Raw genomic sequence first — 72,089 nt, forward strand, 5'->3', positions numbered from 1 at the left:
CACACAGAGGCTTCTTGAAGGTCATGGTGCCTATTGTACAAGGTATTGAGAACTTTCCAGGGTCCTGTCTCTTTTGAGGTAATCTCTGCCTAGTCAAGTCATCCAGTTCTTTGGTGAGCAAAGGGGGTTCATCCTCCCAAGTCTCATTACCAAATAACTTGTCATTTAGCTTCATGATTGCTCCAAGGTACTTAGCAACTTGCTCTTCAGTGACATCTTTGTCCTCTTCAGAGGAAGAATACTCATCAGAGCTCATGAATGGCAGAAGTAAATCCAATGGAATATCTATGGTCTCAGTGTGAGCCTCAGATTCCCATGGTTCCTTATTAGGGAATTCATTGGAGGCTAGTGGACGTCCATTGAGGTCTTCTTCAGTGGCAATCACTGTCTCTTCCTCCTTTCCAAATTCGGCCATGTTGATGGCCTTACACTCTCCTTTTGGATTTTCTTCTGTATTGCTTGGAAGAGTGCTAGTAGGGAGTTCAGTAATTTTCTTGCTCAGCTGACCCACTTGTGCCTCCAAGTTTCTAATAGAGGACCTTGTTTCAGTCATGAAACTTTGAGTGGTTTTGATTAGATCAGAGACCATGGTTGCTAAGTCAGAGTGGCTCTGCTTAGAATTCTCTGTCTGTTGCTGAGAAGATGATGGAAAAGGCTTGCCATTGCTAAACCTGTTTCTTCCACCATTATTGTTGTTGAAACCTTGTTGAGGTCTCTGTTGATCCTTCCATGAGAGATTTGGATGATTTCTCCATGAAGGATTATAGGTGTTTCCATAGGGTTCTCCCATGTAATTCACCTCTTCCATTGATGGGTTCTCAGGATCATAAGCTTCTTCTTCAGATGAAGCGTCCTTAGTACTGCCTGGTGCAGCTTGCATTCTAGACAAACTTTGAGAAATCATATTGACTTGCTGAGTCAATATTTTGTTCTGAGCTAATATGGCATTCAGAGTATCAATCTCAAGAACTCCTTTCTTCTGATTCGTCCCATTGTTCACAGGATTCCTTTCAGAAGTGTACATGAATTGGTTATTTGCAACCATTTCATTGAGTTCTTGAGCTTCTGCAGGTGTCTTCTTCAGATGAAGAGATCCTCCAGCAGAGCTGTCCAATGATATTGGACAGTTCAGACAGACCATCATAGAAGATACCTATGATGCTCCATTCCGAAAGCATGTCAGAAGGACACTTTCTGATCAATTGTTTGTATCTTTTCCAAGCTTCATAGAGGGATTCATGGTGCACGAAATTGTGATCATCAATGGCGCCATCAACATGGTACGCTCAATTGCAATCTCAACTATTTATCACAACTTCGCACAACTAACCAGCAAGTGTACTGGGTCGTCCAAGTAATAAACCTTACGCGAGTAAGGGTCGATCCCACGGAGATTGTTGGTATGAAGCAAGCTATGGTCACCTTGTAAATCTCAGTCAGGCAGATTCAAATGGTTATGGATGATATATGAATAAAGCATAAAGTACAGATAGAGATACTTATGTAATTCATTGGTGAGAACTTCAGATAAGCGAATGGAGATGCTTTGTCCCTTCCGTCTCTCTGCTTTCCTACTGTCTTCATCCAATCCTTCTTACTCCTTTCCATGGCAAGCTGTAGGTTGGGCATCACCGTTGTCAGTGGCTACAATCCCGTCCTCTCAGTGAAAATGTTCAGCGCACCCTGTCACGGCACGGCTAATCATCTGTCGGTTCTCAATCAGGTTGGAATAGAATCCATTGATTCTTTTGCGTCTGTCACTAATGCCCAGCCTTCAGGAGTTTGAAGCTCGTCACAGTCATTCAATCATTGAATCCTACTCAGAATACCACAGACAAGGTTTAGACCTTCCGGATTCTCTTGAATACCGCCATCAATTCTAGCTTATACCACGAAGATTCCGATCAAGGGATCCAAGAGATAAACATTTAAGCCTTGTTTGCTTGTAGAACAGAAGTGGTTGTCAGGCACTCGTTCATAAGTGAGAATGATGATGAGTGTCACATAATCATCACATTCATCATGTTCTTGGGTGCAAATGAATATCTTAGAACAAGAATAAGTTGAATTGAATAGAAGAACAATAGTAATTGCATTAATACTCGAGGTACAGCAGAGCTACACACCTTAATCTATGGTGTGTAGAAATTCCACCGTTGAAAATACATAAGAACAAAGTCTAGGCATGGCCGTGAGGCCAGCCCCCAAAATGTGATCAAAAGATTCAAAGATCTAAAGATGAAAAATACAATAGCAAAAGGTCCTATTTGTTGAGAACTAGTAGCCTAGGGTTTATAGAAATGAGTAAATGACATAAAAATCCACTTCTGGGCCCACTTGGTGTTTGCTTGGGCTGAGAATTGAAGCTTTCATGTGTAGAGACTTTTCTTGGAGTTAAACGCCAGCTTTTGTGCCAGTTTGGGTGTTTAACTCCCCTTCTTGTGCCAGTTCCGGCGTTTAACGCCGGGCAGTTTTGAGCTGATTTGGAACGCCAGTTTGGGCCATCAAATCTTGGGCAAAGTATAGACTATTATACATTGCTGGAAAGCCCAGGATGTCTACTTTCCAACGCCGTTGAGAGAGCGCCAATTGGGCTTCTGTATCTCCAGAAAATCCACTTCGAGTGCAGGGAGGTCAGAATCCAACAGCATCTGCAGTCTTTTTCAGCCTCTGAATCAGATTTTTGCTCAGGTCCCTCAATTTCAGCCAGAAAATACCTGAAATCACAGAAAAACACACAAACTCATAGTAAAGTCCAGAAAAGTGAATCTTAACTAAAAACTAATAAAAATATAATAAAAACTAACTAAAACATACTAAAAACATACTAAAAACAATGCCAAAAAGCGTATAAATTATCCGCTCAACACAACCCTAGCTCGACCCTTGGTTTGAACACCTTGCATGGATAAAAGACAAATTTTGTGAAATAGAGAAAGACTAAAGGTCTATTTCGATAGAAGATAGAATAAGGTTATATGGTGGTGTGTGCTTGTTCTTTAGTTGATTTATGAATAAGGCTAGAGGTTGGCATGACTTTGAGATATGAACTTGAGTTACATTTTATGAGACTTGACAAATGAAAGAGGTCCATAATAAAAGAAAGAAAATGCAAGAGAAAGAAACAAAAAGAAATAAACAAGGCTGGGCACCAATGGTTTAAAACTTTGGATATATGCCTGTGATGCTCTTGTACAAAGATAAGCTTGGATAACTAGGTTCTAAGGGGTGCTTCATCACCTGGCAACTTGGGTTAACTAACCCAGGATTGCCAACTGAAAGTCCACCATCAAGAGCTACTTTGAGATAAAGCTTTTAATGACCCAAAGAGGTGATGGGCACCAATGTCCAAAGAATAAAACAAGCTAAATTCCTGCTATGTGTATGTGCTAAGGAGAGGCTTGAGCAAGTAAGTCCTTAGGAGTGTCTCAATACCTAGCATCTTGACCCAACTGCGGCGGGACTGCTGGCTGAAAGCTTACTTTAAAAAGCTGCCTTAACACATAGCATTTAGCCTCAGCAAGCAATAAGTCTCAATCAAAAGAAAGAGAGCAAGAAAAGCTCAAACTAAGGACCAACAATAACAAGTCTCATAGGGTCCAAACAAAGTAAGGATCCAAAGGAGTGTCACTACCTTAGCCACAAAGAAAAATCACTAAGATATCATGCATGAAAACCCCATTAACCCGCATTGAATGTCTTTAATAAGGGCTTATACCTCTCTTTGTTTTTATGCATTCTCCTTATGTTTTACTGCTTGCTTGGAGACAAGCAATATTTAAGTTTGGTGTCATGATGCCTAGGCATCTTAGGCTAGTTTTATAAGCCTTTTTCATTAGTTCTCATTTGTTTTCATGCATTTCTTAAGCAATAAGTAAGCATTTGGATGAGAATTGTACACATGCCTTGATTCAATCAAACATTGTTAATTATGTGCATCTTTATGAGATTTATGCAAGATTTACTTGATGCTATAAATGATGCAAAATCTTATGATTATGGCAAGGCTTTGATGCATTTGTTTGGTTGATGATAGGTGAGGAGAAGCAGAGGAAGGGCAAGGAAGAAGCAGAGAAGGCAACGTTGATGGCTAAAGTTGGCTCACCAACGTTGCCTCAAACATTGCTAAGAGGAGGAGGAAGTAACATTGGTGGCCAAAGTTGGCTCACCAACGTTGCCTCAAACGTTGATAGAGGAGAACAAAGCAACGTTGGTGGCCAAAGTTTGCTCACCAACGTTGCTGGCAACATTCGAAGGGTTGATGTGCAATGTTGGTTGCCAAAGATGGCTCACCAACGTTGCTGGCTACGTTACAAGAAAGGGTGTCCAACGTTGGTGGGAACGTTAGTGAACAAACGTTACCACCAACGTCTTCGATAAAATCTCAATTTGAAGATGGAAAATTTTGCTGTGACGCATACGGGTTGATAACGCGAACGCGTGAAAGTGGAATTTTAGCCAGTCTCGCGAATGCATGGGCAACGCACACGTGCAAAAGGCAGTTTGACGCGTATGCGTGGGCAACATGCACGCGTAACCAGATGAACGTTGGAGCACCAACGTTGAGTCAAACGTTAGTGGCAACGTCTAGAGGGAATTTTGCATGCAACGTTTGAGCCACCATTTGTACACAAACGTTGGTCAACCAACGCTAGCACCAACTCCAATTCAAATTGGCACCCATGCAAGTATGAACGTTAGTTTGCCAACATCCTTGTCAACGTCACTAAAGGCCACTCCTAACTTACTTTAATTAAGGCCAAGGCCCACATCCAAGTAATTGAAGACCCATTTTGAAGATGAGAAGAAGAGTATAAATATGAAGACTTTTGAAGTTAGAGAGGGGGCTCTGAAGGCTGGAGGATTAGAAACTCTAGAACTCTGTTGGAAGATTAAAGACTCCAGAGAGCTTAGTATAGGATTCTTAGTTTAGATACACTTTTCTTCTATGCAATTTTTACATTTCAGCTTGTATTGAGTTTAATTTCTCTTGTGCAATTTAAGTTTCACACAGTTCTTCTTCTTCACAATTTTTCATTTCCGTTCGTAATGCGTTCAAGTTACTTTCATGCAATTTCGATTTCATACACTTTTACTTCTCTGTACTTTTACGTTTGAGTTTACAATTGAGCTTGATCTACTTTCATGCAATTTAAATTTCCTACAAGTGTTCTTAGAGCGATGATCAACTAAACCCCAATCATTAGGGGGAGGAGCTCTATTGTAATTCACATGATTGAATGAAATTCCTCTTCTTCTCAATACACTTGTTGTGGCTAAGAGATAACTTCTATTTTCATTTCGATCAATTCACTCCGGAAGGAGGTTTTTGGATCCATGAATTTTCATGTGAGCCTTGGAAGGGGAATCATGGAAATTAGAATTGGAGTTCTATTTCTCACAATTTTCTTGACCAACACTATTTGGGAGGAATTGAGGTCTTGAGAATTTGTGTGGCATATGGATAAGAGAATGCACTTAACCTCTTCTCATGACAATTAGATCAAGGAATTGGCAAGATAGATTGTGATTAGAGAAATTGGGTTGCCAAGGAATTGGGATCCAATCGATTACAATCCGCCATAGATCTACTCATATGATTGAGAAGGAAGTTGAGACCCATTTGATTCATGATGAATTATGATATCTTCAATCCCTAATGAATCTTTCTCTCTGTTATTTCTTACTTTGATTGCCTTGAGTTTCATTTAATTGCTTTGAATTCACTGCTTCTTTTAATTTTTCAGCACCCAATCCCATTTACATTTCATGCAATTTACTTTTCATGCAATTTAAGTTTCTTGCTATTTATGTTTCCGCAATTTACATTCTGCCATTTACTTTCAGCACTTTAGAATTCTTGCAATTTACATTTTGTTATTTGCTTGATCCAACAATCCCTGTGAAATCGATCTCACCGGTAGTTTGTGCGGATGCGTTTCCCATCATCAAGTTTTTCATCTTTGCCAAAAGGATTTATAAGTTAAACTGCGTTAGATAATAGATATAAATCTTAAGTTTTTGTTCTCTCCTGAATTTGGAACTCTCGAGATATTAATGAGATAATTTAGAGGCTGTTATTATAAGTATGAAATTCAGTGTGGAACGTGGATCTTTTGATTTGTGAAGTTGGAAGTTTGAAGCATTGAATTTAAGTGTGTTTTTTTTTTCGTTTTTTTTTTTAAGTTAGAACATTGGTTTGTGGAAGAAGTTTTTTTTGGTAACTAGCTAACGGCAGAGACATTAACCTTCTTGGGCATCAGTTTGCCCTGGTCACCTGGGGATGGGTTATCGGGCTGCCCAAATGTGATTTGATTTATATTTTGTTTCTGGATTTTAGATCTCCCTTTTCATTTTTGGTTTACTTGGGATTCAACAACTATATCCTTCAGTAGAGTAGAATTATCATTCTTAAGCCTTATATCTTATTGTTTTACTCGTTTTTGGTTTTATTGTTAACAACAAATAAATTAACAATTTTTAAATTTTATTTACAATTTTATTCAAGGAACAAAAATAACTCCTTTTGTGGGTGTTTTAAGGTTTTAATTATAATTTTGAAAGTAAAATTAAAACTAAAAAAATGCACGTTTTGAAAGCACATTAAAATGCAGAAATTAAAAGAGAAAGAAAGATAAAAAAGAACAAATAAAAATAAACAATTTTGATTAAAAATAAAAAATAGAGTATACATTTGAGTTTAGATTTAAGAAGAATTACTTAAAATTTCCAATTTTACTTTGTGACGCCAGGAAGGCTGAAAGTGTTTCCAAAAAAAAATTGATCTGATTAGAATGTTTATCCAAAATTCTATTTATAAACTAATCTAATGTAAATTGACAGTTACTCCTATAATATTTTCGTGTTGAGCGAAAACTGAAGCTCACGGATACCGACAAGTGCAATGGATCGTTCAAATAATACCACAGTGAATGGATATCGTTTCCATGAGAATTAAAGGGTTGAGCACGCAAATATTGAGTTAAATGACTAATTAGATCAATAAAGATTGAAATTGATGAATATTAAAACTTGCTGAAAACTTAAAAGACTTGAATATTGGATTGCATGAGAGCAGTGAATGTGTAATTGAGTGAATGTTTAATTGATTGAAAAGAATATATGAAGGAGAAGTCAAAAATTTTTGGAGATGTTTAAGTCCTTAGAAAAACCAAATTTTCTTTTCCTATTCTAAGGAAAGCAAATCTTTTCACAACGAATCTTAATTAACCGAATTTCAATGTCTTAACTCCTCAATTTCTCTTCAATTAACCAACCGCCAATGTCTTGGTCTATCGATTAATCAAAGAGGTTAAGTGCTAAATCTGATTTAATTCTTTGTAAGATTTAAAAGTAGTCTTTAAGTCGGATTATATGTCTCATATCCAAGTTAGTCCTGTCCAATTGAATCTTATGAGAAAATATAATTTTTGAAAATTGTCCTAATCCGAATTATATGTCACGTATTCAAAACTAGGGTAATTGACAAATCATTTATTGTGTCACACACGTTAAAAACCACTATGTCTAGTCGATTCAAAAAATCATATGAAAGAGTTTTCAAGCATAGTTTGAATATTAGTTATGTCGAAACAATAAACAAATTCAAAATGGAATTAGTATGCTTGTCAACACTACAAATCCTTTAGGGATGAAGAACGAAACACTCAATCATAAAACAGATTGATCAATGCAATACTTTAAAATAGAAGAAAACTTAGATTAATAATTCATATAAATATAAACTGAGCTCCTAATGCTTTGACAAAGAGATTAGTTACTCATGGAGGAATTGAAAAATAAAGCAAAAGAAAATAAGAAGAAGAAGAGAGCACGTGAGGGATCTGAAGATCCTTTCCTGGGGTGTCCTCCCTTGTGAACAATCACTACAACAAATATGGGATTTAGCAACATCAAAATTTGCAACGCCTTAAAATTGTTCTCTTAGATAGTTTTAGACAATGGTTTTTTGTAGTGTTACGGTTGAATTCAATTTTTTATTATTTTATAGCAAAAAATTAAAACTGTTTTCTTTGACTATTTTAAAGAACGCTTTTATAACCGTTACCATGATTAGTTTTTAAGCAATGATTTTTTATTATTTTCTAAATAATTGTACAAAAAACCGCATAAAAACAGTTGCTAAAATGCTACACTTTAAAACCGTTCTATTAGATAGTCTTAGACAACAGTTTTTACAGTGTTATTACTGAAATTCAATTTTTCATCACGTTATACCAACAAAATAAAACCGTTCTCTTTAACTATTTTAAAGAATGATTTTATAACCATTACAACAATTGTTTATCAAATAATAATTTTTTAATATTATTTAAATAATTATTACAAATTAAAAGATACATATAAAAATAATTATAAATAATTATATAAATTTAAACAATTTTTTTTATAAATACTAAATTTATAAAATAGTAAAAAATTATTGTTATAAATATATAACAAATATTATTTTTCAAAAATATAAAATAAAAATAAATTTATAATAAATATTATATATTTTTTTATAAATATATAATGTAATAATCCGTATTTTTGAAAAAAATAATCTAACTTTTCTTAATGCTAAGTTATTTTCAGTTAAAGAATTGTATTTTTTTTTTCAAAAAAAAAATGTTATAGATTAAAAGCAAAGTTTGCTATATATGGAGAGTGATCAATAGTGTTTGACTGTTTGATATATCATGTATGTATGTAGACGCGAAAAAGAGCGAGTAGCAAAGTGTTGGCTACGTGCGCATCAACGTGTTCATTTGTGAACCAAACTCTTAGGCCCCATCGATTCCTTCATTCGCAATGGTTTTGGTTTTTGGATATATGATGAGATTCCGACATTAGAAAACACGCTTACATACACTTTTCAGTTTTCCCCTTCTTTTTCTTTTCTTCGGTTCATTCGTTGCTAATGCTCTTTCAGAAACACTAATAGACATGTCTCTTCCAAGAGCCACAACAGTAGGCAATAATAGTCCAAATAACAGCACTCTTCAACAGCAACTGATGAACAATGAAGGAGGAATAGCAGCAGCACCAACTTCTTCTTCTTCTTGGAATAGGGTTACCAACAACAATAACATCAGAAACTCTGTTAATCCTATACCTCCACAAAAGAGAAGCAAACTTGGTAAGTTAGGTTATATATCAATCATATTAGGTATATATCAAAATTAAATACTAAAATTAACTACTAGTATAAAATATATATTTAAATATAAAATATACATTAAAAAATAAAATTATACATAAATTTATATATAAATACATGATAGTTAATTTATTAGTGGTTAATTTCTGGTATATATATACTATTTTTTATTATATATAGTTATATTATACATGTATGTGTTTTGTTTATTATTATTATTATTATTATTATTATTATTATTATTATTATTATTAAAATTTGACTAATTTGGGTGAAAACATTGTGAATTTACATGTGTGCTATGTTGTTTTATTTGAAAATTTTCGTTTTGGTCACAGTTTTTCTGTTGAAACATTATGAGAGATTACTCCAATCAAAGATGTGACGAAGTAATCATAATGTAAACGCATCCGCCCTGAACTACCTAACAATGTATTACTTCCTAGCTTAGTTTCAATTATTTTTAAACCAACCTGTACATGAGTAAATATAAATATATATATATATATATATATATATATATATATATATATATATATATATATATATATATATATGTATATATAACAAAGAAAGGGTATTGTACTGCATTCGGTCAGAAACACACATTCATTGGAGTTGAACCCAGCCATAACTACTTATTGATAAACTCTTTTTTACACATCTCTATTAAGTTTAATTAGGATCTTGTATTCGAGTCGAATTAGTCTTCTTATTGGCCTTGGTTAAAAATAAAAGACATGTTAATTGAAATTAAGTATACCTTCTAACAATAATAATATAACACAATAGGGAAAAGAATATAACTTTTTGCTATGGCATGTTGATAAAGTATAATCACATAATTCTCTAGAATTCATATCTGAATACATTAGCTTCTTCATTGCTTATCCGCCAGAAGATAGCGACGAAGATCTGTTCACAGTTCCTGATGTGGAAACCATGCTGAGTGTGCATTCTTCAGCGACAAATACAAATAGTGGTAACGTTGATCAAAGCAACGCAATAGACTCTCAGCTTCAAGCTGCCGTTGCTGGGAAACGCCGCCGTGGAAGAAACCCTGTAGACAAGGAATATAGACGCCTCAAGAGGTACACATCCCAAATCATACAATGTTATTACCTCATTTGAATATTTATTAAAAAGATATAAAATACGGATAATTATTAGTTGCCTTCACGCGTTCGTATGTGGGACACATTTTGGATATAACACTTATAGATATTTGTTTCGGTCTAGTCCAACCAGAGACTCAGGTCCAGCTATGGACCACCGACCCATCAGGTTACTCAACCCGGATCGAGAGGTGACCTGCGCGTCGCCTCACACCTTGCTGAGAAGACTTGGACAGCTAACAGAAGCTTCCAAGCATATGGATCCAAGTGAAAGGACCCACCGGGTTTCAGAGGTATGTCACCATTCTACTTTAATTGGCTGCCTTTTCGTATGAACGCTAACTTTAGCATCGAAGTGTCCTTGTAGGTGGCCTCACCCGCTAACCAACGGAAGATTCAGACGAAAGTTTGTCTTTCTCGAAGTTTGCACCCTAAGCTAGATCCCCCATCACACCCAGTTGCTCCAACCTCAACTCCACCCGAACCGCCATTCACCCGAGTAACTGAACATTGGCGCTGTCTGTGGAGAGCTGGCGTCAACATGGAGCTTTTCCCTCGTAGAGAGGAGATACGTGAAGAAGGGGGAGCCTGCTTGAGAAGCAGGGTAAGCTCCGCAACATCTTCTCAAGTATTTTCGAGACCGCTGTCCCGTCAGGATGACGCCCTCTCGATCTCCCGAGAGATGCCAGTTTGGTGGCATAGGTGATGACAACTCGAAGATTATGCAAGAACTTCGGTATTGAGCGCAAAACTTGGAGAGGGATCTGGCCGCGAGTGACCGTTACTATCCCGAACACAGCAAAGGCTCCCGCCCAAACCTGTCTTGTACCCGGTCACCGACTAAGGGACCAGAGGACCATAGGAGCCCAGGAGGGTCAACGAGCACAGACGAACCGATGGCTGGTCTCACACCTACACCTATGGCAGATCGGAAGGCCATGGGGAGACAAGAAGAGATAAAGAGAAGAAGCAGCGGGATCCCATTATTATAGGCGCAACCTCTTTTCATCCCTTTATTCTCAAGGTCCGGCTACCAAAAAATTTTGACAAGGCTACGGACATGAGATATGATAGAACAAAAGACTCCCAGGAATATTTGACAGCCTTTGAGGCCATAATAAACCTGGAGGGTGGTGATGCTATCAGGTGCCATGCTTTTCCATAAACCTTTCCCACAAGTCTATTACGGCCTTCGCGGATATCTCTCAGAGGTTCTTAGCGCAATTCACCACATGGATATCCAAGGCCATGCACCCAATCAACTAGTTATGTGTGACGCAGTGTGCTGTCGAGCCGACGAGGAAGTTCCTCGATCGTTTCAAGATGAATTCCTAGAGAATTATGGCTCGACGGACTTGGTGGCGAGTCTATGCTTAACAAATGGCCTGTTGAATGAGGACCTCAGGAAACATCTCACTATCAAGCCAGTTTGGACTGCGCAAGAAATCCAAAATGTGAGGGAGTATATCAACGATGAAGAAGTTAGTCAAGTTGTGGCTGCCAATAAGCGGCAGCCACCCAACCTGCCAGCTCGTCAAGCCGGTTACATGAAAAATCCAAAGCAGGTGCCAAAGGAGAGAACGTTCGGGAAGCCACTTAAACTGTTTCCCCGAGTAAGCAAGTTTACTAACTATACTCCTCTCATAGAACCTATTGTGGAAATCTATTAGCAAATTGCGGACAAAGACATACTGTCCAAATCTCGGCAGCTCAAGGATAGAACGGGTGGAAACAAAAGTTTGTATTGTAACTACCACAAGATTTTTGGACACAAGACCTAAGAATATTTCAATTTGAAGGATGCTTTGGAGCAGGCCATTCAAAAAGGTAAATTGACTGAGTTCTCACAATTTATAGAACCAAGAAGAAGAGAACGTGAACAGTCTGAGGAGGACCGCAGCCGAGCTGTGAAGCCAAGGCAGCGGGCTCCCGATAATGCGGAAAATGCTCCAACTGTGGTCATCAATATTGTAGTCGGAAGGGATGCACCACCCAAGTCAAAATCATCATAAAAAAGGGATGGAAAGGTTCTGGCAGTGACATCGGGAAGCCCTAACACTCAATCCGGAGTGCTCCCCAAAATTTCTTTCAGCTTGAAAGATCACTGGTGCAACAACCTCTCCTAGGACCGGCCAATGGTGATTACGACGAGAATCGGGATGGGACTCGTCAAGCAAATTTTGGTGGACACCGGAGCGGACTCGAATATCATTCTTAGGAATGTGTTCGATGCCCTAAGGCTCAAAGAAGGAGATCTCCGATGGACTGGTCACGCTTCCGATCTGTGTTGGATTCGGGGAGAATAAGAAACCAGCGATGGCAGAGTTCGTGGTCCTAAGGGACTCCACAGCATACAATGTGATCTTAGAGAGGAGGACTATCAACGAGCTGTCAGCTGTTATTTGCACGAAACTTCTCACAATGAAGTTCGTAACAAACAGAGGAGTTGTAGCATCTATTAGAAGATACTTAAAAACGGCAGTCACGTGTGACAATGCCAGTCTCTAATTAAGGAAGAAGTTAAAGGAAGCAGTTGGGGTGTTCCTAGAGGAGTTGGATGCAAGGGTTGACGACAAACTGAGGCTAGAGTCTCAGGGCGACCTGGAGAAGTTCTGGGTGGAAGACGCGGTGCATAAGTTTACCTTTGTAAACTGGAACCTCCCCCAAGAGTTAAAAAAACCTCGCATCGAGGCTATCTGAACAAATAGTGATTTATTCACCTGGATCCCGGCTGACATGCCAGGGGTGGACCTCGATTTCATGTCACGTCGTCTGGCTATGAAATTAGACCCCAAACCAGTAACACAACGATGAAGCAAGATGTCACTAGAAAGGGCTAACGAAGTGGTTAGGCAAACGGCCAACTTGTTAGAAGCCTATTTCATAAGAGAGTTAAAGTACTTAACATGGCTCTCGAACGCAGTCCTTGTCAAGAAAGCCAATGGGAAAGGAGAATGTGCGTCGATTATTCGGATCTTAACAAGGCATGCCCAAAAGATTCGTTTCCGCTTACTAACATCGATGCCCTAGTAGATGCGGTTGCAGGGTACCGGTTTCTGAACTTCATTGACGCGTATTCATGGTACAATAAGATCTTGATACACCTCCCTAACGAGGAAAAAATGGCATTCATAACACCAACAGGGACCTACTGCTACAAGGTCATTCAGTTTGGACTAAAGAATGCGGGAGTCACATATTAAAGGTTAATGAGCAAAGTCTCAAGGAGCTCATCGGCAAGTCAGTGGTGGTCTACGTCAATGATATATTGGTAAAGACAGCCGAACCAAGCAACCTGGTTGCTGACTTAGAAGTTGTCTTCGGGTTGCTTCGGAAGCACAATATGAGGCTGAACCCTCTAAAATGCGTGTTTGCAATGGAGGCAGGAAAGTTTTTGGACTTTATGATCACGCAAAGAGAGGTTGAAGCCAACCCAGACAAATGCGAAGCAATCATTCGGATGACAACCCAGGGTGTGTCAAAGACGTACAAAGCCATCATTCAGATGACAACCTAGGGTTTGTCTCGTTTCCTCAGGGTCTCAGCAGCAAAGGCCCTCCCTTTTTTCAATTTAATGAAAAAGGGAATAGCCTTTAAATGGACCCCGGCTTGCGAGGAAGCCTTCAACCACTTCAGAGGATCCTATTGGAACCACCAATACTCGAGAAGCCGAAAGAAGGAGAGACTCTATTCCTTTATTTAACCGTGACGGAGGAGGCCATGGTGGCCATTTTGATTCGGAAAGAAGACGAACTCTAACAACCAGTATACTTCATTAGCAAGGTGCTCCAAGGGGCGGAGCTGATGTACACTAAGTTGGAAAAAATAGCCTATGCTCTATTAATCTCCTCCCGGAGGTTAAGACAATATTTTCAAGGGCACCCGATCACACTGAGGACTGACCAAGCCATTTGACAGATCTTGAAAAAATTTGACCTAGCGGGTCTTGTGATGACTTGGGCGATAGAGTTATCTCAGTATGACATCCAATACAAGCCTTGACATGCAATCAATGTTCAAGTAATGAAAGATTTCTTGGTAGAGGTGATTGGGGATTCCTCTAGAAATCCGGGCATATGGTGGAAGCTCCATATTGATGGAGCCTCCAACCAAGCATTCGGGGGGAGCCGGGATCATTTTGGAAAGCTCGGAAGGTATGACCTATGAGCAGTCAATCAAATTCGAGTTTTCAGTCTCAAACAACCAGCCTAACCAGGGACTCGTCTCTCTCTCTCTCTCTCTCTCTCTCTCTCTCTCTCTCTCTCTCTCTCTCTCTCTCTCTCTCTCTCTCTCTCTCTCTCTCTCTCTCTCTCTCTCTCTCTCTCTCTCTCTCTCTCTCTCTAGTCCAGATTTCCCCTCACACCCCGTTCGTTGCTCCAACCTCGACTCCACCCGAACCGCCATTCACCTGAGCAACTGAACAATATTTATTTGATACACAAGTTTTTTTGTATCTAATTGTGTTTTAATTAAAAATATTTTTTTTCAAACACAGTTAAATACACCTAAATACCGTCACGTATTAGCGTGTCTAGTCTTATTCTTAACATGTATTCTTCAAATAAATTTAGAAATAATATACATTATTTATTAACAAATATTTTTAATAATTTATAAGGTTAAAGAATATTAAAAATAGTTAAAATTAATTTCTATTTTAATATTAGTAAATTATTAAAATAATATTATAATTTATTTAAAAATTATTATATATATATATATATATTTATTGTGCTTTCATATCTTATAAAAATTTAAAATTTGTGTGTTTTTATGTTTCTATGTTCATGTGATCAGTGTCCATGAATATAGTCAGAAGTAAGGGTGTTAGTGGTATGGGTTTTTGAAAGGAAAATCAATTTGATCAATGTGTTTAATTTATTGCAATTTAGATTAGATGGATTTGGTTTATTTTCAAAACCAATCCAATCCTATTCATAGTATTCTGGTTTGGATTGGACTAATTTATTCGATTTTTTTTAATATTAACATTTTAAGGTTTTTATTAAAAAATAAAAATAATTTTAGGTCGGTAAAATAAATAAATAAATAAATTTAATATTATATTTATAAAATACTCAATAAATAATAATAATACATGAATAAAATAAAAATATATAATAAATTAAATCTATTATATATAAAATAAAATAATATTATATCATCTTTTGTTGTTTAGATATGATTAATTTAATTTTGAGAAGTGAATTTAAAATTTGATTTAATCTATGCGGTTTGTTAGTAATGAAATACAATTTGATTCAAATGAGTATAATTTTAATCAAATTTTAGTTTGAATTCGATTAGATGTACGATTTTGTTTGAATTAATTTGAATTTGAACACTCTTTTAAAAAAAAATCCTTTATTATAATGGATTTTTTTAAGGTGAGTTTGCAAAAAAAAATATTATTTTTAGAAACTATTTTATTTAGTTATTTGTAAAAAAAAAAATCGAAAGTTGCTTTTTTTTAATATTTATTAATTTATAACATTTAATGCAAGTCTATGGAATACGATATTTTCATTAAGAAAAAAAAAAAGAAACTGATTTGTTTGTATCTAAAATAATATTTTGGTACATAAATTGACTTGCTCAAGGCCAATCCTTATATTAAAATCATTAATTACTTGATAATTCTTTTGTGCATATTTACATGGACTATGAATAAAAATTTTTGTACCTCTAGCGTAAATTTGCACAAATCATGTGAAATAACTTAGGAATTTTTATTTAATATTACAATAAACTTTCCAAGTTAAGTTACGAGTAAATATTTTAAATTACAAGTACGACCATGTTGTTTGACATGATTTTTAGTATTTTTTAGTTTACAATTATGTTAGATATATACTAAAATTAATTTTTAAAATTATAGAATATATATTAAAATATAAAATATATATTAAAAATAAATTAAAATATATAAATATATTTATATATAAATATATGATAATTGATTTTGATGTACCCTTAATAGTCTCGTCGACCTGAGTTACATGGCCTCAAACGGCCTCCCTGGTGTGAAGGGGCAAACTCACACACACACACCATGGTATAGAAAAGTCATTCGAGCAAATTATTGTAAATTAAAGTTAATCATTTAATTGATAATACTACTTAAAACGGTTCTAAATATCGGGCCAAAGCTTTAATATTCTTGCGCACGACTCCTGTACAAATTTGAACCAAACATTGATCCAAACATTCTATATAAACTTGCATGAGAGATATTATGCTGATAGAATTATCAAATGAGCTGTAGAATTTTCTGTTTTATGTTAGATTTGTTATATTTGGCCGAAGTCCGAAGAGGTAGTTAGAAAAAGTGGGCCCATATAACGCTGTTTTGTGGTGGAATATGAATCTGGAATCGAAATGTAGAGAGCATACATGACAAAATGACAACAACAAAATATGAGGTTCAAATTAAGGGTAAATTTATTTGCACATTTTCATGCAAATATATAAATATATAATTTTCTTATTAGTTAGTTAGATCATTCTTTAGTGTAGCAATGCATATAAACAAATTAATCAACGTAACATTATTTAATGTACCAACTTCAATAATTCTCAGTTAAAATTGTTATTATTAGATGTACGTGAAATATTGTGTCAAATATATGTCCGAATAATGCAACCATCTTCCATCATATATATCCCACTAATCCACTATCATAGTTGAGGACACTATTGAAGGCACTTTGTATAGATTGCATATAAACCCATGTGCAATTATCGAAAATATTTATGGCTCCAATATTTATTTAATGACTTTTTGGCATTATAAACAGATTATTGAGGAACAGGGTTTCTGCCCAACAAGCACGCGAAAGAAAAAAGGTTTATGTGAATGACTTGGAATCAAGAGCTAAAGACTTGGAAGATAAGAATTCCAACTTGGAAGAGCGCATCTCCACCTTAATCAATGAGAACACCATGCTCCGCAAGGTAACTGATTAATACCTATCAGCCTATCACTTTTTCCTTCCGTCAATATCATTCTTTTATGATTAATTAAGGAGTTGGTCTAAAAATCAGTTTTGGTCTTACTTTAATAATTTATTTCCACCTGTAAAAATTAGTTCGCAATTCACTAAACGTACGTAGCTTCTTAAGTCTAAAATAACTGTCGATTTTTATAACAAAATGAGATCAAAAAGAATTTTTGCGAAAAGCCAAAAACTGAAATTTCAAATTTTTATAATGTATTTATTGAAAAAATTAAATATAATTATATTTCTAGTATATAAATGACGTTAATAAAATGTCTTTATTAGCACTTCTTAACGCGATGAATTTAGAAAAGTACTAAAAAATTTATTTGTTTCAAAATGAGACTGGTTGGAGAAATTCAACAATATAAGATGTTTGCATTGTCTCTTGATAGCTGGAACTGTTTATTATTAGTGTAGTATTATACACTTTTTTCTTTTTCAACTCATTTACCTTTCACCGCCAACCAACCACCCCCTTTTGTAATCATACACATCAAACTCACACCCAAACCAAAAAATTTGAAAACTTTTAGTAATCCTTTTAAAAGAGCTATAATTTTTTTTCATAAAAAAAAACATACAAGAGGCTTACAATGAAGTGCCATCTAAATAGGAACCACCATCAAGAAGTGAAAAACAAAGAAGAAATAAAGAAAAATAAAAAAATGAAAAAAAGAGAAATCGTTTGACATTGCAGATGCAACACTGACTTTCTTTTCTTCTTTTCTAATTTTTGTGAATTTTATGTTTCTGTTCCTTAAATACAACAAGAAGGTTTTCTTTCTTTCTATTTTTCTTTGGTTTGTTTGTTTCATCTTCTGAATTCTTTGATTTCCTGAAAAAATAAATTGGCATGGTACATGGGTATCTGAATTATGTGAATTTCGTTTAGATTAATTTCTATTTTTTTAACTCTTCTTTCACTATTTGCAAGTTCTGTTTTTTTTTTTTTTTGTTTAATTTTATTAATCCTTTTGGTATATTGCAAGATGCTAAAACTTGCCTCGTCTCAGAATCTCGTAATGTGCGAGAAGTCTGTGTTAGGTCGTTAAGTGTGAGAAGCTATGTTAACCAAGGTTTTGAAAACCGAATCGGTCATCGAACAACTCTAGTTACTGATTCACTAGTTCATAGATTTAATCGGTTTGATCGTAGTTGAACCGAAAAAACCGTTTTATAATAAAATAATAAATAAAATATAAATAAACACATGAAAATATAAGTATAGTCTAATGTAAGCTTTAAAATATCATTCAAAGAAAATGCTTTTCTAAATCTCTTTCAATAAACCTTTATCTACTCAAAAGAATCTTAAGTTGTTATATGAGTGCTGAGATAGCTGAACCTAGGAAATTGGCTGCACCTTAGATGGCAGTTTTGCAGGTTTTTTCACTTCAGAAATCAGGGACAGCTGCAAATCAGGTTCAAATATTAGCTAAATATATATCAAAGAAAGTATGGATCATATTAACATTGGAGAAATGGAATACAGTTTGTAAGTACCTTGCTAAGTAAATCTGTAGGTGGTTCATAATTAAGTCTCTTGTCATTCGGTTCCTATAAAGACAAAAGAAAGAAAGAGGGGATAGGAATTCAAATAAGAAACATACACAGAATGATTCATTCACATCTCAAATACAAGCATAAGATTAGTACATTACCAGTGGATATACTTTGATATTTCGGAAGACACCTCTTTCACCTTTGTTCGATCGTTGCTAATAAAAGCACCATACCCAGTTATAATCAATCACTTTACTTTACTTTACTAACAAACAAAACATGAAAAATTGAACCTATTCAAAAATCAGTTTTACAAACCGCATCCTCAGGCTCTCCTCAAGGTTTGTTAGTCATTCCATGTTTCTCCTGCCTTGAGCCATTGCTAGAGTTTGTCCTAGAAGAGTAATATAACCAGATAACAGATTATAATTGCTCACTTAAATGCAAAGATAATGAACAAGTCCAGAATATGAAATTGACAAAGAAGAGGAATCAGATTTCAATTTTGAATTTCAACCACAACAACAATAAGAAGAATCAAACAGAAATTTCTGATCAAACACGAATTCAAAATTCAAATCCAGAAATTCAATAAAAAATAACTCTAAATCCAGAAAATCAAGTACGCTTAGAGACAATTACAAAGAAAGTAGAATTATAAATCAAGTACGCATATGAATCAAGTACGCTTAAACAAAGTTCACAGTTCAGTTCACACTTCACAGAGCTTCACAGCCTTCACACTTCACAGTTCAGTATCACTATATCAGATTATCAGTATATCAGACTTCAATGACTTCAGTTCACAGAGCTTCATAGATTCAAACAATTATTAAATCATACTCATTAGGGAGACAGAAACATGCAACAGTTATTCAATCAAACAATCATTGTAACGAGGGACAGAGACAAGGAGCAGAGTGACCAAGACGCCTTCAGTTCACAGTTCAAAAAATTACCTGGAAGCTCGAAGATGCCTTCAACAGAGCATGCAAGAGGGAGACAGACTGACAGAGACTTCAACTATTATTATTACAAAGAACAAAAATTATACCTAGGGTTAGAAGCTGGAAGCCTGAAAAAATATAGAGCTGGCGGTGGTTCTGATTTCCGAGCCCACTGCGCGACGAAAAGTGGTGGCGCGAAGCCGCGAGCAGAGGTGACTGACATTAGCTTCACAGACTGTGCGGCGGCGGCGGTAGCTGACAGAAGTTGTGCCAGAAGCTCCAACTGCTGCACTGCTACACTGCTGCTTCGTGTTCTACACTTCTGCTTCTGCGTGCTGGAGAGGAGAGGTCGAGAGGGGTGCTTGCAAATGTTAGGGATTAGGGTTCATAAGTCACAACCAAGCTTCAACGCACCGTTTTTGAATTTTTATTTTTGTCCCATTTCAAAAACTGGCCGGTTCACGGTTCGGTTCGACCGACCGGTTTTCGACCGGTTCAACGGTCTAATGTCGGTTTTTGAATTTGGCGATTTTTGCTTCTAACCGAATCGCATTTGGCATCGGTTCACAGTTCAACCGGTTCGAATCGGTTTTCAGAACCTTGATGTTAACCCATATCAAGGTTAAACACCTCCAATAACCCCCACGACCATGAATCACACCCCTTTTGAACCTATTTTAAAATTAAATTCCGTGAGGAAAAAAATTTAGAGATAGCATTTGACTACCAAACAATTAGAGATTTTTTCTAATCTAAGTTCATTTTAGTCGCACATTTTTACATCATCACTCTTGTCATCCTTCTACCCACAAACTAACTAATCATGTCTTCTCCCTTACACAAGTCGCCCAGCATCAACCACCGTTCTCCTTGCCCAAACCAGTGGATCTATAGAAGAAGCTAAATAGCTACCAGATTTCTACTCCAAATAAACTGCGATATTGATTTGTAATGTTCGATAGATCTATCAAGGAGCCTTTTCGAACATCATAAACTATACTTTCAGAGATCAGTAGCAAACATCCAATCTTTTTCATTTTCGAGCATCCAAAATCATTCAATCCCATAAGTGCTCTCAGTATCAACAAATGAAAAAAAACTATAAAAACAAAAAAAAGAACTAATAAGAGAGAACATGAAAGAAAAAGGGAAGCAATTGACATAAGACAAAACAAAAATTGGCAAAGAAACTTGTGCTTGTGCTTTAACTCATCCTTAAGTTGGACATTTGGTGAGCTTCCTGTTATGGTGGCTTGTGCTTGAACTCATCCAGGAATCTCCACCAATGTTTGTGATTCCAGTGTCCTCCGGGATCCCAAACTAAGCATGTAAAGCCCTTAAGAAGCTTCAAACAGATTCTTAGGTTTTCGGGGTGACAAATGCCAGAACAGATTCCAGGATCCCAAACTTTACTTTTACACCCGTTTTTGTCTCGATCTGCATTTTTCCAGCCGGGTGAAAGGTGATCTGAATTCTCACTGCAGCGACCAAACAGCTTCCTAGACCCATTCAGTTGAGCTTTATACCAACCTTTGCGTTTAAACTTAAAGCTTCCAACCATGATGAACCTTGCAGGACAATTCTTACCACTGACCATCTTCCTCTTACTCTTGATGCCACAAAGAGCTCTAAGTTGACCATCCGTCTCTAGTAGCCCATATTCAAGTGGGATTAGAAAGCTAAGGGATATGAATTTTACCCACTTGAATGTTGTGAAGGATGATGGCAACTTAAGGGGGGGTATTTTTAATGAAATTGCAAGCTCCACTCCCTTGTGCTCCTCTTTGATAATTACCACCTCTTTGCAAGCTTCTTCAATTTCAACCTCTTCCTCTTGGTAGCTCTCTTTCAATTCAATCTCCTCTTCATTGCTTTCCAAGGGCATGGTAGGTTGTGCTTCTTCTTCTTGAATCTCCATCTCTTGATCAACCTCTTCCAAGTCTTCAACTATGATATGCTTAGGAGGTTGTACACCCTCCTCAGCATCAATTTCAACCGTCTTGGAAGGAGGCTCTATGTCTTGACTTTTCCATGGAGGTTATGCATCTCCTAAGTCTTCAACCACTTCTTCTTCTTCTTGAACAATGACAGCGTCTTCTACTTGTTCTAGTACAAATTCATTCTCTGTCTTGTCCACTGGGGTTTCTGGTATCTCCGTCATGCTACGCTCTTCAGTAAACTGTCCACATGGAGCTGTGGCTGATCCTTGTATATTTGAGCGCCTAGAAATCCATTGAATTACTACTTGCTCCAGTTGTTGAATGGTTGCCTGAAATCGATCCACTGTTTCCTTGAAACGATCCTTTGTCTCTTGATGTACTCGGCTTTCATAAGTAGGATCATAGTGCTCTTGGATTGATGGATATGGAGATGATGAATATTGAAGTGGTGGTTCTTGGGAGTAATTGGGTTGGAATTGGGGTGGTTCTATATATGGTTCATATGACTCATAAGGTGGTTGAGGGTTAGGGTCATATGGAGGTGAATGGTGGAAAGGGGCTTGTGAGTTTGGTAGTCCAAGGATATGTTGAGGAAAGGGTTCATAGGCATATGGTGGTGGTTGTTCATAGTTCATTGGAGGTGGTTGTTGCCATGAGGATTGATCAAGTCTTTATGGCTCCTCCCATCTTTGATTGTTCCAACCTTGATGCCTGTTCTCATTGTAATTTCTTCTTCCTGCAACATTATTGTAACCAGACTCATAGACAAAGGGGTGAGAGTTCATAATAGCAAATAAAAATTAAAAACAAATATAAAAACAAATTGAAATTAAAAGGTTATTTAAATTTTGAAATTTGAAAATTAAATTTTGAATTTTGAATTTTTAATTTTTGAAATTTGAATTTTTTTTTGAAATTTGAAAATTGAAAATTTTTAAATTTGATTTTTGAAATAAGATAAGATAAGATAAAAATTTTAAAATAAAAATCAATAACCTCTTAATTTACGAAAAAGCAAATAAAAATAAAAATAAAAACAAATCAAAAAGCAAATATTTACAATAACCAATAATAAGGCACACGTTTGCAATTCCCCGGCAACGGCGCCATTTTGATGTTAGGATTTTTGCTAGTAAAGAATTATTAAAAATATTCGCGTTGTAGATACAGTTTCTAAACTAACAGAAATCCCTTCGTGCAAACGTTTTGGTTGTCACAAGTAACAAACCCCTTTAAAAATTGTTAACCGAGTATTTAAACCTCGGGTCATCTTCTCAAGGAATTGCAGGGAGGTATATTCTTATTATTGGCTATGAAAAAGGTAAAATTGGGGTTTTGGAAGTAAGGGGGCAGTATGTTGCACAAAAAATAATAAGAAAATTAAATAAATAACTATAAAATAAACTTTTGGCAAGGTATGGGAACTGGAGGTCCTGTCCTGCTTATCTTTATCAATTGTAATGAGAATTGGATTTTTCTCCCACTTTGTTAACCTCTAACTATGAAGGTAAGTTAAGTGGATGAATTCCAATTTTCAATTAACAATGAGTTGATAACTCAAGAGTCGCCAGTTATTTAACCAAAGCCAAAAGGAAAACTATCTACTCGAATGAAAATAATTTGGATAAGTATCGACAACATAAATTAAAGAAAGCAATCATAGATCTGAAATATCTCAAATAGCATTAATTTAAAAGAGTAATCTGTAACATGGAAGAGTTCATAAATTTAATTGGAAAAATAAATAAAAAGGAACATTGAACCCGAATCGAGAGTCACTCTTAAAAACCAAGAGAAGTCCTAAATCCTAGTTTCTAAAAATCCTAATTTCTAATCCTAATCCTGATCCTAAGAGAGAGAGGAGAGAACCTCTCTCACTAAAAACTACATCTAAAATATGAAAAGTGAATTATGAGTGCATCCTCATGAATGAATGGATTTCCCCACTTTATAGCCTCTAATCTGTGTTTTCTGGGCCGCAAACTGGGTTAAAAACAGCCCAGAAATCGCCCCCAGCGTATTCTGGTACGTACAGGTCGCGGAAAAGTGACGCGGCCGCATGGCTCACGCGGCCGCGCGGGTTGTGTTCCTGCCAGGTCACGCGTCCGCGTGACCCACGCGTTCGCGTCGCCTGGCGTCGGGGCAGCTATGGCAAATTATATATCAAATCGAAGCCCCGGACGTTAGCTTTCCAACGCAACTGGAACCGCGTCGTTTAAACCTCTGTAGCTGAAGTTATAGCCATTTGAGTGCAAAGAGGTCAGGCTGGACAACTTAGCAATTTCTCCAACTTCCTGTATTCCTTCCACTTTTGCATGCTTCCTTTCCATCCTCTGAGCCATTCCTGCCCTGTAATCTCTGAGATCACTTAACACACATATCAAGGCATCTAATGGTAATAAGAGAGGATTAATAATAAGCAAATATAAGATCAAAGAAGCACGTTTTCAATCATAGTACAAAATCAGGAAGGAAATATAAAACTATGCAAATATTATGAATAAGTGGGTAAAGAGTTGATAAAATCCACTCAATTGAGCACAAGATAAACCATAAAATAGTGGTTTATCAACCTCCCCACACTTAAACACTAGCATGTCCTCATGCTAAGCTCAAGAGAAACTATAAAAATGAAGAGGAATGGTAGATTAATATGAAATGCAATCCTATCTATATGAATGCAACTACATGCAGAATGTTTCTACCTACTTGGTTAAAAATAAATAAATCTTTCAAGAACATATATGAACTGGATTTCACTGATTCAAATCATAAAAATGAAGTAAAAGTAAACTTGCAGAAGAAAATAGCTCATGAAAGCCGGGAACAAAGAATCGAGCATCGAACCCTCATTGGAAGTGTATACACTCTAATCATTCAAGTGTTTAAGGTTCGACTCTCTCAATTCTCTACTAACCTTGCTTTCTAAGGCTTGCTCTTCATCTAACAATCAACAAAAATTTAATGCATAAATACACATAACAAGAGGTCTTTTAAGGGTTGTAATGGGGTTAGGGTCAAGGTAGGATTGTATTTGGCCAAGTGGACTAAAAATCTTAATCCTTAATTAACTTAAACTTTTCCACCTAACTTAGACAATCCATGTAATCATAATACAACATCTAACCATCCACTAACTATGTTTTCCACATATTCATACATTCTAATTTCAAGTACAACTCATATGCATTGCTTTCACCACTCACTTTGGGGCATTTGGTCCCCTTTTATTTGCTCTTTTTCTTTTCTTTTCTTTTCTTTTTCTTTTATTTTTTTTATATTATTTTTTTTTGTTTTTCTCAATGCATATGATTAAATTATTGAATGCATAAACATGTCCTAAACATTTCTTTCACATTTTCAGAAATTTCTAACATACTCAATTCTCAAACCAAATGTTTCCAAACACAATTTTCCCACACTTAAATCATAAGCACTTTCACTAGTCTAAGTTAACCAAGGATTCAAATTAAGGACATTATTGTTTTTCGCTTAGAGTTGATGATGTGCTAAAATAAAGAACAAATGGGTATAATAGGCTCAAAATTGGTTTGCAAGGGATAATGAAAGGTAAGGCCATATGGGTATGTGAGCTTAGTGAAACAAAAGCCTCAATCATGTAAGTACATGTATACATCAAATAATGGAAATATAGAATTAAGCAAGACAAAGATCACAATTTTAGAGAGAAAAACACACATCAAAAATAAATTATTGGTTGATAAAATGCAACCAATCAATTAGGCTCAAAAATCTTACAGGTTTGTGTGTTCGAGCTCTAAACCATGTTCCAATATAATATTTCTTCAAACAAGTGTAACAAAAAATTTTATTCAAATTAGTGAAATACTTTAAAAGGTTTCTTGGAAAAGAAAATATTACTTCAACCAAGTGGTAAAATATGCAAAAAATCAAACAGATATGCAATCAATTATGCAAATGCAACAATGAACAAACAAATAAAATAAAAAAATTTTGGTGTTGTGTCAAGAAATAACTAACCCATGGAGATTGGTATCGACCTCCCCACACTTAAAGATTGCACCGTCCTCGGTGCATGCTGAGATGTGCAAGTGGATGGGGGTTGTGGTTTCTCAGCTGAGCTCTTTTTGTTCCTTTCCTTGCCGGCGGTTTAGGAGTAGCTTTCTCCTTTCCTTCCTTGGTGGCCATCCTGAAGAAGGGAAGAGAAAGTAAATTAAATTCAAATAGATATATAGCAAGGAAGAGAACGGAAGAGTGGTGATGGATGCACATTAGGATGTAATTGACATTAACACATGCTCGCGAGTACATGTGAAAAGCCATCAATTGAAAATAGCTAGTGCATATAAGGACAAGTGAATGCAAGGTGTTTATTGGCATGCCAGCAAAGGGCATGAGTAGCATAGACCAAGCATCACTTGTAATAAATCACCATGTTTGTATTGACAATTATATTCAATTAATAAAATAGTAAAGGGAGTTTATGAAAAGCATGCATTCAATAGTATAAAGTATAATAGAGAAGTGCATAATGCCATATGGGCTTTTTCACAAACACATAGCATGTATGGTAAATAAGCTATTGAAAGTATTAAATTGAACATGCAAGCAACCCTTCAAAAAGTAATATATAATTGTCAAACAATTTCATAATAATTTACAAGAAAATAATTTCCCAATTAAATTTTTAACACTAAAATAGCAAATTTAGAAAAGAAAAGAAAAATATGCACAAAATAAAAAACGCAATGAATGAAAGTATGCAAATAAATTAAATAAAATAGAATGGAAGTGAGAGAAAATAAGAAAGGAAGAAGAAAGAAATAAGAAAAGATAAGAAGAATAAGGATTCGGAGAAGAAAAGATAAGAAAATTGGCACTAATCTGAAGAGGTTGTGCGACGCTGGCGACGCGGTCGCGTGGGTGACGCGGTTGCGTGGTGCGCAATAAGGTTAGGCGACGCGGACGCGTGGGGCACGCGATCATATGACTTGATTTGTGCTAGTGGTGCGAGTGTAGCCTCGCGGTCGCACAAATCTCTGTTCAAAACTTAGTATTGCCAAAATCTAGGTGACGCGGTCGCGTGGTCGACGCGATCGCGCGGGTGGCCTTTTTCTTAAAATGACGCGGCCGCGTGGGGCACGCGGTCACGTGTTAGGGCTTGGGCTTCCAGCACGAGTCCAGCCCAAATTCCAGCTCAACTTTCGGCCATACACCTTGTTACGTCGAAATCCAGGGCCACGCGGTCGCGTGGGTGACGCGGACGCGTGGGGAAGCCATTTTGGAAATGACGCGGCCGCATCAGCGATGCGGTCGCGTGGGATGATTTGTACCCTTGGCACGCCTCCAGCCCTGCTCCTGCGTAACTCTCTGTTCAATTTCTTTTCCTCCTAACGCACATACGACGCGGACGCGTCAGCGACGTTGCCGCGTCGCGTGCGTAAATCCTTTTTTTTTTGAAAAATGAAGAATGCAGTGTTAATATGAATGTGACGCAAAACTCCAGGTTCAATATAATAAAATAAAATAAAACTAGAAACAAATAAAACTAAATAAAAATGAAAAATGAACGATCGTACCATGGTGGGTTGTCTCCCACCTAGCACTATTAGTTAAAGTCATTAAGTTGGACATTTGGTGAGCTTCCTGTTATGGTGGCTTGTGCTTGAACTCATCCAGGAATCTCCACCAATGTTTGTGATTCCAGTGTCCTCCGGGATCCAAAACTAAGCATGTAAAGCCCTTAAGAAGCTTCAAACAGATTCTTAGGCTTTCGGGGTGACAAATGCCAGAACAGATTACAGGATCCCAAACTTTACTTTTACACCCGTTTTTGTCTCGATCTGCATTTTTCCAGCCGGGTGAAAGGTGATCTGAATTCTCACTGCAGCGACCAAACAGCTTCCTAGACCCATTCAGTTGAGCTTTATACCAACCTTTGCGTTTAAACTTAAAGCTTCCAACCATGATGAACCTTGCAGGACAATTCTTACCACTGACCATCTTCCTCTTACTCTTGATGCCACAAAGAGCTCTAAGTTGACCATCCGTCTCTAGTAGCCCATATTCAAGTGGGATTAGAAAGCTAAGGGATATGAATTTTACCCACTTGAATGTTGTGAAGGATGATGGCAACTTAAGGGGGGGGGGTATTTTTTATAAAATTGCAAGCTCCACTCCCTTGTGCTCCTCTCTGATAATTACCACCTCTTTGCAAGCTTCTTCAATTTCAACCTCTTCCTCTTGGTAGCTCTCTTTCAATTCAATCTCCTCTTCATTGCTTTCCAAGGGCATGGTAGGTTGTGCTTCTTCTTCTTGAATCTCCATCTCTTGATCAACCTCTTCCAAGTCTTCAACTATGATATGCTTTGGAGGTTGTACACCCTCCTCAGCATCAATTTCAACCGTCTTGGAAGGAGGCTCTATGTCTTGACTTTCCCATGGAAGTTCTACATCTTCTAAGTCTTCAAACACTTCTTCTTCTTCTTGAACAATGACAGCGTCTTCTACTTGTTCTAGTACGAATTCATTCTCTGTCTTGTCCACTGGGGTTTCTGGTATCTCCGCCATGCTACGCTCTTCAGTAGACAGTCCACATGGAGCTGTGGCTGATCCTTGTATATTTGAGCGCCTAGAAATCCATTGAATTACTACTTGCTCCAGTTGTTGAATGGTCGCCTGAAATCGATCCACTGTTTCCTTGAAATGATCCTTTGTTTCTTGATGTACTCAGCTTTCATAAGTAGGATCATAGTGCTCTTGGATTGATGGATATGGAGATGATGAATATTGAAGTGGTGGTTCTTGGGAGTAATTGGGTTGGAATTGGGGTGGTTCTATATATGGTTCATATGACTCATAAGGTGGTTGAGGGTTAGGGTCATATGGAGGTGAATGGCGGAAAGGGGCTTGTGAGTTTGGTAGTCCAAGGTCATGTTGAGGAAAGGGTTCATAGGCATATGGTGGTGGTTGTTGATAGTCTATTGGAGGTGGTTGTTGCCATGAGGATTGATCAAGTCCTTGTGGCTCCTCCCATCTTTGATTGTTCCAACCTTGATGCTTGTTCTCATTGTAATTTCTTCTTCCTGTAACATTATTGTAACCAGACTCATAGCCAAAGGGGTGAGAGTTCATGATAGCAAATAAAAATTAAAAACAAAAATAAAACAAATTGAAATTAAAAGGTTATTTAAATTTTGAAATTTGAAAATTAAATTTTGAAATTTGAATTTTTAATTTTTGAAATTTGAAATTTTTTTTGAAAATTGAAAATTGAAAATTTTTAAATTTGATTTTTGAAATAAGATAAGATAAGATAAAAATTTTAAAATAAAAATCAATAACCTCTTAATTTAAGAAAAAGCAAATAAAAATAAAAATAAAAGCAAATCAAAAAGCAAATATTTACAATAACCAATAATAAGGCACACATTTGCAATTCCCCGGCAACAACGCCATTTTGACGTTAGGATTTTTGCTAGTAAAGAATTATTAAAAATATTCGCGTTGTAGATACAACTTCTAAACTAACAGAAATCCCTTCGTGCAAACGTTTTGGTTGTCACAAGTAACAAACTCCTTTAAAAATTGTTAACCGAGTATTTAAACCTCGGGTCATCTTCTCAAAGAATTGCAGGGAGGTATGTTCTTATTATTGGCTATGAAAAAGGTAAAATTGGGGTTTTGGAAGTAAGGGGGCAGTATGTTGCACAAAAAATAATAAGAAAAATAAACAAATAACTATAAAATAAACTCTTGGCAAGGTATGGGAACTGGAGGTCCTATCCTAGTTATCTTTATCAATCGTAATGAGAATTGGATTTTTCTCCCACTTTGTTAACCTCTAACTATGAAGGTAAGTTAAGTGGATGAATTCCAATTTTCAATTAACAATGAGTTGATAACTAAAGAGTCGCCAGTTATTTAACCAAAGCCAAAAGGAAAACTATCTACTCGAATGAAAATAATTTGGATAAGTACTGACAACATAAATTAAAAAAAGCAATCATAGATCTGAAATATCTCAAATAGCATTAATTTAAAAGAGTAATCTGTAACATGGAAGAGTTCATAAATTTAATTGGAAAAATAAATAAAAAGGAACATTAAACCTGAATCGAGAGTCACTCTTAAAAACCAAGAGAAGTCCTAAATCCTAGTTTCTAAAGATCCTAATTTCTAATCCTAATCCTAATCCTAAGAGAGAGAGGAGAGAACCTCTCTCACTAAAAACTACATCTAAAATATGAAAAGTGAATTATGAGTGCATTCTCATGAATGAATGGATTCCCCCACTTTATAGCCTCTAATCTGTGTTTTCTGGGCCGCAAACTGGGTTAAAAACAGCCCAGAAATCGCCCCCAGCGTATTCTGGTACGTACAGGTCGCGGAAAAGTGACGCGGCCGCATGGCTCACGCGGCCGCGCGGGTTGTGTTCCTGCCAAGTCACGCGTCCGCGTGACTCACGCGTTCGCGTCGTCTGGCAGCAGGGCAGCTATGGCAAATTATATATCAAATCGAAGCCCCGGACGTTAGCTTTCCAACGCAACTAGAACCGCGTCGTTTGGACCTCTGTAGCTAAAGTTATAGCCGTTTGAGTGCAAAGAGGTCAGGCTGGACAGCTTAGCAATTTCTCCAACTTCTTGTATTCCTTCCACTTTTGCATGCTTCCTTTCCATCCTCTGAGCCATTCCTACCCTGTAATCTCTGAGATCACTTAACACACATATCAAGACATCTAATGGTAATAAGAGAGGATTAATAATAAGCAAATATAAGATCAAAGAAGCACGTTTTCAATCATAGTACAAAATCAGGAAGGAAATATAAAACTATGCAAATATTATGAATAAGTGGGTAAAGAGTTGATAAAATCCACTCAATTGAGCACAAGATAAACCATAAAATAGTGGTTTATCAACTGGATATCTCCAGTACAGGTTGAGAGATGGATCGGGAACTTGCGGGTCGAGGCGGATTGGAGGATTGTTTGACTGGAGCAACGGGGGGTGGTACCTGCAAAGACACTCCGACGCTCAAGTCAGAATGGATCTAAGAGGTAGAAGGTGTGAGGAAGTGATCAATACCTGGAGGGATCTGGGCCCTCTATTTATAGGTGATGGTAGCTATCTTATCTTATCCTCTTTGGCTAAGATAAGGATGTTTGAATTTGAAAGTTGGTTAGGAGTTCTAGCGGACCGGTTTCGGGCCTTCTAGAAGGGTAAAGCAGGTCAGACCCGGGTAATCGGGTTTGGGGATCACTCCGGGCGTAGGATCTGTGGGTCGAATCCGTAATACAACTCTATAACATTGAAGTAAATAGCAATGGAGATGTAGAAGACGACATAGTTGTGGCAACGTGGCGAATCAAAGGCCGGTGACAAAAACAATGGTGCCTACCCAGCTATGATGGTATCTAGTTCCCTTGCTAAGGTCAAGCAGGGGACAAGATAACTCAATTTCTTGGGAGGGGAGTTTACTTTTCTTACACTATAGAAAAAAAAGTATTATTTACCATAGGATATGTCCGCAGATTACAATAAAAAAAATCCCACAGAAGAAGCCTTGATAGAAAAATGTTATCAGCTGATTTTTATATCCGATGCAAAAGTTTTAAATGTTACAAGTGATTTTTTATCACAAACAAATATTTTTATTTGACAAATTATTTAAATGTTACCTCTAAATCTGACCATAGTATGAGACAAAATCTCCATTTTTAAATAAATAATAATAATTACCATCGGATTATCTCACACACTAAATCTAATGATAAATAATAAATTTTATTTTTTAAACTAATTTCTATTTAGATATATTATATATTTATATTTAAAATTTTTTAATATAATGCACTATTATTAAACACACGACAAATAAATAGTATTTTATATCAAAAACAATAAAATTTTAATAATACAAACCAAGGAGTATGAAATCAATAAAGTTTCGAATGATAAGTGTACTAAGAAAACAAATGAGGCTAAAGTCGACATAGTCATCTGCATCGTCCTTAGGCCCATCCCCTTCCTTTTGCAGGGTTGGATGTATTGGTGCTGATGATGAACCCCCCTCATGCGGAGTTGCTAACTACACAAGCTAGGTGATAGTAGATGGTGACATCTTCTATCATCTTGCGAACTTTCTCTTAGTCCCTCAAGATTTGGCATGGGCTACCACTAAGATCTATCTAACCTCATTGACTATCGACTCACGTTCATCCAGGCAAGCAAGTAAGATGCGACTCCTATCCTTAACTTCATATAAGTAGCAACCTTAATCATCCAATCTCGCGTAGGGTTGTGAATTTGCTTCATATATAACTCTGCGACAATCTCTTGAGAAGGTGGAAGTGCATTTGTGGCTATGGTGGACGCTTCCAAAGGACCCCATGGAAGAGTGCTGACAAAGAAGGAAAACTTTTCGTGAATGCAGTTTTTGTATGACTCTCCAAGAGTATGCAGCCAAACTGCATTCAGATACACTTGCATAGTATAACACTTTACCACTCAAAACTTTATGCTTAAATCATAAATTAGAGGTGATGATGAGGTATTACGATATCTAAAAGAAAAATACATATATAGGTAGATTTAAAAAGAAGTTTAACTAGGAGTCTTGACAAAAATTTGAACAAAACAGAAATAAAAAGTTGCTTCAAACTCGAATGGTTAAGAATAAAACGCGTAGATAATAGTGAAACAGAAGAAACATAATACATATGGTATAAGAGTTTCAAAAGAAATACATATTAACAAGTTCCAGACTCGACTTGCGAAGCAAAGACCAGCCAATAAATATTTACATATATATAACCCAAAAGTTTACCAAAAGACAAGATATAAATCCTATTCTCCTAGTCAACCTTTAGAAGGGATAAAATACAAATTTATACAAAGTGGAGAATATATATATATATATATATATATATATATATATATATATATATATATATATATATATATATATATATATATATAAACTAGCTAGGTACACCATAAAAAGTCCCCAAAACGTAGATCTTCGCTTTCAGTGAGTCTCCAGTATGTTCAGTGAGGCGCCTCATGTCTTGTATCTGAAAAACAAAAGAATACGTATGAAATGAGAATCGAGAGTTTTCAGTATAGTAATAGTACTTAAATAGTTAAGATATAAGGCCCTGGAAAGTCAGAGGCATTCATAAACTCCAACAATCCATATCAAAATCCTAGAGTTCTCACTAAACTCAAATTATAGTAATTACATCAAAGGATTCTCGTTTAACTCTTTGTTTTTTGTTCTCTACAAACCTCCCAATCATCAAGTGGAACAACCCTCAGCATCACCTTTGCCAGCATCAGGGATCCCTCAGAAAGAAATTTACATGACAAACAAAGAAAACACAGATATGGATAGTAAATACAGTAAATATATCAAGTAGCAGCTAATCACAGTTAAACAGGTAAGCAAACTAATACAAATGCACACTCAAACAAAACATACAAGTGCACATGATGCATGTCTGTCATTTGGCTAATAATATCATCTGTCAGTTGACATGTCCGGTAGCAAACCCTGGACAGTCCCTGTGTGTACGCATCTCCAATAGTCTATGCATATATATAATCATTCATTTATCATCTCATTGGAGAAATCCGGGGAGTTAAAGTGCCAAGACACATCTTGCGACAGAGGGTATCGAGTCTCAAACTAGAGTAAGTGGGGGCAAACCAATCCATCTACCTAGGAAAAATCGTGTCTCAGATAATTTAAATGCATATGCCATCTGAATCTTTAAATCATAATTCATCAATATCATCATCACCCTTATTCATATCTCATACGATCACAATTCATCATTATCATCACTATCCTTATTCATATCTCATATAACTTTACCCATGCCTCATTAATTCAATTATTCACTTCACAAATCTTTCTCAATGTCGGCCTAACTCCCTCAATAAGTTTGCTCTCTTTCCCAAGCCTAACACTAGCTATCAGACCTTAAACAGGAGTTACAGAGGTTTGAAAAGTTAGAGGAATGGTTAAAAAATTAAAAAATACAACTTTGGCAAAACAGGGTGGTCATGCGTACGCATGCCACCCACGTACACAAAAATTCAAAAATTTACATTGCCGCGTACGCGAGACATGAGCTCATGAGGCAGGGAGCAATCCCCGCGTCGCATGGCACTACCGCATACGCAAGATTGCGGATTTCACAGTGCCGCATACATGAGACCGTGTCTGCATATGCGAGATTTCTAGGTAGAGGCCAATACCCATGTTGCGTGACACTGTTGCGTATGAAAGCATGTCAAATTTGCCAAAATGCTGTTAAATTCAAAAAATAAGTTTTTCACACTGGTTCAGAATTCAAAGTCCACAAACTTACCGACAAGTGCATCGGATCGTACCAAGTAATACCTCAGGTGAGTAAGGGTTGATCCCGTGAGGATTGATAGACCGAGCAACGATAGTTGACTGATTCACTTAGTCAGGCAGGCAGAAATTGGTGTTTTAAGGTTCAAAAGCATTAAACAGTAATTCATAGAGTAAGAATAATGCAAACAGTGAAATTTGTGTGAAAAGATAGTTAAGATTTAAGAGTTATTTATTCTTCTGAATTAATATTTCTTACCAACTATTTCAATTATGTAAGATTCATTTTATGGTAAACTGTAATTAACTAAACCCTAATTCCTTAGTGATTTAGTCTTTTCTAACCTAATCAGCCACCAATTCCCTAGTCACTTAATATAGATTAGAGGGTTAGGTTCAGTTAGAGTTTATTAGCCACAAAAATCCTAATTACCCAAATATACGGGGATTATATGTCACGTATCCCATTAAATCTAAGCAATTAGTAGTCAAGGAGGAGTTTACTTTTAAACTAGTATTCAAGTGAGATAATGTTTCCAAGAATGAACAAGAATTCATATAGAATAAGAGTGATTTTCCAATACACTCAAATTCATAGGACGAAGAACAAAAGTAATTCTTGAAATTAAATCAATACATTAATTAAAATAGAGTGACAATAGTATCAATCCATAGAATAAACAGAGCTCCTAACCTTAACCAAGGAGGTTTAGTTGCACATGACTTAGAGAGAAAAACTAGGGTTCCAAGGTGTGTAAAAACTAGAATGAGGTTGAAGAGAAAAGAGACAAGAGATGATGAGAGCCAGAAGAGCTAAATCTTTTTTCTTTTATATCTAACCTGATTTGATTTCAAAATAAAATAGAATAATCACTACTAAAGCCCAAAAGATTGTGTTTGGGAATAAAAATAACTAAAACGAAATAAAATAAGATAAATATGACCCAAATCTAACTAATGAAGCCCTTTCCTTAAAGTTGGATCCACACTGCTGGCGCTAAATGCTAGAATCGCCATTTAGTGCTCCTGGAGATAGTAAGTTTCTAGTTGTTGCTATCTTCCTGGTACTAAATGCCAAGTTCGGTGTTTAACGCCCCTCGAGGCAGTGGCTTGGGCGCTGGTTACGAGGTACCTAGCACTAAACACTGAGTTGTGGCATTTAGCGCCATGATGTCAGAAGAGAAGTATAGACTATTATATATATTGGAAAGCTCTGGAAGTTGGCTTTCTAATTCTGCTGTAACTGCGTCAATTGGACCTCTATAGCTCAAGTTATGCTCGATGGAGTGCGAAGAGGTCAGGGTTGACAACATCCAGTTTCTTCCTTTTTCATCTGCATGAACTCTGTCAAACTCACCCGAATCTTTCCTGAAATTAAAAAAACCATGCGCCTGAAAGTAGCATCCAAATAGGCTTCAAACACTAAAATCTAAATAAAACTGAATAAATTCACATCTAAAATAATAAGAAAATATAGAAAAGATGTTCAAGCATCACACACCAAACTTCAAATGCGTATAATTTTTTCATAAAAAATCATTTTTAGTCTATTCTTTAGATGTTATAAACTTCACAGACCCAATTTTTATTCAAGACAATTTTTACAATATTTGGGGGTCCAAAAGCCAAGTTATGGCCCGTCGAAGTTGGTCAAAAATAGGTTTTTACCAAAAGTTATAAATCCTCTAGTTTACCAAACCAGTCACAACCAAAATCAATCCCAATCATTCACGTACATCATCAAATATTTGTCTACTATTTATCAATCACCCAGACACCTAAGTTATTAAACTTCCATTATATCAACTCATCAATATACTCATGATACATCACAAATATACACATTTAATCCACCAAATCCAATAATTCAGAGCATTCAATTTTAACTTATGGCAATTAGCCTAAGTTTTCATGCAACGTTATATATTAACTACAAGAAATAGAAACCATACCTTGACCGATTTCTCTCCAAGCTCAAAACAGCTCAAAACCCTCCTCTTCACAAGCTTTCAAGCTAACACAACAAGCTTTCAGCCACATGAGTTCCAATCCAAGCACAACACTTCACCAATTTGACTTCAATTCACATGGATTCAATCTAATTTCATATAATTTCATACACAACTACCAATTTCAATACCTAAACTTCATAAAATTAAAGAATTCAAAGGGATAAGAGTTCCTCACCTTTACTCATTGAGCACTTCGATGAAATCCATCTATATCTTACACTAGAGTACACCTAAACTATCAAAAGCATAAACTTGCTAAATACCGAAGAACCAAAATCATGAAAACGAAAGAAGTGGAGAATTGGGTGAGAAATTTGAGTTTCTTACCACTTTGTTCAGATAGATTTAAAGAGCCCGGCGAGGTGAATGCGTGGCCGCAAACGGTACAGCGATCAGAGCTCCGAATTGAGAGTTATGACTGATAGAAGACTAGATTAAAAAATGGAAGTTAGGGTTCTTTCTCAAATCTCTCTCTCAGCGTGTTTCATTGTGAATAAAGGGGGAGAGTGGCTGATTTGGTTTAAATGGGTTGGGTCTTGGGTCCAGTACGGGCCTAGTTCAATCAATTTAGCTCGTTGCCCAACTTTGGGCCAAAATATTTAAAATTAATGTTTTAATTTGTATTTTAAATATTTTTACTTTTTCAAATCATAAAATTTATTTCCTAATGTTTTTGGCTCATAATTAATTTATTAGTTTATTATTTATTAATTTATTGGATTTTACACATAAAATTTTTGAATGTTGCCTTCCTCAACACTCTGCTAGGATTGCTAGGTTGTGGTCTCCATGTTTTGTATAAATTTGTCATAGGTAATAAAAATATATTTTTTTTATCAGATTGAAATAAATAATATTTGAAATATTTTTTTAAAAAATTGAGTCTTATATACAAACGACCAGACTTTTCATTCACTCATAGAGCCTTGTTCTCCTTTCTGATCTGGAGATGTCTGAAGACTTCAAAGTTAGTTGACTTATGTTTTAATTCCTTTGTTTGCACATATTCCAAAAAACTTAGAAAAATAAAAATTGGTTTAATTAAATAATACAACACTAACTTTCTTTTGGTTGATGCAATGGTTGTTAAGCCCCCTACAGTGCAAATAGCCTCCCCTGGTAGACATCATGTTCATGTTCATAGTTTGGAGGTGGTTGAATTTTGAATCATTGCCTAGTGGCATCTTAACTCCTACTTTAAATCAGAGCGCAACCACATTGTGGGCTCTTCTTTCGCATTATGGATATCCAAAAGCATTTGTTGAAATGATCGACCACAATAATAGTCAAATGCCTTCCTTACGTATAGTTGGTGTATATAATCCCATTTGAAGTCCCGTACATAAAAACATTAATGATTAATAACTAAAAAGTAATATTACAATAATTAAATTGCTATTAAGTTTAATTTAACTCTCCACTTGTCAAACCATTTATCAAATGACATTACTCGAGTCGCTGCATTATATAGAAGGGAACTAGATATGAGAAAAGCTGTCATTGTTTGTATACATATAAAACTTATTAATGGCAGCGATATGAGGTGATATATTGTGTACATATACAAATTATTACCCATTAGCTGTGCTCGAGCTTTATAGCTGAACCATGGTGTCTTCATTTGTTATAGATGCCTTTGACATGTCTGTAGGTAGGGGGAGGCATTAACTAGTCTATGGAAGAGGTAGGTGGAGTAGGAGATGTCCACTCCGTGTAAGCATAAGGGGAGAGGAGAAGAGGACCCATATAGTTCGAGTTAGGAATAATGAGAAATGGTTGTGAAAAAGGTGCCGATGATGTGGTTGGTTAAGGAGGAATTAAGGTAAATGGTGTTGGGGAGGCAGTTGTTGGAGTATCAGGGATAATCATCACCCTACACCTACCTAGTCCTCGAGCACTACCTAGATTGCTACCAACCATTATTTTTATATGAATATTACATGAAATAAGCATTTTATTATCAAGTTAACATGACATAAATAATATATATAAGGATAAACATATGCAGTGAATCAAAATTATTATTAGTTAAAGAGTAAGATCTCATTTTTGTCTCAAACGTTTGGGATAAGTCCTATTTGTGTCCATAACATTTAAATCCTCCTATTTGTATCCCTAACGTTTGTAAAAGTGATTCAATGTTATCCTGCCGTCAATTACACATTATGAGCTTTAGTTTGAGTTTTGAAAATCTCTTCTTCATTTTAAAATACAAATGTCTAGGATAGAATCGATAATCCACTTCGAAAAATATCTCATCAAAAGTTGAAACTAATTCCTGCAATATTTACATAATTCACTTTTATATGAATATAATTGAACCTAAACACAAATAGTGGGTACAATATTAAAATTGAATACATCCAACTGAGACCTAATTGAGAATGAATACATTCAAGTGAGAATAATTGAAAAATACAATCTAATTTGTTAGTATAATTGATAGCAGGATAACATTAAATCACTTTTATAAACGTTAGGGATACAAATAAGACGATTTAAACATTAGGAACACAAATAGGACTATTCCAAATGTTTGGGACAAAAATGATACTTTACTCTTTAGTTAAATTTTAGTATTATAAAACATGAGCTAGTATCTTAATTCGAAGTATAGAGACCATCTTTAGTATTTTTAAAGCAAACTTCATTGTCCAATTCATCTTTATCATCTATCCCTTCCAAAATGTCTATTACTCACATGAAATTATCAATTAAAAGATCAACTTCATCATTTGCTAAAGAGAAACTTACATTGGTCAGAGGATTAGTTTCAACAATTTTCTTGTAAGGAATTGGCTCAACAACTTGGTAAGCACTTGTGTTTTTTGTCCATTACATTCAACTCGACATCGTGGCTTAGTATTAACTATAACCATCCAATTTGATTTGAAAATTCTTGGGTAATACAATTAGTAGTGTACTTGACATGCATTTTGGGGGTAGGATGAATGGATTATTTTGATTACTACTATTTATCTCAATAATGTCGTAGTCTTTATGTTTTTGTATTTTATTTTTTATATGTTTGGATCAAATCATTTATATTTAAAAAAAAAATTGCATACAGTCTAAAAAAATACTCTAATTAAATTATGGCATGCAACACCCTATTCCAATTGTTCGTTGATTAAAACGTAATTTATATCCATTGGATCGCTCATGACTTTGCTCACTGGACCTATTTGAGTGTGACTAGTTCAACATTGGATGTGTTATTAAGGTTATCAAACATAATTCTTGAGCCACATTGAAAATTTATCAAGGGTCATATCAGGATTTTTCTCATGGAATATCCTAAAATTAAAAACCATTTTCAAATTGTATTATATGCTAAGAATGATAAAACCATTTTCAAATTACATTACTTGCATGATAGTATGAAACCTTATTATAAGTTAAGTAGAATGTATAGCTGGGTAGCAATTTTTTCCTTCTCATCTAGCCAATAAACATTACTCGTCCCTAAACGATAAATTGGAACTATTGCGTCACAAAGTGAAAACAACAGAAACATTAATAAAATCGTAAGTTTAAATTTCTTTTACAAAATTTTAGTAGAACTTTTCCTTAAATTAAAAGCATCAACTAAAGAATATCCTCATTTTTTTGGGGCAAACAATTTGAGAAACATGAATCAGAATCATGATTACACAAAAATTCTTTATGAAATTTCGAAAAGATTTTCCTTTAAAATACAGACAATCCACCAAACAACATTATTTTTGATAGAATAAATAATTTAAAAGTCATGAGTTAACAAGCAATCATACCATCCTAAGAATTTCGTTGCATTCTCTTTATTACTCCGCAATTTGCAATAAATAAAGGCTGAAAATGGTTAACTAGTTATTCTGCAATTTCATGGCTTACAAATCTCTCCTACTGAAAATAAGTTTAACCTAACGTTAATGTTTCTTAAACTTAAATAATTAAGTGATAGAGAACCAGCCTCAGCTCCAAGCAACAACAAAACTACACAATTCAAGTCCTACACGAAACAAAATGCAAATGACAAAAGAGAAATGATCACAATCCTAAAATTTAAGTATATTTATTATTTATAATGAAAGATATTTAAAACCAAACAAAGTGGCATTATGTTTAACTTTAGAAATAACAGAATATTTTGTTATATATATTTTGTATAGTAAAAGATATTTAAAAAAGAAAATTTGTACACCATATCCTTCCTAATTCGCATTATATATGTAATAGAAATAATAGATAATAGACTGATGGATTAATAGACACACTACCTATAATTCATTTTTTTAGTAAAAATGTATAGTAATAACAAATGAAAATAGTAAAAACAGTAAATAAGTTATAGTATAATTTGAACTAGAAATTTTCTTAATTAGTTTAAAATTTAAAAAATAACAGAAACTATTTATGAAAAAAAGTTATACACCAAATTTCTATATCATACTGAAGTATATTGAATGTTGCTGAATTTACTGGCAGGTTCTGATGAATACGAGGCCTAAAGTTGATGAGAATGTTAAAGCATAGTCAAAGACGATTCAATAATAAAATATAAATGCTAAGCAGACTAAGATAGAGGTGGCTAGCAGAGGAAGGCATTCAATAGTGTGTAAATATCATTGTTCCTTGTACACACAAAAAATATAAATCTCTACCTTCCCCTTCTACTCAGGTCTTTGCCCTATATGTATATTTATATTGACAAAGTTTTAATTATTTTGAGAAAATTGAACATAGAGAGAAATGACAGACGTTTATTTGAATCCGCATTTTACACATCTGACAATATAATTACCTGTTGATCAAAGATTTTGAGTTTCTAATTTATTTCTAGTATAAATTCATACTCATAACCATAGAAATTAAATTCATATAAATGTGAATGCAACCTTTTTTATCTATGGCTACTTATAGAAATAATCATGTGCTACATGTATATATAGGACTACATATTCAAAACATAACGCTCTAATATGGTTCTCGACTTTTTATACGATAATATATATTATTTAACTCCTAAAATTGTTTAATAATAAAGGTCAACTAAGTTTTTACATTATAAATAAATTTGGATTTTTTTGTCTTGACTAATTTAGTGGTTTAGTGACACAATTAATAAGGCTCTAATTCTACTATTTTGACATATTGATACCTTGACATCTTTAGTAGTTTTTTAGCATTTCCTTAGTAGTTTTTCTTAGGTTAATTTCGATTTTGTTCGCTAATCTATATCATTTGGAGTTGTTTTAGAGTGTTGTGTGTCCAGGGTGATTGATCGGGGGAAAATTTGTCTCTCAACAAATCTCCATTCGGCAAGTGTACCGAATTTGTCGTCAAGTAAAAACTCACAATAGAGTGAGGTCGAATCCCACAGGGATTGATTGATCAAGCAAATTTAATTAGAGGAATGTTCTAGTTGAGCGAATCCATGAATAGAGTTGATACTTGCAGAAAATAAATGGCTGTAAAGTAAATGACTGAAAGTAAATTGCAGAATTGTAATTGGGAATGGGGGAATTGCTCATAAAAGTAAATTGCAGAAATTAAAGAGAATGGGTAAGATCAGAAATGGGGAGTTCATTGGGCTCAGGAGATGTTGCATTCTCCGGATCAATTTCATTCTCATCTCTTCCTCAATCAATGCACTCATTGATCTCCTTGGCAATCTTAAGTGATTGAACAACAATTTCTTGTGGTTCAGTCTCTCAAATCTTGATCAATAGCCAATTCCTTGGTCAATTGCTCATGAGAAGAGATGAAGTATGGTCACTGATTATACCACATGCATTTCCCAAATCAAGTGTTGAGAGGGTTATAGCCACATACCCATCCACACCCAATGTGGTCCAGCATGAGAAAGCATTTCTAGCTGATCTCTTCATTCCTCTTTCAAGGTTCCGAAGAGATCCAAGTTTGAATAGCTTCTTTTCCAAGATAACTATCCAATTGGATGAAGATCAAAAGCTTTCAAGTAAAATCAAAAGGATAGATAGAAGAAGAATAATGAAAACTAGTATTGATCCATCAAATTACAACAGAGCTCCCTAACCCAATGAAAGGGGTTTAGTTGTTCATAGCTCTAGAAATCAAAATCAAAGATGGAGAATACATCATAAAGCTAGAAGTGCAGAGAAAGTAAAATACAAAGAGTAGTTCTATTTTCTAGCTCTCCGTCCGTCCCCTCAACAATTCAAAGCTACTCCTATATATACTATTCTTCTCAGCTTCTAGTTGGCTCTTCAAGTCTTGGGCCTTTGGGTCTTGAGTTTGAAGCAGTTCCTTTCTTCATTTGGGCTTGGCTTTAATTGCAGAGAGAAAGTGTGAAGTGGGTAGAGACTTTAGCTCAAGACATCAGGGGTGTTTAACATTTAGCGAAAGTGTAAGTTCGAGAACGTTAGTGACAATTAACATTGTCACTAACGTTCCAATGCACCCCTTAGCTTCACCTTAAAGTCCATGTTAACTAAGTTAACGTGGCTTCTAACGTGGCTTTTGCCAACCTTCGAGAACGTTAGTGACACTCAACATTGTCACTAACGTTCCAGTGTGCCCCTTGCTTCACGTTAAAGCTCACGTTAACTGAGTTAACGTGACTTCTAACGTGGCTCTTGCCAACCTTCGAGAACGTTAGTGACACTTAACATTGTCACTAACGTTCCAATGTGCCCATAGGTCACACGTTAGAGTCTACGTTAACTAGGTTAACGTGGCTTCTAACGTGGCCACTCTTAGCCATCCCAACGTTAGTGACAATGTTGAGTGTCACTAACGTTGGCCCATCCTTCATTCCTCATCGTTTGCTTCCTCGTTAACCAAGTTAACGGGGAAGTTAACGTGGCTCTTGGGGGTTGTGTGGTTGCTTCAACGTTAGTGACAATGTTGAGTGTCACTAACGTTGTCGACAACTCTTCGTCTCTTACGTTAGCTCCCACGTTAACCAAGTTAACGTGAGAGTTAACGTGGTACTTTGCACCTTAGGCCAACGTTAGTGACAATGTTGAGTGTCACTAACGTTGGCTTCTCTTCCCCCTTTAACGTTAAAGGCCACGTTAACTAGGTTAACGTGGCTCCTAACGTGGCCATTTGTGAGCAATTGCCAACGTTAGTGACAATGTTAAGTGTCACTAACGTTGGCTCTACTTCTCTTTTCCACGTTAGAGTTCACGTTAACTTAGTTAACGTGACTCCTTAACGTGGCATTGATGGCTTTTGAGAGTGTTATTGGCAATCACTTTTCTCCTTAGCCATGCAAGTTACTCCCATTCTTTGCTTCCTTTGTCCTGAAATCAAGCAATAAAGTGCATCAAAGTTCTAATCCAAGCCATGGGGGATGCAATATCAATTTTGTCATTAAAATCATGCAAAATCCTCATGAAATCATGTAAAATGCACAATGCATGCTTGAATCAGGATGTAAATGATTTTCTACCCAAAACTAGCTTATTTCCTAAGAAAATGCAATGAAACTACCTAAAAACAGTAATGAAAAGGTCAGTGAAACTGGCCAAAATACCCTGGCATCATAACACCAAACTTAAAGCTTGCTTGTCCCTAAGCAAGTATTGGAACAAGAGAATGATGAATGTAATCTCCAGAGAAATGAGTCATTCTTGTGGAAGTCATATTACTGATTTTATGGTGGTTTCATGCATAGCAACTTAGGTTCATTCCACTGCTGGCTTTCAGACCTTTATCATCTCCTAACACACTCAGTTTGTTATATCCCATGAGACCTTTATTTATTGATCCTTTTATTATTATTTCAAGGGTTGTTTGTGTTCTTCAGGCTAAGTGCTCTGTAAGGTGGCAACTATTTAAGATAAATTTTCAGCCAACACTCCCGAACCAGTTGGTTCAAGGTGCTAGGTGTTGAAACACCCCTAAGGACTTACTCCCTCAAGTCTCTCCCCCATACATACACACCACAGGCATCTGGTTCATTTATTTTCTTCCTTGAGACCTTGGTGTCTAGCACTTCTTTGGGTTACTAAGTGTTCTGTAGTGAGGGTTACTCTTGATAGTGGATTTTCAGCTGATAATCCCGGGTTAGTTAACCCAAGTTACCAAGTGATAAAGCACCCCTAAGAGCTTATTCATCCAAGTAGATCCCCCACACAGGAGCACCACAGACACATGTCTTAAGGTAAACCATTGGTGCCTAGCCTTATTGCTTATTTTTTGTCTTTTGTTTTTTTCACTTCCATTGTTCTTTCCCTTTTCTCTTATTAGGATCTTGTTGTTATCTTAGTCTCATGGGTATATCAAAAGTAAAGTATTCAGGATAGATAGTTGTCATCCTAACCTTGTGGTTGAACCAACTTAGCTAACTTATGATTACCCCCTAAAGATTCATGAATACACTTTCACATTATGGGCTCCACTCTGGTCTTTTAGAAACATAAACACTCATTCTCTTTTCATTTGATTCTAAGGGAACAAACATACAAATAAGTAAATGAAAGATGCAGTGACACTCCAACCAGAATCATAGACCATGCTCAACAACAAGGTAGAGTTTAAAAACATGTTTAGACTCACTGGTAACCATTAATCAAGATTGCATTTGGGCTTCCAATGTTCAAACTGTAAATACATGGAATTAAGTGACAATACAACCTTCAGATGACAACTTCTAATCGCCTTCTTTTCGTCCTCCTCCTGCTCTTTGCTTCCTCACTTCCTTGAGTGAAGGTGCACCATAAAATTCCTGTAAAGTTATTGGAAGTTGCTTGTTCCCACATCACTTTGAGAAATAGTTAGCTTGCATGTGCTTGTGTCTTATGAACTTGATTTGGTGTGTGAACACCAAACTTAGTTCCTTGCTTAGTACACAATCTTGCATATATGCTGACAAACTCATATCTTGTTGTTAACAAAACAATTATTAACTAAAGTCTAACTACATCTAAGTGGTTTCCCTCGATTGGTTAGAGCTAGCAATGCGTTTTGGGAGTGGGTGTAATTCTAACTAAATGTCCTTTTGGTGGAACACCAAACTTAGAATTACACTGTCTCCTTTGATTGTTCTAGTGTGAAACACCAAACTTAGCTCCTTGCAATACAGGGGAAATAACTTGTGATCTTTATTGAAATGAAAATAAAAATGAACTACCTAAGGTTGGGTTGCCTCCCAACAAAGCGCTTTTTTATCGTTGCTAGCTCGACATTTTGCTTTCATCAAGGAGGTTGGTAGTGCTTGAAGTCTTCTCCCTTGGCAGTGGACTTATATCCATTGGTTGGATCAATTATCTCTACATGCTCCAAGGAGAGAACTCTATTGATGGTGAAAACCTTAGGTAACTGAGATGGCACAGTAGGGAGATTAGGGGGGATGTCTGTGAAGTAGGCTGAGATTACTTTATCCCCTGGAGAGAAATCTTCCGTAGGGATCTTCTTGTTCTGCCACCCCCTTGGTACCTTCTTCTTTGCCCCTGGTGCTGTTTTCTTATTCTTGGTGGCCTCCTTTTTTGATGAGCTTTTGTTGATGTCCTCACAAGCCTCTGGTGGCTTAGGTTCTTCCAATTTTTCCTTGACCTGTGGCACTTGCTGTTTGCCTTGTCCATCAACCCAGTGAATCTCAGGATGAGCTGGCTGTGCTTCAGTGCTTGCTTCTTCCTTTAACAGCTCATCATGATGTTTTCTTGATTCTTTGTACTCTTGGTCTTCTTCTTTGAAGACATTAAAGCTGAGTTGCTCATCATGGATTCTCAGTATTAGCTCCCCTTTCTCCATATCTATGAGTGCTCTAGCAGTAGCGAGAAATGGTCTACCCAGTATGATTGGGTGCAGGTGACTCTCTTCCATGTCCAGGATGACAAAGTCTGTTGGGAGAAAGTATTTTCCAACTTTAAGCAACACATTTTCCACCACTCCTATTGCTTGCTTTTGAGTCTTGTCGGCCAACCTTATGACTACATCTGTGGGTAGTATCTCATTGATCTGCATCCTTTTCACCAGGGATAGGGGCATTAAGTTGATGCTTGCTCCTAAATCGCAAAGTGCTCTATCAAAAAGTGTCTCCCCTATGGCACAAGGGATGTGAAAACTCCATGGGTCTCTTCTTTTTGTAGGTAGCTCAGGTTGAATCAGAGCACTACATTCTTTGTTCATCACTATAGTCTGGCCCCTCTTGAGTGAACTCTTCCTGGGAAGAAGTTCCTTCATATATTTGATGAATGCTGGCATTTGCTGAATGGCCTTGATGAATGGTATGTTCACATTCAAGGATGCAAACAAGTCCAAGAACCTTGAGTATATTCTCTTTCTCACAGCACCCTTAAGTAGTTGGGGAAATGGTGCATATAGTCTCAGCAGCTCCTGTTGTGAGATTTCTGGTCCTTGATGGTCTTTCTTCTCCTTCTCTACTAAGGTATCTCCAGGTTGTTCTGTCAGATTGCTTGGCTTGTCTTCAGTCTCCTTATCATTTGTAGTGACCATGTTGCAATCCTCCCATCTTACTTTCTTCGTTTCACCTCTCGGATTCTTCTCCGTGTCACTTGGGAAGATTTCAGTGGGCCTGGGAATCTTCTCAGATAAATATCCCACTTGGAATTCCAGCTTCTTGATTGCTTCTCCCCGATTCTTCATACTGGCTCGCACCTCCTCTTTGAACACCTTATTGTCTTGAATGTCTTTGTATATGCTTTCAAGGAGGGTTTCTATCTTTGAGATTCTGTCATCAAATGATGGTAGGTTGGGATTAGGGGTAGATTGATGAGATGTGTTGATGTGGGGGTGTTGATATGTCCTCTGTGTGAATTGTTGATGAGCTGCATTGTTGTTGGAGTTGTAACGTCTCTGGTCTTGGCTTTGCTCTTGCTGATTCCCCCACCCAAAGTTTGGGTGGTTCCTCCATCCAAGGTTGTATGTCTTGGAGTATGTATGATGGTTCTGTCTAGGTGAATTCCCAATGTAGTTGGCTTGCTCAAGGTCCTTTTCTTCAACTTCTTCTTGGGTTGTTGATGAGGTGGTGATTGCTGCTACTTGACTTCTTTCCATCTTCTTAGTGAGGTCAGCTAGCTGCTTGGTGATGAGCTTGTTTTGAGCCAACAGAGCATCTACATTATTTAGCTCCATTGCCCCTCTAGTGTTCCCTCTTTCGGAAGCATAGAAGTAGTCGTTCTCAGCTACAGTTTCAATGACATCTATGGCTTCTTCAATGGTCTTCTTCTTGTTCAAGGATCCTCCAGAGGAATGATCTACTGCCTTCTTTGATTCATATGACAAGCCTTCATAGAAGATATGCAACTGAACCCATTCATTAAACATATTTGGTGGACACCTTCTTGTTAGTTCTTTGAAACTTTCCCAAGCTTCATAAAGTGTCTCCCCATCTTGCTGTCTGAACGTCTGTACTTCAGTTCTCAGCCTATTGATCCTTTGCGGGGGTAAAACCTTGCCAAAAACCTATTCACTACCTCCTCCCAAGTTGTCAGGCTTCCTTTTAGGAAGGATTCGAGCCATTTGAATGCCTTGTCCCTGAGTGAGAAAGGGAACAAGAGCAGCCTATAGACATCCTGGTGGACTCCATTGGACTTCACTGTGTCACAAATCCTCAAGAAGATGGTCAAGTGTTGATTCGGATCTTCTTGAGCTCCTCCTCGAAATGAGCAATTATTCTGCACAAGAGTGATGAGCTGAGGTTTTAGCTCGAAATTGTTGGCATGGATGGTTGGTTTTTGGATGCTACTTCCGCAGTTCCCTGGGTTTGGGTTGATATAAGAGCCCAAGACTCTTCTATCCTCCCCACCAGGATTTGCTCTACCTCCTCCACCATGGTTGTGAACCTCTTCCTCACGATGGTCTTCCATGGTTGTTTCAAAGTATTCTTCAAAGTGTTCCTCCTCTTCTTCAGCACCAACCACACATTTTTCTTTTGCCTCCCTACTTAATCTCAAGAAGGTTCTCTCAGGTTCAGAATCAAAGGTAGTTGAAGCCCCGCCTCTTTTCCCTGTCATACAACCAACAGAGTACAAGAAAAGTGGTGCACGAATTTGTAATCCGTACAACTAACCAGCAAGTACACTGAGTCGTCCAAGTAATACCTTACGTGAGTAAGGGTCGATCCCACAGAGATTATTGGTTTGAAGCAACTATGTTTATTTTATTAATCTTAGTCAGGATGCCAATAAGATTATTTGGATTTAATTGTAAGAAGTAAAAGTATTTGGAATAAAGAATTGTTACTTTATTAATGGAGAATATGTTGGAGTTTTGGAGATGCTTTGTCCTCTGAATTTCTACAATGTAATATTCAACTCAATTGTTTTGTAAAGTTCCATCCATGGCAAGCTGTATGTAGGGTGTCACCATCGTCAGTGGCTACTTCCCATCCTCTCAGTGAAAATGGTCCAGATGCTCTGTCAGAGCACGGCTAATCAGCTGTTGGTTCTTGATCATGTTGGAATAGGATCCATTGATCCTTTTGCGTTTGTCATCACGCCCAGCAATCGCGAGTTTGAAGCTTGTCACAGCCATTCAATCCTTGAATGCTACTCGGAATACCACAGACAAGGTTTAGACTTTCCGGATCCTCAAGAATGGCCGCCATCAGTTCTAGCTTATACCACGAAGAATCTGATTAAGGAAGCTAAGAGATGCTCATCCAATCTGATGTAGAATGGAGATGTTTGTCAGACACACATTCATGGATTGAGGAAGGTGATGAGTGTCACGGATCATCACCTCCTTAACAATTAAGCGCGAATGAACATCTTAGATAGGAACACACACACGTTTGAATGAAATAGAAACAATTGCATTAATTCATTGAGACGCTGCAGAGCTCCTCACCCCCAACAATGGAGTTTAGAAACTCATGCCGTCAAAGTGTATAAAATTCAGATCTGAAAAATGTCATGAGGTCTAAGATAAGTCTCTAAAAGTTGTTTAAATAGTAAACTAGTAACCTAGGTTTACAGAATATGAGTAAACTAAGATAATTGGTGCAGAAATCCACTTCTGGGGTCCACTTGGAGTGTGCTGGGGCTGAGACTAAAGCTTCTCACGTGCTTGGGCTCTTTCTGGAGTTGAACGCCAGGTTGTAACGTGTTTTGGGTGCTGAACTCCAACTTGTAACCTGTTTCTAGCGCTGGACGCCAGACAGCAGCATGATACTCGCGTTGAACGCCAGATTACGTCGTCTATCTTCGTGCAAAGTATGAACTATTATATATTGCTGGAAAGCCCTGGATGTCTAATTTCCAACGCCGTTGAGAGCGCGCTAATTTGACTCCTGTAGCTCCAGAAAATCCCTTTCGAGTGTAGGGAGGTCAGAATCCAGCAGCATCAGCAGTCCTTTTTCAGCCTAACTCAGATTTTTGCTCAGCTCCCTCAATATCAGCCATAAAATATATGAAATCACAGAAGAACACACAAACTCATAGTAAAGTCCAGAAATATGATTTTTGCCTAAAAACTAATAATATTCTACTAAAAACTAATTAAAACATGCTAAAATCTACATGAAATTACTCCCAAAAAGCGTATAAAATATCCGCTCATCATAACACCAAACTTAAACTGTTGCTTGTCCTCAAGCAACTAGATAAATAAAATAGGATGAAAAGAAATTAAGAAGTAATAATATCTTAGAGTTTTAAATGGAGCTCAGATTCTTATTAGATGAGCGGGGCTTGTAGCTTTTTGTTTCTGAAAAGTTTTGGCATCTCCCTCTATCCTTTAAAATTCAGAATGATTGGCATCCATAGGAACTCAGAATTTAGATAGTATTATTGATTCTCCTAGTGTAGTATGTTGATTCGTGAACACAGTTACTTTATGAGTCTTGGCCGTGGCCCTAAGTACTTTGTTTTCCAGTATTACCACCGGATACATAAATGCCACAGACACATGACTGGGTGAACCTTTTCAGATTGTGACTCAACTTTGCTAGAATCCCCAGTTAGAGGTGTCCAGAGCTCTTAAGCACACTCTTTTTGCTTTGGATCACGACTTTAACCACTCAGTCTCAAGCTTTTCACTTGGACCTTCATGACACAAGCACATGGTTAGGGACAGCTTGAATTAGCCGCTTAGGCCTGGATTTAATTCCTTGGGCCCTCCTATCCATTGATGCTCAAAGCCTTGGATCCTTTTTACCCTTGCCTTTTGGTTTTAAGGGCTGTTGGCTTTTATTCCTTTTCTTGATCCAATGATTTCTTGTAAAATTTTTTTTTCACTGCTTTTTCTTGCTTCAAGAATCAAATTCATGATTTTTCAGATCATCAATAATATTTTTCGTGTTCCTCATTCTTTCAGGAGCCAATATTCATAAAATTCAAGATAAAAATTATGCACTGTTCAAGCATTCATTCAGAGAACAAAAAGTGTTGCCACCACATATAGTTAATTATAATTTTTATTATTAAGATCTCGAAAAAATAAATTACTTCTTTATTCTAATTATCTACTATTTTATTCATGCCTGATGATGATGAGAAAAATAAATTATAACTTAATTGGAAATAAAACCAGAATAGATATACTAATTACTACTACTACTACTATATATATCTCCTAAGGTAAATTTCTATAATAACACTATCACAGAGTTAAAGCTAAAATTAGAACTCAACAACCTGTGTTTTGAGAAGTAGATGTTCCTCTGATCTGTGGGGTGCTTGGTCCTTCAAGGATTAATTTCTGGCGCTTCAGCTCCCTTAAATCACGCCCTTGCTCTTCCTGTTCCTTAAGCAGTTTGCAAAGCATGATACTTTGATTGTTCTGTTCTTCCTTTATTTGGTTCATAGCTTCTTGCAATTTGGAAATAGATGCTTCAAGATGTTCCCAATATTCGAATTGAGGAAGTTCTGGGAGGACTTCCTGTGCTCTCCTCTTGATTGGATTATCCTGCAGCTGTTGTCTTTCCATTGATATTTTAGTGATTGGCCTCTCAACTGAAATATATTCTATTATTCCCATCTTCACTCTGGCATCTTTGCAGAGCATAGAAATTAAGCTTGGATAGGCCAATCTGGCGTCCTTGGAATTCTAGTTTGCTATTTTGTATAGTTCACACGAGATCAGTTGATGGACTTCTACTTCCTTTCCCAACATGATACAGTGAATCATCACTGCTCTTTTAACAGTAACTTCAGAACGGTTGCTGGTGGGCAGTATGGAATGCCCAATGAAATCCAGCCAGCCTCTGGCTACTGGTTTGAGATCTTCTCTTTTGAGTTGATTTGGGATGCCAGTTGTGCTGGTGGTCCACCTGGCTTCAGGGATGCATATATCCTCTAGAATCTTGTCCAGACCTTTGTTTACCCTCATCATTCTCCTATTAAAGGAGTCTGGGTCATCCTTTAGTTGAGGAAGCTTAAAGATCTCCCTGATTTTGTCAGGATGGATATGAACAATCTTTCCACTGACTAAGGTCCGATGGTCATAGAGGGCAGCTCCAATTATTCTTTGCCTGTCTGTCTGCCATAGATTAGCATAGAACTCCTGAACCATGTTCCTTCCCACTTTCGTTTCAGGATTAGCTAGGATTTCCCAGTTCCTGTTTCGAATTTGTTCTTGGATCTCCGGATATTCATCTTCTTTCAGATCGAACTTGACTTCCGGGATCACTGATCTTAGACTCATTATTTTGTAGTAATGGTCTGAATGTTCTTTAGTTAAGAACTTCCCTTGATTCCAAAGTGGCTTTGGAATATTCTCTTTCTTGCCTCTTGGGTTGGTTTGTTTTCCTTTAGGGGCCATGATCAAAGTGAGAATGTTTTTGTGATCACGGATAAGCACACCAAACTTAGAGGTTTGCTTGTCCTCAAGCAAAAGAAGAGAGAGAAGAGGGATAGGAGGAGAGCAAGTGTGGAATGGAGGATGAGGAGAGGGACGCCGAAAGGGAATATAAAGGGAGGGGTGGGTATTCGAAAATAAGGAAAAGATATAAGATAAGAGATATGATTTATAAAAGATAAATATGATAAGAAAAGGATATAATTTAAAAAGATATGAATGATATTGGTGCACGAAATTGTGATCAATACTTTTCACAAATCAAATAATCCCCGGTAATGAATCCAAAAACTTGGTGTTCAATACCATGGCATAAGCACAACTTCGCACAACTAACCAGCAAGTGTACTGGGTCGTCCAAGTAATAAACCTTACGCGAGTAAGGGTCGATCCGACAGAGATTGTTGGTATGAAGCAAGCTATGGTCACCATGTAAATCTTAGTCAGGCAAACTCAAATGGGTATGGTGATGAACGCATATAACATAAAGGTAAAGATAGAGATACTTATGTAATTCATTGGTAGGAACTTCAGATAAGCGTATGAAGATGCTTTCCCTTCCGTCTCTCTGCTTTCCTACTGTCTTCATCCAATCCTTCTTACTCCTTTCCATGGCAAGCTTAAGCAAGGGTTTCACCGTTGTCAGTGGCTACCTCCCATCCTCTCAGTGGAAATGTTCAACGCACCCTGTCACGGCACGGCTATCCATCTGTCGGTTCTCGATCAGGCCGGAATAGAATCCAGTGATTCTTTTGCGTCTGTTACTAATGCCCTGCCTTCAGGAGTTTGAAGCACGTCACAGTCATTCAATCATTGAATCCTACTCAGAATACCACAGACAAGGTTAGACCTTCTGGATTCTCTTGAATGCCGCCATCAGTTCTAGCCTATACCACGAAGATTCCGGTTAAAGAATCCAAGAGATATTGACCCAGTCGAAGGTAGAACGGAGGTGGTTGTCAGTCACACGTTCATAGGTGAGAATGATGATGAGTGTCACGGATCATCACATTCATCAAGTTGAAGAACAAGTGATATCTTATAACAAGAACAAGCGGAATTGAATAGAAGAACAATAGTAATTGCATTAATACTCGAGGTACAGCAGAGCTCCACACCTTAATCTATGGTGTGTAGAAACTCCACCGTTGAAATTACATAAGAACAAGGTCTAGGCATGGCCGAATGGCCAGCCTCCCAAAGTGATCAAAAGATCTTAAGATCAAAAGATTCCAAAGATCAGAAGATGAAAATACAATAGTAAAAGGTCCAACTTATAGAAAACTAGTAGCCTAAGATTTACAGAGATGAGTAAATGACATAAAAATCCACTTCCGGGCCCACTTGGTGTGTGCTTGAGCTGAGCATTGAAGCATTTTCGTGTAGAGACTCTTCTTGGAGTTAAACGCCAGCTTTTGTGCCAGTTTGGGCGTTTAACTCCCATTTTGGTGCCAGTTCCGGCGTTTAACGCTGGGATTTCTGAGGGTGACTTTGTACGCCGGTTTGGGCCATCAAATCTTGGGCAAAGTATGGACTATCATATATTGCTGGAAAGCCCAAAATGTCTACTTTCCAACGCCGTTGAGAGCGCGCCAATTGGGCTTTTGTAGCTCCAGAAAATCCACTTCGAGTGCAGGGAGGTCAGAATCCAACAGCATCTGCAGTCCTTTTTAGTCTCTGAATCAGATTTTTGCTCAGGTCCCTCAATTTCAGCCAGAAAATACCTGAAATCACAGAAAAACACACAAACTCATAGTAAAGTCCAGAAAAGTGAATTTTAACTAAAAACTAATAAAAATATACTAAAAACTAACTAGATCATACTAAAAACATACTAAAAACAATGCCAAAAAGCGTACAAATTATCCGCTCATCACAACACCAAACTTAAATTGTTGCTTGTCCTCAAGCAACTGAAAATCAAATAGGATAAAAAGAAGAGAATATACAATGAATTCCAAAAACATCTATGAAGATCAGTATTAATTAGATGAGCGGGACTTTTAGCTTTTTGCCTCTGAATAGTTTTGGCATCTCACTCTATCCTTTGAAATTCAGAATGATTGGCTTCTTTAGGAACTCAGAATCCAGATAGTGTTATTGATTCTCCTAGTGAGGTATGATGATTCTTGAACATAGCTTCTTATTGAGTCTTGGCCGTGGCCCAAAGCACTCTGTCTTCCAGTATTACCACCGGATACATACATGCCACAAACACATAATTGGGTGAACCTTTTCAGATTGTGACTCAGCTTTGCTAGAGTCCCCAATTAGAGGTGTCCAGGGTTCTTAAGCACACTCTTTTTGCCTTGGATCACAACTTTATTTCTTTCTTTTTCTCTCTTTTTTTTTTCATTTTTCTCTCTTTTTTTTCGTTTTCTTTTTTTTTTTCGTTTTCATTGCTTTTTCTTGCTTTAAGAATCATTTTAATGATTTTTGAGATCCTCAGTAACATGTCTCCTTTTTCATCATTCTTTCAAGAGCCAACATTCATGAACCACAAATTCAAAAGACATATGCACTGTTTAAGCATACATTCAGAAAACAAAAGTATTGCCACCACATCAAAATAATTAAACTGTTATAAAATTCAAAATTCATGCAATTCTTCTCTTTTTCAATTAAGAACATTTTTTATTCAAGAAAGGTGATGGATTCATAGGACATTCATAACTTTAAGGCATAGACACTAAGACACTAATGATCACAAGACACAAACATAGATAAACATAAGCACTAAAATTCGAAAAACAGAAAATAAGAACAAGGAAATTAAAGAACGGGTCCACCTTAGTGATGGCGGCTTGTTCTTCCTCTTGAAGATCCTATGGAGTGCTTGAGCTCCTCAATGTCTCTTCCTTGTCTTTGTTGCTCCTCTCTCATGATTCTTTGATCTTCTCTAATTTCATGGAGGATGATGGAGTTTTCTTGAAGCTCCACCCTTAGTTGTCCCATGTTGGAACTCAATTCTCCTAGGGAGGTGTTTAGTTGCTCCCAATAGTTTTGTGGAGGAAAGTGCATCCCTTGAGGCATCTCAGGGATCTCATGATGAGTGGGATCTCTTGTGTGCTCCATCCTCTTCTTAGTGATGGGCTTATCCTCGTCAATGGGAATGTCTCCCTCTATGTCAACTCCAACTGAATAACAGAGGTGACAAATGAGATGAGGGAAGGCTAACCTTGCCAAGGTAGAGGACTTGTCCGCCACCTTATAAAGCTCTTGAGCTATAACCTCATGAACTTCTATTTCTTCTCCAATCATGATGCTATGAATCATGATAGCCCGGTCTATGGTAACTTCAGACCAGTTTCTAGTGGGAATGATTGAGCGTTGGATGAACTCCAACCATCCCCTAGCCACAGGTTTAAGGTCATGCCTTCTCAATTGAACCGGCTTCCCTCTTGAATCTCTCTTCCATTGGGCGCCCTCTTCACATATGACTGTGAGGACTTGGTCCAACCTTTGATCAAAGTTGACCCTTCTAGTGTAAGGATGTTCATCTCCTTGCATCATGGGCAAATTGAATACCAACCTTACACTTTCCGGACTAAAATCCAAGTATTTCCCCCGAATCATAGTAAGATAATTCTTTGGATCCGGGTTCACACTTTGATCATGGTTCTTGGTGATCCATGCATTGGCATAGAACTCTTGAACCATTAAGATTCCGACTTGTTGAATGGGGTTGATAAGAACTTCCCAACCTCTTCTTCGGATCTCATGTCGGATCTCCAGATATTCACTCTTTTTGAGTGAAAAAGGGACCTCGGGGATCACCTTCTTCAAGGCCACAACTTCATAGAAGTGGTCTTGATGCACCCTTGAGATGAATCTATCCATCTCCCATGACTCGGAGGTGGAAGCTTTTGCCTTCCCTTTCCTCTTTCTAGAGGTTTCTCCGGCCTTGGATGCCATAAATGGTTATGGAAAAACAAAAAGCAATGCTTTTACCACACCAAACTTAAAATGTTTGCTCGTCCTCGAGCAAAAGAAGAAAGAAGAGAGTAGAAGAAGAAGAAATGAGGAAGAAGGGAATGGCTTTGTGTTCGGCCAAAAGGGGGAGAAGTGGTGTTTAGGTTGTGTGAAAATGAAGGAGTGAAGATGGGTTTATATAGGAGTGGGGGGAGGATGAGGGTTCGGACATGTATGGGAGGGTTTGGGTGGGAAAGTGGTTTGAATTTGAATGGTGAGGTAGGTAGGGTTTTATGAAGGATGGATGTGAGGGGTGAAGAGAAAGATGGGATTTGATAGGTGAAGGGCTTTTGGGGAAGAGGTGTTGAGGTGATTGGTGAATGGGTGAAGAAGAAGAGAGAGTGGTGGGGTAGGTGGGGATCCTGTGGGGTCCACGATCCTGAGGTGTCAAGGAAAAGTCATCCCTGCACCAAATGGCAAGCAAAATTGCGTTTTATGCCAATTCTGGCGTTAAACGCCGGGCTGGTGCCCATTTCTGGCGTTTAACGCCAGCTTCTTGCCCTTTTCTGGCGTTTAACGCCAGTCTGGTGCCCCTTTCTGGCGTTAAACGCCCAGAATGGTGCCAGACTGGGCGTTAAACGCCCAACAGCTAGCCTTACTGGCGTTTAAACGCCAGCACACTCTCCTCCAGGGTGTGCTATTTTTCTTTCTGTTTTTCATTCTGTTTTTGCTTTTTTTCATTGATTTTGTGACTTCTCATGATCATCAACCTACAAAAAATATAAAATAACAAAAGAAAATAGATAAAATATAACATTGGGTTGCCTCCCAACAAGCGCTTCTTTAATGTCAGTAGCTTGACAGAGGACTCTCATGGAGCCTCAGAAATGCTCAGAGCCATGTTGGAACCTCCCAACACCAAACTTAGAGTTTGAATGTGGGGGTTCAACACCAAACTTAGAGTTTGGTTGTGGCCTCCCAACACCAAACTTAGAGTTTGACTGTGGGGGCTCTGTTTGGCTCTGTTTTGAGAGAAGCTCTTCATGCTTCCTCTCCATGGTGACAGAGGGATATCCTTGAGCCTCAAACACAAAGGATTCTTCATTCACTTGAATGATCAACTCTCCTCTATCAACATCAATCACAACCTTTGCTGTGGCTAGGAAGGGTCTGCCAAGGATGATGGATTCATCCATGCACTTCCCAGTCTCTAGGACTATGAAATCAGTAGGGATGTAATGGTTTTCAACTTTTACCAGAACATCCTCTACAAGTCCATAGGCTTGTTTTCTTGAATGTCTGCCATCTCTAGTGAGATTTTTGCAGCTTGCACCTCAAAGATCCCTAACTTCTCCATTACAGAGAGAGGCATGAGGTTTACACTTGACCCTAAGTCACACAAGGCCTTCTTGAAGGTCATGGTGCCTATGGTACAAGGTATTGAAAACTTCCCAGGATCCTGTCTCTTTTAAGGCAATTTCTGCCTAGACAAGTTATCCAGTTCTTTGGTGAGCAAAGGAGCTTCATCCTCCCAAGTCTCATTTCCAAATAACTTGTCATTTAACTTCATGATTGCTCCAAGGTATTTAGCAACTTGCTCTTCAGTGACATACTTATCCTCTTCAGAGGAAGAATACTCATCAGAGCTCATGAATGGCAGAAGTAAGTCCAATGGAATCTCTATGGTCTCATTTTGAGCCTCAGATTCCCATGGTTCCTCATTGGGGAACTCATTGGAGGCCAGTGGACGTCCATTGAGGTCTTCCTCAGTGGTGTTCACTGCCTCTCCTTCCTCCCAAAATTCGGCCATGTTGATGGCCTTGCACTCTCCTTTTGGATTTTCTTCTGTATTGCTTGGGAGAGTACTAGGAGGGAGTTCAGTAATTTTCTTGCTCAGCTGACCCACTTGTCCCTCCAAATTTCTAATGGAGGACCTTGTTTCAGTCATGAAAGTTTGAGTGGTTTTGATTAGATCAGAGACCATGGTTGCTAAGTCAGAGTTACTCTGCTTAGAACTCTCTGTCTGTTGCTGAGAAGATGATGGAAAAGGCTTGCCATTGCTAAACCTGTTTCTTCCACCATTATTATTATTGAAACCTTGTTAAGGTCTCTGTTGATCCTTCCATGAGAAATTTGGATGATTTCTCCATGAAGGATTATAGGTGTTTCCATAGGATTCTCCCATGTAATTCACCTCTTCCATTGAAGGGTTCTCAAGATCATAGGCTTCTTCCTCAGATGAAGCCTCCTTAGTACTGCTTGGTGCATTTTGCATTCCAGACAGACTTTGAGAAATCATATTGACTTGTTGAGTCAATATTTTATTCTGAGCCAATATGGCATTCAGAGTGTCAATCTCAAGAACTCTTTTCTTCTGATTGGTCCCATTGTTCACAGGATTCCTTTCAGAAGTGTACATGAATTGGTTATTTGCAACCATTTCAATAAGCTCTTGAGCTTCTGTAGGCGTCTTCTTCAAATAAAGAGAGCCTCCAGCAGAGCTATCCAAAGACATTTTGGATAGTTCAGAGAGACCATCATAGAAAATACCTATGATGCTCCATTCAGAAAGCATATCAGAGGGACACTTTCTGATTAATTGTTTGTATCTTTCCCAAGCTTCATAGAGGGATTCTCCTTCCTTCTGTCTAAAGGTTTGGACTTCCACTCTAAGCTTACTCAATTTTTGAGGTGGAAAGAACTTTGCCAAGAAGGCATTGACTAGCTTTTCCCAAGAGTCCAGGCTTTCTTTAGGTTGTGAGTCCAACCATGTCCTAGCTCTGTCTCTTACAGCAAAAGGGAATAACATAAGTCTGTAGACCTCAGGGTCAACCCCATTAGTCTTGACAGTGTCACAGATTTGCAAGAATTCAGCTAAGAACTGATGAGGATCTTCCAATGGAAGTCCATGGAACTTGCAATTCTGTTGCATTAGAGAAACTAATTGAGGCTTAAGCTCAAAGTTGTTTGCTCCAATGGCAGGGATAGAGATGCTTCTCCCATAAAAATCGGGAGTAGGTGCAGTAAAGTCACCCAGCACCTTCCTTGCATTGTTGGCATTGTTGTTGTTTTCGGCTGCCATGGGTTCTTCTTCTTTGAAGATTTCTGTTAGGTCCTCTACAGAGAGTTGTGCCTTAGCTTCTCTTAGCTTTCGTTTCAAGGTCCTTTCAGGTTCAGGATCAGCCTCAACAAAAATGCTTTTGTCTTTGCTCCTGCTCATATGAAAGAAAAGAAAACAAGAAAATGTGGAATCCTCTATGTCACAGTATAGAGATTCCTTGAGGTGTCAGAGGAAAAGAAAAATAGAAGGCAGAAATAGAAGAATTCGAACTTATCAAAGAAGATGGAGTTCGAATTGTGCATTAAGGAATAGTGTTAGTCCAAAATAGAAGGATATGAGAAGGAGGGAAGTAATTTTCGAAAATTAAGTAAAAGATTTTGAAAACATTTTGAAAAAACACTAATTGATTTTCGAAAATAGAAATGGGAAAGAAATTAAGTGATTTTTGAAAAAGAATTTGAAATTAGAATAAAAAAGATTTGATTGAAAGCTATTTTGAAAAAGATGTGATTGAGAAGATATGATTGGTTTTAAAAAGATGTGATTGAGAAGATATGATTTGAAAAACATTTAAAAAAAAAGATTTGATTTTGAAAATTAATGACTTGGCTAACAAGAAAAGATATGATCCAAACATTAAACCTTTCTCAACAGAAAGGGCAACATACTTGAAATGTTGAATCAAATCATTAATTGGTAGCAAGTATCCTTAAAAATGGAAAGAAATCAATCTTGAAAACATATGATTGAAAAGATATGATTTGAAAAAGATTTGATTTTGAAAAAGTTTGAAAACTTGAAAAAAAAATCTGAATTGTAAACAAAATCTTCCCTCTTGTGCCATCCTGGCGTTAAACGCCCAGAATGGTGCACATTTTGGCGTTTAACGCCCAAAATACTACCCTTTTGGGCGTTAAACGCCCAACCAGGTACCCTGGCTGGCGTTTAAACGCCAGTCTGTCCTTCTTCACTGGGTGTTTTGAACGCCCAGCTTTTTCTGTGCAATTCCTCTGCTGAATGTTCTGAATCTTCAATTCTCTGTATTATTGACTTGAAAAGACATAGATTAAAAATTTTTTGGATTTTTAATAATGAAGAATAATCAAAATGCAACTAAAATCAAATAACAATGCATGCAAGACACCAAACTTAGCAGTTTGTACACTACTGACACTAACAAAATGAAAATGCATATGAGACACAACAAAAGACTCGAGTCAAGAGAATTCAAAGATCAGAGCAAGAAAATCCTCAAGAAAAACTTGAAGATCACAGAAGACACATGAAAAATGCAAGAAAAACATGCAATTGACACCAAACTTAACATGAGACACTAAACTCAACAAGAAACATAAAATATTTTTGGTTTTTATGGTTTTGTAAATTTTTTTTTGGATTTTCCGAAAATTAGAAAAGAAAATAAAGGTATCAAAATTCTTAATGAGAATTCCAGGAATCATGCAATGTTAGTCTAAAGCTTCAGTCTAAAGGAATTAGACATGGCTAGCCAAGCTTCAGCAGAACATTGCATTCAAGAGCTAAATTGATGAAGATCAATCAGCTTTGGTGATGATAAGAACATCACCTTGAAACACTAGAATTCATTCTTAAGAACTCTGAAGAAAAAAAAATACCTAATCTAAGCAACAAGATGAACCGTCAATTGTCCATACTCGAACAATCCCCGGCAACGGCGCCAAAAACTTGGTGCACGAAATTGTCATCAATACTTTTCACAAATCAAATAATCCCCGGTAATGAATCCAAAAACTTGGTGTTCAATACCATGGCATAAACACAACTTCGCACAACTAACCAGCAAGTGTACTGGGTCGTCCAAGTAATAAACCTTACGCGAGTAAGGGTCGATCCCACAGAGATTGTTGGTATGAAGCAAGCTATGGTCACCATGTAAATCTTAGTCAGGCAAACTCAAATGGGTATGGTGATGAACGCATATAACATAAAGGTAAAGATAGAGATACTTATGTAATTCATTGGTAGGAACTTCAGATAAGCGTATGAAGATGCTTTTCCTTCCGTCTCTCTGCTTTCCTACTGTCTTCATCCAATCCTTCTTACTCCTTTCCATGGCAAGCTTAAGCAAGGGTTTCACCGTTGTCAGTGGCTACCTCCCATCCTCTCAGTGGAAATGTTCAACGCACCCTGTCACGGCACGGCTATCCATCTGTCGGTTCTCGATTAGGCCGGAATAGAATCCAGTGATTCTTTTGCGTCTGTCACTAACGCCCCGCCTTCAGAAGTTTGAAGCACGTCATAGTCATTCAATCATTGAATTCTACTCAGAATACCACGGACAAGGTTAGACCTTCCGGATTCTCTTGAATGCCGCCATCAGTTCTAGCCTATACCACGAAGATTCCGGTTAAAGAATCCAAGAGATATTCACCCAGTCGAAGGTAGAACGGAGGTGGTTGTCAGTCACACGTTCATAGGTGAGAATGATGATGAGTGTCACGGATCATCACATTCATCAAGTTGAAGAACAAGTGATATCTTAGAACAAGAACAAGCGGAATTGAATAGAAGAACAATAGTAATTGCATTAATACTCGAGGTACAGCAGAGCTCCACACCTTAATCTATGGTGTGTAGAAACTCCACCGTTGAAATTACATAAGAACAAGGTCTAGGCATGGCCGAATGGCCAGCCTCCCAAAGTGATCAAAAGATCTAAAGATCAAAAGATTCCAAAGATCAGAAGATGAAAATACAATAGTAAAAGGTCCTACTTATAGAAAACTAGTAGCCTAAGGTTTACAGAGATGAGTAAATGACATAAAAATCCACTTCCGGGCCCACTTGGTGTGTGCTTGAGCTGAGCATTGAAGCATTTTCGTGTAGAGACTCTTCTTGGAGTTAAACGCCAGCTTTTGTGCCAGTTTGGGCGTTTAACTCCCATTTTGGTGCCAGTTCCGGCGTTTAACGCTGGGATTTCTGAGGGTGACTTTGTACGCCGGTTTGGGCCATCAAATCTTGGGCAAAGTATGGACTATCATATATTGCTGGAAAGCCCAGGATGTCTACTTTCAAACGCCGTTGAGAGCGCGCCATCTGGGCTTCTGTAGCTCCAGAAAATCCACTTCGAGTGCAGGGAGGTCAGAATCCAACAGCATCTGCAGTCCTTTTTAGTCTCTGAATCAGATTTTTGCTCAGGTCCCTCAATTTCAGCCAGAAAATACCTGAAATCACAGAAAAACACACAAACTCATAGTAAAGTCCAGAAAAGTGAATTTTAACTAAAAACTAATAAAAATATACTAAAAACTAACTAGATCATACTAAAAACATACTAAAAACAATGCCAAAAAGCGTACAAATTATCCGCTCATCACAACACCAAACTTAAATTGTTGCTTGTCCTCAAGCAACTAAAAATCAAATAGGATAAAAAGAAGAGAATATACAATGAATTACAAAAACATCTATGAAGATCAGTATTAATTAGATGAGCGGGACTTTTAGCTTTTTGCCTCTGAATAGTTTTGGCATCTCACTCTATCCTTTGAAATTCAGAATGATTGGCTTCTTTAGGAACTCAGAATCCAGATAGTGTTATTGATTCTCCTAGTGAGGTATGATGATTCTTGAACATAGCTTCTTATTGAGTCTTGGCCGTGGCCCAAAGCACTCTGTCTTCCAGTATTACCACCGGATACATACATGCCACAGACACATAATTGGGTGAACCTTTTCAGATTGTGACTCAGCTTTGCTAGAGTCCCCAATTAGAGGTGTCCAGGGTTCTTAAGCACACTCTTTTTGCCTTGGATCATAACTTTATTTCTTTCTTTTTCTCTCTTTTTTTTTCGTTTTTCTCTCTTTTTTTTTTCGTTTTCTTTTTTTTTTCGTTTTCATTGCTTTTTCTTGCTTTAAGAATCATTTTAATGATTTTTGAGATCCTCAGTAACATGTCTCCTTTTTCATCATTCTTTCAAGAGCCAACATTCATGATCCACAAGCTGGTTGCCCAGTAGGCCTTGTGTTCCAGTTCCACTGGCAAGTGACATGCCTTTCCACACACAAGCTGGTATGGAGAGGTCCCTATAGGGGTCTTGAATGCTGTTCTGTATGCCTACAGAGCATCATCCAAGCTTCTTGCCCAATCCCTTCTACGATTAATTACAGTCCGTTCCAGGATTCTTTTGAGTTCTCTATTTGAGACTTCAGCTTGCCCATTAGTCTGTGGGTGATATGGAGTAGCTACCCTGTGGGTAACTCCATAACGAACCAAAGCAGAGTAAAGCTGTTTATTGCAGAAATGAGTGCCCCCATCACTGATTAATACTCTAGGAGTACCAAATCTGCTGAAGATGTGTTTCTGGAGGAATTTTAACACTGTTTTAGTGTCATTAGTGGGTGTTGCAATAGCCTCCACCCATTTGGATACATAATCCACTGCCACCAGAATATAAGTGTTTGAGTATGATGGTGGGAAAGGTCCCATGAAGTCAATGCCCCATACATCAAACAACTCAATCTCCAAGATCCCTTGTTGAGGCATGGCATAACTGTGAGGTAGATTGCCAGATCTTTGGCAACTGTCACAATTAAGCACAAACACTCGGGAATCTTTATAGAGAGTGGGCCAGTAGAAGCCACATTGGAGGACTCTTGTGGCTGTTCGCTCACTTCCAAAATGTCCTCCATACTGTGATCCATGACAGTGCCATAGGATCTTCTACGCTTCTTCCTTAGGCACACATCTACGGATTACTCCGTCTGCACATCTTTTGAAGAGGTATGGTTCATCCCAAAGATAGTACTTTGCATCTGTGATCAATTTCTTTAATTGCTGCCTACTGTATTCTTTGGGTATGAACCTCACTGCCTTATAGTTTGCAATATCTGCAAACCATGGCACTTCCTGGATGGCAAAGAGTTGCTCATCCAGAAAGGTTTCAGAGATCTCAGTAAGAGGGAGGGACGCCCCTTCTACTGGTTCTATTCGGGACAAGTGATCTGCTACTTGATTCTCTGTCCCTTTTCTGTCTCTTATTTCTATATCAAACTCTTGCAGAAGCAACACCCATCTTATAAGTCTGGGTTTTGAATCCTGCTTTGTGAGTAGATATTTAAGAGCAGCATGATCAGTGTACACAATCACTTTTGATCCTACTAAATAGGATCTGAATTTGTCAATGGCGTAAACCACTGCAAGTAGTTCTTTTTCTGTGGTTGTGTAATTCTTCTGTGCATCATTTAGAACACGGCTGGCATAGTAAATGACGTGCAGAAGCTTGTCATGCCTTTGTCCCAACACTGCACCAATGGCATGGTCACTGGCATCACACATTAGTTCAAATGGCAATGTCCAGTTTGGTGCAGAAATGATTGGTGCTATGACCAATTTAGCTTTCAGGGTCTCAAACGCCTGCAGACACTCCTTATCAAAGATAAATGGCGTGTCAGCAGCTAGCAGATTGCTCAGAGGTTTGGCGATTTTTGAGAAATCCTTGATAAACCTTCTATAGAATCCTGCATGCCCCAGAAAGCTTCTGATTGCCTTAACATTGGCAGGTGGTGGTAATTTTTCAATTACCTCTACCTTAGCTTGATCCACCTCTATTCCCTTGTTCGAAATTTTGTGCCCAAGGACAATTCCTTCAGTCACCATAAAGTGACTTTTTTCCCAGTTTAAAACCAGGTTAGTCTCTTGGCATCTTTTCAGAACAAGTGCTAAATGGTTAAGGCAGGAGCTGAATGAGTCTCCAAATACTGAAAAGTCATCCATGAAGACTTCCAGAAATTTTTCCACCATATCAGAGAAAATTGAGAGCATGCACCTCTGAAAGGTTGCAGGTGCATTGCACAGGCCAAATGGCATCCTTCTGTAAGCAAATACTCCAGATGGACATGTGAATGCCGTTTTCTCTTGATCCTGGGGATCTATTGCAATTTGATTATAACCTGAATATCCATCCAGGAAGCAGTAGTATTCATGACCTGCTAGTCTTTCTAGCATCTGGTCTATGAATGGTAAAGGAAAGTGATCCTTTTTGGTGGCTGTATTGAGCCTTCTATAATCAATACAAATACGCCACCCTGTAACTGTTCTTGTAGGAACCAGTTCATTTTTTTCATTGTGAACCACTATCATGCCACCTTTCTTAGGGACAACTTGGACAGGGCTCACCCAGGGGCTGTCAGAAATAGGATAAATAATCCCAGCCTCTAGTAATTTAGTGACCTCCTTCTGCACCACTTCCTTCATGGCTGGATTCAGCCACCTTTGTGGTTGAACCACTGGCTTGGTGTCACCCTCCAATAGGATCTTGTGCATGCATCTGGCTGGGCTAATGCCCTTAAGATCACTGATGGACCACCCAAGAGCTGTCTTGTGTGTCCTTAGCACTTGAATTAGTGCTTCCTCTTCCTGTGGCTCTAAGGTAGAGCTTATGATTACAGGAAAGGTATCACCTTCTCCCAGGAATGCATATTTTAGGGATGGTGGTAATGGTTTGAGCTCTGGTTTAGGAGGTTTCTCCTCTTCCTGAGGGATTTTTAGAAGTTCTACTATTCTCTCTAATTCTTCTAGATCAGGCTGAACATCTTTAAAGATGTCCTCTAGCTCTGATTCGAGACTCTCAACCATATTGACCTCTCTTACCAGAGAGTCAATAATATCAACACTCATGCAGTCATTTGGGGTGTCTGGATGTTGCATGGCTTTGACAACATTCAACTTGAACTCCTCCTCATTGACTCTCAAGGTTACTTCCCCTTTTTGGACGTCAATGAGGGTTCGGCCAATTGCTAGGAAAGGTCTTCCTAGAATGAGAGTTGCACTCTTGTGCTCCTCCATTTCCAGCACCACAAAGTCAGTAGGAAAGGCAAATGGCCCAACCTTGACAATCATGTCTTCAATCACGCCTGATGGGTATTTAATGGAGCCATCAACAAGTTGAAGACATATCCTGGTTGGTTTGATTTCTTCAGTCAAACCAAGCTTTCTGATAGTAGATGCAGGTATTAGGTTGATACTTGCCCCAAGATCACATAAAGCTTGCTTGGTACAAGTACCCTCTAATGTGCATGGTATCATAAAGCTCCCGAGATCTTTAAGCTTCTTAGGTAAGCTTTTCAGAATGACTGCACTGCATTCTTCAGTGAGGTAAACTTTTTCAGTCTCCCTCCAATCCTTCTTATGACTTAAGATCTCTTTCATGAACTTAGCATAAGAGGGTATCTGCTCAAGTGCTTCTGCAAACGGGATCTTTATTTCAAGAGTCCTGAGATAGTCTGCAAAGTGAGCAAATTGCTTATCCTGTTCTGCTTGGCGGAGTTTTTGAGGATAAGGCATTTTGGCTTTATATTCCTTAACCTTAGTTGCTACAAGTTTATTACCTACAGAAGTGGGTTGGGAAGCCTTTTTAGAAGGGTTGTTATCAGCACTTGTATGTGACTGATCCCCCACTGGCGTTTGAATGCCAGGGGTGGAAGCTGGAGTGGCGTTAGACGCCAACTCCTTATCTGTTACTGGCGTCTGAACGCCAGAACTATGCTTCCCTTGGGCGTTCAACGCCGGATTCATGCTTGTTTCTGGCGTTGAACGCCAGAAATGAGCATGGTCTGGGCGTTCAGCGCCAGCCTTATTCCTCTCTGGGCTCTAATTGTCGTCAGAGGGATTTTGAGTAGCCATTTGTTCATTTCTTGGCTTCCTGCTGCTTTGAAGTGAGGTATTTAATGTTTTCCCACTTCTTAATTGAACTGCTTGGCATTCTTCTGCTATTTGTTTTGACAGTTGCCTTTCTGTTTGCTTTAACTGTACTTCCATATTCCTGTTAGCCATTCTTGTTTCCTGTAGTATTTCCTTGAATTCGGCTAGCTACTCAGTTAGAAATTCTAATTGCTGATTGATTTTATTAGCCTGATCCACAGGACTGAGTTTAGCAGTTGCTGTTTTAGCTTCTTCTTTCATGGAAGGTCCACTGCTTAGGTACATATGTTGATTTCTGGCAACTGTATCAATAAGCTCTTGAGCTTCTTCAATTGTTTTTCTCATATGTATAGATCCACCAGCTGAGTGATCTAGAGAAATCTGAGCTTTTTCTGTAAGCCCATAGTAGAAGATGTCTAATTGCACCCACTCTAAAAACATTTCAGAGGGGCATTTTCTTAGCATCTCTCTGTATCTCTCCCAGGCGTCATAAAGGGATTCATTATCTCCTTGTTTGAAGCCTTGGATGCTTAGCCTTAGCTATGTCATCCGTTTCGGAGGAAAATAGTGATTTAGGAATTTTTCTGACAGCTGTTTCCATGTTTTTATGCTGTTCTTCGGATGGTTATTTAACCACCTCTTAGCTTGATCCTTTACAGCAAATAGAAATAGTAATAATCTGTAGACATCCTGATCTACTTCCTTATCATGTACTGTGTCAGCAATTTGTAAAAATTGTGCCAGAAACTCTGTAGGTTCTTCCTATGGAAGACCGAAATACTGGCAGTTTTGCTGCACCATGATAATGAGCTGAGGATTCAACTCAAAGCTACTAACTCCAATGGAGGGTATACAGATACTACTCCCATATGAAGCAGTAGTGGGGTTAGCATATGACCCCAGAGTCCTCCTGAACTGTTCATTTCCACTTAGTTCCATGATGGAATAAAGGAGATGATATGTATGTTGATATTATTTATTTTATAAAAATTTATTTTATAAAATAAAATAAAAACGAAATAAATAAAAGAAATTGAAAATATTTTGAAATTGAAATCTGAATTTTTATATAAAATTTTCGAAAATGTAGTTTAAAATTAGTTAGGAAAGATATATTTTTGAATTTTGAATTTTATGATGAAAGAGAAAAACACACAAAAGACATAAGACTTAAAATTTTTAGTAATGCTCCTTATTTTCGAAAATTTTGGAGGGAAAATACCAAGGAACACCAAAATTTAAAATTTTAAGATCAAAACACAAGAAAGACTCAAGAACACCTTGAAGATTCACAAGAACACCAAGAACAAAAGAAAGAACACCAAACTTAAAATTTTTAGAAAACCAAGACAAATTTTTGAAAATTAAAGAAAACTTAACAAGAAAACACCAAACTTAGAGTTTGTCACAAGATTCAATCAAAGAAAAATTATTTTTGAAAAAGATTTTAAAGAAGATACCCAATTATCAAGAACAACTACTAATGCTCCAGCCAATTGGGCAGTAACTTCAGTTTTGATTTTAAAGATGTATTATATTTATGGATAAAAGTATAAATTTTTTTTTGAAAGTTAATGTTTTGAAAAAGCACAAGAAAAACAAGAAAGGACACAGAACAAGAAAAACTTAAGATTAAACAAGAAATATAAACAAGAACAACTTAAGGATTAATGAAGAACAAAGAACACAAAGTCGAAAATTTAAGGAAAATATAAAATATGCAATTGACACCAAACTTAGAATAAGACACTAAACTCACGAAAAATTAAGAATTAATTAAGAAAAAATAATATTTTTGAAAATAATTTTTTTGAAAAGAAACTATCCTATCAGGATTTAATGACTCTATAACAATAAAAATAAATTGTTCCTAATCTAAGAAATAAAATAAACCTTTAGTTATTCAAACTCGAACAATCCCCGGCAACGGCGCCAAAAACTTGGTGCACGAATTTGTAATCCGTACAACTAACCAGCAAGTGCACTGGGTCGTCCAAGTAATACCTTACGTGAGTAAGGGTCGATCCCACAGAGATTATTGGTTTGAAGCAACTATGTTTATTTTATTAATCTTAGTCAGGATGCCAATAAGATTATTTGGATTTAATTGTAAGAAGTAAAAGTATTTGGAATAAAGAATTGTTACTTTATTAATGGAGAATATGTTGGAGTTTTGGAGATGCTTTGTCCTCTGAATTTCTGCAATGTAATATTCAACTCAATTGTTTGTAAAGTTCCATCCATGGCAAGCTGTATGTAGGGTGTCACCATCGTCAGTGGCTACTTCCCATCCTCTCAGTGAAAATGGTTCAGATGCTCTGTCACAGCACGGCTAATCAGCTGTTGGTTCTCGATCATGTTGGAATAGGATCCATTGATCCTTTTGCGTTTGTCATCACGCCCAGCAATCATGAGTTTGAAGCTCGTCATAGCCATTCAATCCTTGAATCCTACTCGGAATACCACAGACAAGGTTTAGACTTTTCGGATCCTCAAGAATGGCCGCCATCAGTTCTAGCTTATACCACGAAGATTCTGATTAAGGAAGCTAAGAGATGCTCATCCAATCTGATTTAGAACGGAGGTGTTTGTCAGGCACACGTTCATGGATTGAGGAAGGTGATGAGTGTCACGGATCATCACCTCCTTCACAATTAAGTGCGAATGAACATCTTAAATAGGAACACACACACGTTTGAATGAAATAGAAACAATTGCATTAATTCATTGAGATGCTGCAGAGCTCCTCACCCCCAACAATGGAGTTTAGAGACTCATGCCGTCAAAGTGTATAAAATTCATATCTGAAAAATGTCATAAGGTCCAAGATAAGTCTCTAAAAGTTGTTTAAATAGTAAACTAGTAACCCAGGTTTATAGAATATGAGTAAACTAAGATAATTGGTGCAGAAATCCACTTCTGGGGCCCACTTGGTGTGTGCTGGGGCTGAGACTAAAGCTTCTCACGTGCTTGGGCTGTTTCTGGAGTTGAACGCCTGGTTGTAACGTGTTTTGGGCGCTGAACTCCAACTTGTAACCTGTTTCTGGCGCTGGACGCCAGACAGCAGCATGATACTGGCGTTGAACGCCAGTTTACGTCGTCTATCTTCGCGCAAAGTATGGACTATTATATATTGCTGGAAAGCCCTGGATGTCTACTTTCCAACGCCGTTGAGAGCGCGCTAATTGGACTCCTAAAGCTCCAGAAAATCCATTTCGAGTGCAGGGAGGTCAGGATCCAGCAGCATCAGCAGTCCTTTTTCAACCTAACTCAGATTTTTGCTGAGCTCCCTCAATTTCAGCAAGAAAATATCTGAAATCACAGAAAAACACAAAAACTCATAGTAAAGTCCAGAAATATGATTTTTGCCTAAAAACTAATAATATTCTACTAAAAACTAATTAAAACATGCTAAAATCTACATGAAATTACCCCCAAAAAGCGTATAAAATATCCGCTCATCACAAAGAAAAGAAATGCAGAGAGTATTTTGTTAGGATTACTGTTAGTGTCAGTGATGTATTATATCAAACAGTTAGTGGGGTTAGTGAACTGAATTGTAAATAACAAAGAAAAACTAAGAAACAGGGGAGGGGAGAAATTAACTAAGACAGAAAGCAAATTACTCAAACAGAAAATTAAATCAAACAAAACAAAAATGCTCAATCTAGTGATCCTCTAATGTAATCATTGTCGATGCACAATCAATCCCCGGCAACGGTGCCATAAACTTGATCGGGGGAAAATTTGTCTCTCAACAAATCTCCATTTGGCAAGTGTACCGAATTTGTCGTCAAGTAAAAACTCACAATAGAGTGAGGTCGAATCCCACAGGGATTGATTGATCAAGCAACTTTAATTAGAGGAATGTTCTAGTTGAGTGAATCCATGAATAGAGTTGATACTTGCAGAAAATAAAATGGCTGTAAAGTAAATGACTGAAAGTAAATTGCATAATTGTAATTGGGAATGGGGGAATTGCTCATAAAAGTAAATTGCAGAAATTAAAGAGAATGGGTAAGATCAGAAATGGGGAGTTCATTGGGCTTAGGAGATGTTGCATTCTCCGGATCAATTTTATTCTCATCTCTTCCTCAATCAATGCACTCATTGATCTCCTTGGCAATCTTAAGTGATTGAACAACAATTTCATGTGGTTCAATCTCTCAAATCTTGATCAATAGCCAATTTCTTGGTCAATTGCTCATGAGAAGAGATGAAGTATGGTCACTGATTATACCACATGCATTTCCCAAATCAAGTGTTGAGAGGGTTATAGCCACATACCCATCCACACCCAATGTGGTCCAGCATGAGAAAGCATTTCTAGCTGATCTCTTCATTCCTCTTTCAAGGTTCCGAAGAGATCCAAGTTTGAATAGCTTCTTTTCCAAGATAACTATCCAATTGGATGAAGATCGAAAGCTTTCAAGTAAAATCAAGAGGAAAGATAGAAGAAGAATAATGAAAACTAGTATTGATCCATCAAATTACAACAGAGCTCCCTAACCCAATGAAAGGGGTTTAGTTGTTCATAGCTCTAGAAATCAAAATCAAAGATGGAGAATACATCATAAAGCTAGAAGTGCAGAGAAAGTAAAATACAAAGAGTAGTTCTATTTTCTAGCTCTCCGTCCGTCCCCTCAACAATTCAAAGCTACTCCTATATATACTATTCTTCTCAGCTTCTAGTTGGCTCTTCAAGTCTTGGGCCTTTGGGTCTTGAGTTTTAAGCAGTTCCTTTCTTCATTTGGGCTTGGCTTTACTTGCAGAGAGAAAGTGTGAAGTGGGTAGAGACTTTAGCTCAAGACGTCAAGGGTGTTTAACATTTAGCGAAAGTGTAAGTTCGAGAACGTTAGTGACAATTAACATTGTCACTAACGTTCCAATGCACCCCTTAGCTTCACCTTAAAGTCCACGTTAACTAGGTTAACGTGGCTTCTAACGTGGCTTTTGCCAACCTTCGAGAACGTTAGTGACACTCAACATTGTCACTAACGTTCCAGTGTGCCCCTTGCTTCACGTTAAAGCTCACGTTAACTGAGTTAACGTGGCTTCTAACCTTCAAGAACGTTAGTGACACTCAACATTGTCACTAACATTCCAATGTGCCCATAGGTCACACGTTAGAGTCCATGTTAACTAGGTTAACGTGGCTTCTAACGTGGCCACTCTTAGCCATCCCAACGTTAGTGACAATGTTGAGTGTCACTAACATTGGCCCATCCTTCATTCCTCATCGTTAGCTTCCTCGTTAACCAAGTTAACAGGGAAGTTAACGTGGCTCTTGGGGGTTGTGTGGTTGCTTCAACGTTAGTGACAATGTTGAGTGTCACTAACGTTGTCGACAACTCTTCATCTCTTACGTTAGCTCCCATGTTAACCAAGTTAACGTGGGAGTTAACGTGGTACTTTGCACCTTAGGCCAACGTTAGTGACAATGTTGAGTGTCACTAACGTTGGCTTCTCTTCCGCCTTTAACGTTAGAGGCCACGTTAACTAGGTTAACGTGGCTCCTAACGTGGCTATTTGTGAGCAATTGCCAACGTTAGTGACAATGTTGAGTGTCACTAACGTTGGCTCAACTTCTCTTCTCCACGTTATAGTTCACGTTAACTTAGTTAACGTTACTCCTTAACGTGGCATTGATGGCTTTTGAGAGTGTTATTGGCAATCACTT

General features: G+C 37.5%; 1 protein-coding gene and 1 non-coding gene across 7 annotated transcripts; both read left to right on the forward strand.

The window, feature by feature from the left end:
* Positions 1–8,675: 8,675 nt before the first annotated feature.
* Positions 8,676–40,821, forward strand: LOC112796739 (transcription factor HY5-like). Of its 6 annotated transcripts, XR_011881082.1 has the most exons (5): positions 8,691–9,142; positions 10,062–10,254; positions 10,403–10,571; positions 17,076–17,232; positions 40,494–40,821. XR_011881082.1 is itself a non-coding variant. In XM_025839327.3 (4 exons), exons 1-4 carry the CDS (start codon positions 8,950–8,952, stop codon positions 40,539–40,541), a joined length of 591 nt encoding a protein of 196 aa, XP_025695112.1. In that variant the 5' UTR covers positions 8,676–8,949; the 3' UTR covers positions 40,542–40,821. The 6 variants fall into 6 exon arrangements, 5 of the variants coding, with proteins under 5 accessions (XP_025695112.1, XP_072091626.1, XP_025695109.1 ...); XM_025839327.3 differs by lacking the exon at positions 10,403–10,571 and having other exon boundaries at positions 8,676–9,142; XM_072235525.1 differs by lacking the exons at positions 10,403–10,571; positions 40,494–40,821 and adding an exon at positions 31,690–31,844 and having other exon boundaries at positions 8,676–9,142.
* Positions 40,822–58,236: 17,415 nt separating this feature from the next.
* On the forward strand, positions 58,237–58,344 carry LOC112799478 (small nucleolar RNA R71). Its single transcript, XR_003201057.1, has one exon. It is a non-coding gene; the product is annotated as a small nucleolar RNA R71 (small nucleolar RNA).
* Positions 58,345–72,089: the final 13,745 nt, after the last annotated feature.

Source organism: Arachis hypogaea, chromosome 4 (assembly GCF_003086295.3).
Source record: "Arachis hypogaea cultivar Tifrunner chromosome 4, arahy.Tifrunner.gnm2.J5K5, whole genome shotgun sequence".
Taxonomy (NCBI): Eukaryota; Viridiplantae; Streptophyta; class Magnoliopsida; order Fabales; family Fabaceae; genus Arachis; species Arachis hypogaea.

Coding starts and splice junctions, on each gene's coding strand:
- LOC112796739 (XM_025839324.3), top strand. CDS start 8,950: ATGTCTCTTCCAAGAGCCACAACAGTAGGCAATAATAGTCCAAATAAC. Junction 9,143..10,061: donor ACAAAAGAGAAGCAAACTTG/GTAAGTTAGGTT, acceptor CTTATCCGCCAG/AAGATAGCGACGAAGATCTG. Junction 10,572..10,645: donor GGACCCACCGGGTTTCAGAG/GTATGTCACCAT, acceptor GTGTCCTTGTAG/GTGGCCTCACCCGCTAACCA.